General features: G+C 37.2%; 1 protein-coding gene, 1 long non-coding RNA gene and 2 pseudogenes across 2 annotated transcripts; 1 reads left to right on the forward strand and 3 right to left on the reverse strand.

The window, feature by feature from the left end:
* Positions 1-7,297: 7,297 nt before the first annotated feature.
* On the reverse strand, positions 7,298-24,889 carry SGO1 (shugoshin 1). The gene is made up of 8 exons (XM_053600726.1): positions 24,708-24,889; positions 22,533-22,681; positions 22,254-22,450; positions 18,450-18,526; positions 15,864-15,922; positions 13,560-14,375; positions 11,096-11,285; positions 7,298-10,873 (listed from the first exon to the last, which is right to left on the reverse strand). The coding sequence occupies exons 2-8, from the start codon at positions 22,672-22,674 to the stop codon at positions 10,759-10,761; spliced, it is 1,596 nt and encodes a 531-aa protein (XP_053456701.1). The 5' UTR covers positions 22,675-22,681; positions 24,708-24,889; the 3' UTR covers positions 7,298-10,758.
* A 180-nt stretch (positions 24,890-25,069) lies between these two features.
* On the forward strand, positions 25,070-30,775 carry LOC128592094 (uncharacterized). Its single transcript, XR_008381764.1, has 3 exons — positions 25,070-25,206; positions 27,757-27,861; positions 30,684-30,775. It is a non-coding gene; the product is annotated as an uncharacterized LOC128592094 (long non-coding RNA).
* A 4,586-nt stretch (positions 30,776-35,361) lies between these two features.
* Positions 35,362-35,841, reverse strand: LOC128592093 (60S ribosomal protein L21-like; annotated as a pseudogene).
* An 8,933-nt stretch (positions 35,842-44,774) lies between these two features.
* On the reverse strand, positions 44,775-45,164 carry LOC128591349 (60S ribosomal protein L28-like; annotated as a pseudogene).
* Positions 45,165-72,089: the final 26,925 nt, after the last annotated feature.

The raw sequence follows: 72,089 nt of genomic DNA on the forward strand, positions 1-72,089 counted from the left end.
TTTAGCAGACATCTACAGAACATTTCATCCCAACAAAACTGAATACACATACTTCTCATCACCCACGGAACTTACTCCAAAATCGATCACATCTTAGGTCACAAGTCTAACCTCAGTAAATTTAAAGGAATAAAAATTATTCCTTGCATCTTCTCGGACCACCATGGAATAAAACTTGAGCTCAGTAACAACAGGAATCTGCATATTCATACAAAAAACATGGAAGTTAAACAACCTTATGCTGAATGATAGTTGGGTCAGAGATGAGATTAAGAAGGAAATTGCCAAATTTTTGGAAGAAAATGACAATGAAGACACGAATTATCAGAACCTCTGGGATACCACAAAGGCAGTCCTAAGAGGGAAATTTATAGCACTGCAAGCCTTCCTCAAGATAACAGAAAGAGATGAAGTTAACAACTTAATGGGAAATCTCAAGCAACTGGAAAAGAAAGAATATTCCAACCCCAAACCCAGTAGAAGAAAAGAAATAACCAAAATTAGAGCAGAATTAAATGAAATTGAAAACAAAAGAATTACACAACAGATCAATAAATCAAAAATTTGCTTTTTTGAAATGGTCAATAAAATAGATAAACCTTTGGCTAACCTAATCAGGAAAAAAAGAGTAAAATTTCTAATCTCGTCAATCAGAAATGTAAAGACAAAATAACAATAGACTCCCCAGAAATTAAAAAAAATCCTTAATGAATATTACAAGAAACTTTATTCTCAGAAATATGAAAATCTGAAGGAACCTGACCAATACTTGGAAGAATGTCACCTTCCAAGACTTAGCCAGAATGAAGTGGAAATGTTGAACAGGCAATATCAAGTTCTGAAATAGAATAGACCATACAAAATCTCTCTAGAAAGAAAAGCCCGGGAGCAGATGGCTCCATGTCAGAATTCTACCAAACCTTTAAAAAGGAATTAGTACCTATGTTACTCAACCTGTTCCAAAATGTAGAAAAAGAAGAAAGACTACCCAACACATTTGATGAAGCAAACATCACCATGATCCCCAAACCAGGAAAAGACCCAACAAGAAAAGAAAATTATAGACCAATATCACTAATCAATATAGATGCAAAAATATTCAATAAGATCCTAACAAACAGAATCCAGCAACACATCAAACAAATTATACATCATGACCAAGTCAGTTTTATCCCAGTGTCTCAAGGCTGGTTCAATATACGTAAATCTATAAGTATAATTCAGCACAAACAAATTAAAAAACAAAGACCATATGATTCTCTCAGTTGATGCAGAAAAAGCTTTTGATAATATCCAGCATCCCTTCATGATCAGAACTCTTAAGAAAATTGGTATAGAGGGGACATTTCTTAAACTGATAGAGGCCATCTACAGCAAACCCACAGCCAATATCGTATTGAATGGAGTTAAATTGAAATCATTTTTACTCAGATAGGAACCAGACAACGTTGTCCATTGTCTCCACTGCTCTTTAACATTGTAATGGAAGTTTTAGCCAACGCAATTAGGGAAGAAAAGGCGATCAAGGGTATCCACATAGGGTGAGAAGAGATCAAACTTTTGCTCTTCGCAGATGATATGATTGTATATCTGGACAACACCAGGGATTCTACTACAAAACTCTTAGAAGTGATGAAGGAATACAGCAGCGTCTCAGGTTACAAAATAAACATTCATAAATCAGTAGCCTTTATATATACCAACAATAGTCAAGCTGAAAAAATAATTAAGGACTCTATTCCATTCACAGTAGTGCCAAAGAAGATGAAATATTTGGGAGTTTATCTAACAAAGGACGTGAAAGATCTCTATAAAGAGAACTATGAAACTCTAAGAAAAGTAATAGCTGAAAATGTTAACAATGGAAAAACATACCATGCTCATGTTTGGGTAGCATGGTACCCAAAGCAATATACCCAAAGCAATATACAATTTTAATGCAATCCCTATTAAAGCCCACTGTCATACTTTAAAGATCTTGAAAAAATAATACTTCATGTTATATGGAATTGGAAAATATCTCGAATAGCCAAGACATTACTCAGAAATAAAAACAAAGCAGGAGGAATCACACTACCAGACCTCAGACTATACTATAAATCGATAGTGATCAAAACAGCATGGTACTGCCACAAAAACAGAGAAGTGGATATCTGGAACAGAATAGAGAACCAAAAGATGAAGCCATCTATTTACCGTTATTTGATCTTTGACAAGCCAATTAAAAACATTTAGTGGGGAAAAGATTTCCTATTTAACAAATGCTGCTGGGTGAACTGGCTGGCAACCTGTAGAAGACTGAAACTGGACCCACACCTTTCACCATTAACTAAGATAGACTCTCACTGGATTAAAGATTTAAACTTAAGACATGAAACTAAAAATACTAGAAGAGAGTTAGGGAAAACCCTTAAAGAAATCGGTCTGGGCGAGTATTTTATGAGGCGGACCCCTGGGGCAATTGAAGCAGCTTTCGCCTGTGACTCAAGGAGTAGGATTATAGGGTTGAATCTATTTTTAGATCTCCAAGTGTTCTCCAAACATCTTTCCGAAAAGAATGTATTAATTTACATTCCCACCAGCAGTGTAGAAGTATTCCCTTTTCTCCCATATGCCAGAGGTGGCGGGTTCAAACCTAGCCCTGGCCAAAAAAAAAAAAAAAAAAATACACTACTGGGACCTGATCAAACTAAAAAGCTTCTGCACAGCCAAGAACACAGTAAGTAAAGCAAGCAAACAGCCCTCAGAATAGGAGAAGATATTTGCAGGTGATGTCTCCGACAAAGGTTTAATAACCAGAATCCACAGAGAACTCAAACGTATAAGCAAGAAAAGAACAAGTGATCCCATCGCAGGCTGGGCAAGGGACTTGACGAGAAACTTCTCTGAAGAAGACAGGCTCACAGCCTACAGACATAGAAAAAATGCTCATCATCTTTAATCGTCAGAGAAATGCAAATCAAAACTACTTTGAGATATCATCTAACTCCAGTAAGATTAGCCCATATCACAAAATCCCAAGACCAGAGATGTTGGCATGGATGTGGAGAAAAGGGAATACTTCTACACTGCTGGTGGGAATGTAAATTAATACATTCTTTTCGGAAAGATGTTTGGAGAACACTTGGAGATCTAAAAATAGATCTGCCTATAATTCTTTTCGGAAAGATGTTTGGAGAACACTTGGAGATCTAAAAATAGATTCAACCCTATAATCCTTCTATTAGGTATATACCCAGAAGACCAAAAATCACATTATAACAAAGATATTTGTACCAGAATGTTTATTTCAGCCCTATTCATAGTTGCTAAGTCATGGAAAAAGCCCAAGTGCCCATCAATCCATGAATGGATTAATAAATTGTGGAATATGTACACCATGGAATATTATGCAGGCTGAAAGAAAGATGGAGACTTTACCTCTTTCATGTTTATATGGATGAAGCTGGATAAAGTATCTCAAGAATGGAAGAAAAAGTATCCAATGTACTCAGCCCTACTATGAAGGTAATTTATGGCTTTCACACGAAAGCTATAACTCAGTTACAACCTGGGTTGTAAGAATAGGGGAAGGAGAAAGGGAGGGGAGGGAAGGGGAAGGTGGGCCGAGGGAGGGTTATTGGTGGGATTACACCTGCGGTGCATCTTCCAAGGGTATATGTGAAACTTAGTAAATGTAGAATGTAAATGTCTTAACACAATACCTAAGAAAATGCCAGGAAGGCTATGTTAACTAGTGTGATGAAAATGTGTCAAACAGTCTGTAAAACCAGTGTATAGTGCCCCATGATTGCATTAATGTACACAGCTATGCTTTAAAAAAAAAAAAACAAATAAATAAGATATATGAAGAAAGTATGGTACATGAATAAAAGTTGGTCAATAAAAGGTGATGTAGGAATGACAGAAATAACGGAATTAGAGAAGAGTATTAAAATAGTTGTTTTAAACATAAATATGATCAAAACATAAAAGAAAATGAATACAATGAAGAGAAAAATAGAATATAAATGTAAAAAAATAACCAAATGGAATTTCTAGAGGTGAAAACAATGATAGGAGAAATTCATTGGATGGGTTTAATAGAAGATTTGACAAAGCAGAAGAAAATGAAGTAAACTGGAAGATACAGTAATAGAAACTAAGAAATGAAGCACAAAGAAAAAGATGAAAAGTCACAAGAGAAATTAGAAAGTGTTTTGAACTAAATGACAACATACAAAAATTTGTAGGTGCAGCTAGTACTGTGTTTAGAGAAAAACACAGCATCAATATATAAAAATAAGAAGAGGTCTTAATTCAAAGTAACTTAAGAAGCTAGAAAAGGGCAAATTGGGCACAAAGTAGAAGGAGTACTATGAAAGAGTACAAATTATTAAGATAGGGAATGAATAAAACAGAGATAATAGAAAAATACCGTTTTTCTCAAAATTGGTAAACTTCTATTTATACTCTCGAGAAATAAGAGACAGTTGAGTGCAATGGGTCATACCTGTGCTGAGTCAGAAGGATTGTATTAAGCCAGGGATTCGCGACCAGCCTGGACAACATCACAAGGCCCTAATTCTACAAAAATTTAAAAACAAGACAAAATTAACACAGCATGGTGCCATGCACCTGTAGTACCAGCTATTTGGGAGGCTGAGGCAGGATTGCTTGAGCCCAGGAATTTGAAGTTGCAGTGAGTGTACTGTAGCCTGGGCAACAGAGCAAGACATTGTCTCAAAAATAAAAAAAAAAAAAAAAAAAAAGAAAAAGAAAGACAAAGGAAAAAATAGGGAAAGCATAAATTTATCAATATTAGGACTGAAAGAGAAGACAACTTCAGCTCTTCCAGGTAAGACAAAAAGTATAAAGGAATATTATGAACAACATTATATCAAAAAATTTGATCATTTAGATAAACAAATTCCTTGTGTGACACAAATTGGCAAAACTGACTAAAGAAATAAAAAACCTAACACATCAATTAAAGAAATAAATTCATAATTAAAATATTTTGTACAAAGAAAACTCCTGGCTCAGATGTTTTCATCAGTCTATCAAACATTTAAAGAGAAAGTAATATTGATCTTATACAAATTCAGAAAACAGAGGCAGTAGGAAGACTTGTAAGCTCATGAGACCCATATTATTACCCTGATAACCAAAGCTAGAAAAGAAAATTTCAAGAAAACTAAAGGCCTATATATAAATCTCACAAAAATAGATGTGAATGTCTTTAACAAAATATACAAAAAAGATAATATATTATGACCAAGTAAGGGCTGTATCCCATAACTCAAAGTTGGTTTAACATTGGAAATCCATTAATTTAACTCACCATATCAACAAAGGAGAAAAAAACATCATTTCAATAGATACAGATAAGGCATTTGACGAAATTTAACCCATTCATGACTAAAACAAAACAAAACTTCCACAATCCAATACAGATTATCAGTGAACACTATACAGCCAACATCACAGTAATATTGACAAATTTACTCCCAAGGTTAAGAACAAGGCAAAGATATCTGATCGTATGTATCACTTTCTATCAAGCATTATGTGGGAGGTTCTAGTCAGTGGAATAAAGCAAGAAAAGGCATACAAATCAAAAAGACAAACTGGTTTTTTTAGTAAACCATATAATAGTATACATTAAAAAATTCTAAGCAAAAAAAAATGTACTAACACTAGTGAGTAAAATAGCAAGATCTATATATGAAAATCAATTATATTTCTAGAAGCTAGCAGCAAAAAATACATTTAAAAATACATTTAAAATTAAGAATATGACACTCTGGGAGGCCAAGGTGGGTGGACTGCCTGAGTTTATGAATTTGAGACTGGCCAGAGCCAAGAGTGAGACCCCATCTGTAAAAAAATCAGCCAGGTGTTGTGGCAGGCATCTATACTTCCAGCTTTTCAGGAGGCTGAGGCAAGGGGATCACTTGAGCCCAAGAGTTTGAGATTGCTGTGAGTTATGACACCATGGCACTCTACCAAAGGCAATAAAGTGAGACTGTCTCAAAAAAAAAAAAAAAAAAAAGAAAAGAAATGCTTAGGGAGAAATCAACAAAATGTGAACAGATAGGTGAGTATTAAACTGAAAAGACTTCTCAATAAACAAAATCAACACCATAAGAAAATTAAATGCTGAAGGAAGTAATTATGAACTTAAATTCAGTCTTAGAAAAACACAGAACCTCTCATCAAGACAACATAAAAAAGAGAGTGTGATGGCTTCACGCCTGTAATCCTAGAACTCTGGGAGGCTGAGGTGGGTGGCTTATTTGACCTCAGGAGTTGGAGACCAGCCTGAACAAGAGTGGTCTCAAACTGAAAACAGCTGGGTGTTGTGTGGCAGGCGCCTATAGTCCCAGCTACTTGGGAGGCTGAGGCAAGTGGATCACTTGAGCCTAAGACTTTGAGGTTGCTGTGAGCTGTAACACCATAGCACTCTACTGAGGGTGACAAAGTGAGACTCTATCTCCAAAAAAAAAAGAAAGAAAAAGCAAAGTAGATATAAAGCAAAAATATTATATGGAAATAAAATTAGAGCAGTTACAATACATGTATATTATAATTTATTCCCACACACACCAAAAAATTTAAACAGACTCAAAAATTAGAGAACCTGTTAGATTTATGATCATTAAAAACTATGACAAATTTTCCCACACGAGTACAGAAGGGTAAGATGGGTTTAGTGCCAAATTCCCACCAAAACTTCTACAAAACTATACCAAATAGGTATAATTTGTTTGCAGAGAGCAAAAAGAAAAGATTCTCTACTAATCTTATGTGGCTAGTATAGCTTTGATATAAAAAATACAATGTGTGTATCGGAAATAATACAGTCAAATTTTACTTATGATCATATATACATAAAATCCTAAAGAAAATATTAGTAAATTCTACCTGCGTATTAAAAATAATTGTTACTTAGAAGAAAAACCAGGAAAAAGTGTTAAGACATTGGATTTGGCAATGATTTCTTAGATATGACACCAATAACGAAGGCAAAAGAAAAATATATAAGTTGGATTCAATCAAAATTCAGACCTTTTGCATATCAAAGGATATGGAGTAAAAAGGTGGCAACCCATAGAATGAGAGAATATTTGGAAATCATAAATCCAGGACATATGAAGAACTAAGAGCCACCAAGAAAAAAAACACACAACCCAGTTAAACAGGCATTGAATTTGAAAAGACATTTTTTTCTTCAAAAAAGATATACAAATCCAAATGTCCTTTGATAGATAAACCAACTGTATATACATACAATGAAACATTATTCAGGCTTAAAAAGGAATAAAATTCTGATAACTGATAAGACACAAATGAACCTTGAAGATACTACGCTAAGTGAAATAAGCCAGATAGGAAGGACAAATACTATATGATTCCATTTCTGTGAGGTACTTGAAATAGTCAAATTCATAGAGATAGAGAGTATAATAATGATTAACAGGGCATCGGGGGATAGAATTTCAGTTTAAGATGATGAAAAAATCTGGAAATGGATAGTGGTAATGATTGCACAATAATGTTGAATATTCTTAATGCTACTGAAATAAAAATGCTAAGTTTTATATTACTCCCCACACCACTGTGTACTCCCTAATTGGGTCTAGTCAGTACCCAGTATGAAGCTAAATAAATAAACCAGTAGAAAGAATTGTATATGACAAGGAGGGAAATATTCAACAGTGGGGGAAGGAGAAAGTAATCAATGAATTGTGCTGGGATAACTGGTTAATCTCATGGAAAAAAATAAAATTAGCTCTCTAGTCACCTAAATAAATGCATATGATTTAACATCCTAAAATAGAAAGCAAAACTATACAAATTTTAGACAAAGCCTTAAGGAAAAAAGTGGTAGCATATACTAATATTTAAAACTCTTAAATATCAAAAGGTTATAAGCAAGGTTATAAAAAGGCAGAAGTTGAGGAAAGACACTTATATATGTAGAATACATAAAAAACCGTATAGTTTTATAAAGAAAAAGACATTCCAGAAGTAGGCAAAAGACATAATGATTCAGGGAGGAAGAAATGGAAAGTGATATACTTCTTATAACAGAGGAATTGGTGCAGCCACTGTAGAGAGCAATTGCGAACACATAGTAAAAGTCAGAGTTCATTGTTCTTTTGGACTGAGCAACTCCACTTTAAGGTACCAACTCTATATAGAAACATAAGTACATGTATACAAGGATGCAGAATATTCTCTGCATCACTAATTTGCAAATAATAAAAAAGTGGAAACAAACTGTCTCTCAGAAAAATTAAGTCTGGTTTATTCATATAATGAAAAAATACAACAATGAAAATAATCTCCGTCTATCAACATGGATAAATCTCAAAAACAATGTGAAGAGTTAGTTATAAAAGGATATGTACAATATAACATTCATATAAAATGTTAAGACATAAAACAATGGTTAGTCTACAGATAAACAATACTTAACAGTCTATAGCAAGAATATAGAAACATTAGAAGTACACAAACATGGTTTTTACTAGGATAATGCAGGACTTTGAGGGCGAAAGGAAGATAAAAGATCAAAGCTAGATCAGAAAATATCAGAACAGAATGATCTTTATTTTTATTTTTTACTCACCACTATACTAATGAAGACAGAATGATCTTTAAAGCAAAAGGAGAGGCAGTCAATGGCCTCGAGCAGGAGTTGGCAAACATTTTGGTAAAGAGCCAGAAAGTCATTATTTTAGGCTCTGCAGGTCAAGAGGCAAAATATTATTTAGGTTTTTTATTGGGATTCAAAGTTAGCGCTCCCTTTCAAAATTGATTCCAAGTGTTTGATTTTTTCCAACTATTAAAAAATGTGAAAACCATTCTTACCTTGCAACCATCCAAAAACAGTGTGCTGGATTTGGCCCATGGGTTATAGTCAATTGAATTTTCTGTGATGATGGATGGAATGTTCTACTTTTCCCCAAGTGTCCATTACAATATCATAACCACTGGCCACGTGTCTACTGAGCAATTGTGGGACTAAGAAATTGAATTTTTAATTGTACATACTCTTAGTCACTGTAGCATTTCCATGAATTTACAGAATATGTACAAGAGGCAGAGAAACAAACTGAAAGAGTGAGTCTGTGGTGGGAGAGAAGGATGTATAAATCAATGATTCAGAAAATAGAAAAATTAGGGGTGATGAAAAGAATTTTGGGTGTGACTGATAGAGAATATACAATGATATGGAGATGCAACCAAGAAAACTTGAGATCAGGATTGGATGAGTCAGTCAACAAAACCAGAATTTGTTGGCCACAGATTGGAAGACCACAGAATGAAAAGCTGGAAGAGAGGTGTTAGGTTGAAAGGACAGTAGCAAAGATGAGAGTTTCACGGCAATGACTTAAAGAAGGAGATGGGAAAGAAATTGTTCGAAGATAAAATAGAGAAGGGTAGAAAGTAAGACAACAAGATAGATATTTTATCTCTGACATTTAAAGAGCAAAAGGAAAACACAGTCACTATCTTATGCAAACTTTATTGCTTTTTAAAAGTGGAAAATTGAGGCAGGAGAATTGCTTGAGCCCAGGGGTTGGAGGTTGCTGTGAGCTATGATGCCACCGCACTCTACCCAAGGCAACAGCTAGAGGGGCTGTCTCAAAAAAAGAAAAAAAAAAAAAGGAAAATCTACAGTGTTTTTTAAAAGAGATATACAAGTGTAGATGTCAAACTTTCTAAACTAAACTAATTCTCTCATTGGTTGATCAAAAATACAGAAAAGTCTTTAGTATTCACACATTTAACACTTGAGATTTTGACTAAATAAGAAGCTATCCCAAAAGACCATGACATTTATGATTTTACAAGGCAGCACTTTGAACAACATATACTTAGTGCCTGGAGTCACTTACCTAGTCCCCAAGCCTAAACAATCATTAATTTCTCTAATCACGATGCCATACCAATTTCATCTAAAAAATTAAATATAACAGTGGTATAAGGAATTGACAAACAACTTGGGGCATACCCAATTGTGAATGTCAAGGATATATTTTACTCAAATACTATATTGTTTCAAAAGATCCTCAGCCTGTCTTGGAAAAATCAGTCACTCTAGTATCTTAAGGGGAAAATAAAGATGCCAGAAGCTTAAAACTAAAATATCATAATTTGAGCACTCATTACTAATTTCCAAAATGTTGGTATAACATACATTTAGTCTAAACTTAAGGGGTTTAGGCAGCATAGGCAATCTAAACAATTATAGTGCTTAAGTCCAGTTGTTTATTCAAAGGAAAAATAAATTAAGTTTGTTAAAGCTTGAAGATAAAATATCACATTTGAACTACAGTTTTGAAGAAATGATTTAGAGTCCTATTTTTTTTTTTCTTTCTGAGACAGAGTTTCACTATGTTGCCCTCAGGAGAGTGCCATGGCATCACAGCTCACAGCAACCTCCAACTCTTGGGCTTAAGTGACTCTCTTGCCTCAGCCTCCCAAGTAGCTGGAACTACAGGCGCCCACCACAACGCCTGGCTATTTTTTGTTGCAGTTGTCATTACTGTTTAGCTGGCCAGGGCCAGGTTGGAACCCGTCAGCCTCAGTGTATGTGGCCGGTGCCATAGCCACTATGCTACAAGCGCTGAGCTGATTTAGAGTCCTATTAAGAGAATATTCTATGGCAATAGTTCAACCCACTTCTGTACTGTCTTACAGATTTTTTTCTTGGAGCAATAAAAAAAAGTATAGGATGAATTTAAACAGTATGCAACAAAAGCTTCATCGTATTTGCTTCGTACTCTTTTTGGAACGACATCTCAGATCCCTTTTCTGTTTGAAAATAGGAGAATTCAAGAAACACAAATCTGTGAAAGGGTCTCCTCTTCTCAGTTTCCTATAAGGGTAAAAAAAAAAAATCTTAGGCATAATTATTAGCACCCCAATATTAACTTACTCTTCAGTAAAAAGTTGTGGTAAATATGCCAATTTTAATATTCCTACTTGAGTTTATCAAAATTTTATGTTTCAAATAAAATTCATTCTTAATCAAAGCTCTATAACCTTATTCCCCCACACGCGTCACTAAAAATGTATTTCTCACAATTCTAATACTTACGAAGCAAGAGTGGGTTCCTTATAGTTCACGTGGGCTGTGCATCTACGCTTAGGAAGAGACTCTGCTGGGCTTCCTTTATTTTTGTTTGGAGAAAGAGAAAATCTCCTGATTTTAACTTCAGGATACAAGGGAATATTGGTGATATCTTTCAGGCTAAGATGAGGTGGCTGTTGAGTTTCAGGTGGTGTACCTACAGAAACAAATTTTACTAATTATGGCTCCAAAACAAAACAAAGAAATCACAGGAACTAAAATTACATTCATAACATAGGAACTAGAAGTATATATCCTAAAAGTATACTAAATCCAGCATTTTTAAATAGTTTTTTTTAAAACCTTTTCATCATTTTTTTCTCTTCCTCTCAAACCAGATAGTTTTGAAATATTAACTCCAATAGATGTGAACTAATTGAAAACTTTTCTAAAACTTAAAATTGTTCAAGGATACCTTAGGCATAATGAGTAGTTTAAACTAGCTATGTAATTTCATTTTAGTCATACCTTGCTATTTAGGACCATCATGGCTTCTTTATCGCTTTCTTTTTTTTTTGTAGAGACAGAGTCTCACTTTGTGGCCCTCGGTAGAGTGCCGTGGCCTCACACAGCTCACAGCAACCTCCAACTCCTGGGCTTAAGCGATTCTCTTGCCTCAGCCTCCCGAGTAGCTGGGACTACAGGCACCCGCCACAACGCCCGGCTATTTTTTGGTTGCAGTTTGGCCAGGGCCGGGTTTGAACCAGCCACCCTCGGTATATGGGGCCGGCACCTTACCGTTCTTTATCGCTTTCAATGCCAAAGTTTATCACTAAGTAGCTTCCTATAGTCTTCTCTCTCTTTTTTTTTTGAGACAGTCTCACTCCGTTGCCCTTGGTAGAGTGCCGTGTTGTCACAGCTCACAGCAACCTCCAGCTCTTGGGCCTAGGCGATTCTCTTGCCTCAGCCTCCCGAGTAGCTGGGACTACAGCTGCCCACCACAACACGTGGCTATTTTTTGTTGCAGTTTGGCTGGGGCCAAGTTTGAACCTGCCACCCCCCATGTATGGGGACGGTGCCCTACTCACTGAGCCACAGGAGCTGCCCTCTTTTTTTTTTTTTTTCAAGAAGGCAGTCTCACTCTGTCACCCAGGCAGGAGTGAAGAGGCTTGATAATAGTTCACAGCAAACCTCAAACTCCTAGGTTTAAGTGATCCTCTTGCTCCAGCCTCTCAAGTAGCTGGCTAATTTTTAATTTTTTTGTAGAGACTTCATCTCACTATTTTGCTCAGGCTGGTCTCCAACTCATGGGCTCAAGCGATCTTCATGGCTCAGCCTCCAAAACTGCTGGGATTACAGGCTCAAGCCAATGCAGCCAGCCCCCTGTAGCCTTATAGAGCCACCTAAACGCCTTCTATTAAAAAAATGGGAATTATCTGTTAGCCTCTGTGGAAACCAAGAGAAAAGTAAAGCTAGTATAAAGCTCTAGTAAAGCTAGTATATTGTTTTTCCTGTCAGAAACACCCAGGTCATTCTACTTTCAGGTACATCTATATTGGAAAGAATACTATACTCAGAATACTGTAAGAACACTGTAAGACAAATCATCTCTTCAAACAGCTTTAAAAAGCAAATAATATACCCCCCAAAATTGGTCAACTTGGAAAGACACTTCACTTTTTTACGTTTTAGTTTCCTTATATACAAAAGAAGCATGGGGGGAATATATATTTTTCAGAGAACTGTTCTGAGAATCAAATAAAATGACAACAGTATTTTAAGAGTGATACAGCCTGACCATATACACTTGTTTTACCACATTAACTAAAATTCCAAGGTTAAAATCTTTGTGGGAAGGTGGAGGCTGTATTGCCAACATTTTGTACCATACCTATTTTTGATCTAATAAATTAATAAAAGCAAGATTTTTTTGAGCCACAGTTTTTAAATGTTTTACAAATGTCTTTCAAAAGAATACTAACCCTGCCAATTGAGGAAAAAATTTCTTGGTCTCATTAGGCCATTTCACCAACTAGAAAATTATTTTAAATCATAGTCCCTGTCAAATTCAATTATAAAGCAAAGCCATTAAAACAATACATCCCTGCATTCAAGTTTGATTTCATTTTCAAGGGGACATTTCAGGTGAGTATATAAAAGATATAAAAATATTTTAATTTAACTTACCTTCACAAAAAACTCCCTTTTGGGACACTTCATTTATTGAAAATACAAATACTGTCTCCATACCAAGTAATATTTACTGGTAAAAGGGATTTAAATTAGCATGAAGTAGGTCAGAGCAACACAACTGTGATTTCTACCCCCAGTTCCCCTACCATTTAATCAGACCGTAACTTGCCCCCAGAGAGACAGATGGTAAGTTTCTAACCTCCTCCAGAGAAACAGATGAGAAATATAGTATACAAGCATCAGGAGTGATCGTTTATCATAAACATTAAAAATGCAGGCAAACAAGTAGATCACTTACTGGTAGGAGTTTTCGTTGGCTCAGAATCCTCTCTCTCTTTTTCATCTGTATGTTTTAGTGCTCTTTTAGATCGAGGCCTAGTGACTGGTTTCCTATCTGAATCACTGGCAAGATTTTGAATGTACTTGCAAGTAGGCAAATAGAGGTCACCAGAATCATCTCCTGAACTACTTGATTCACAAATGCTCACATCAGACTTACTGTCGTTTTCTTCTCTATCAGAATCAGTGTTTTTTTGTCGGAAAGGAGTGAGATGAACACGCTCTTCCAAATTAAAATTGTAAGCATCACCAGAACTGACAGATTCATCCAATGTTTTTTTGGAAATAGTTTTTTTATTTTCACTTTTGTTCTTTTTACATTTTGATATAGATCGTAGTTTTCTCCTTCTGTTAGCTTTTCTCTTCTCTTCTCTTTTTCTTCCTTGTACAGCTCTATGCTTACTTTTAGGTTGTTCAGATTTAGATTCTAACATAACTTCTTTTGTTTTAGTAAACATTCCTGGGTGGATCAGCTTCGGTGATAAATTAATGTGGTCCTTCTTCCACTGACAAACATTCTGTTCTACATTTGCAGGTGTGTGCATGTTTGCCGGTGGGTCTACAAATCTAATTCTTTCCAATTCAAAAGACTGCCCCACCAAATGACTGGTATCAAAATCATCCAAGATATCAAACTGACATGGACTGCTGTTACAATGTTTCTTTAAACTGCCACGGCGGAGAGATACAGTTCTAGGCAAGACATCAGTAGATTTGGCTTCACCTGAGTCAAAATCAAATCCCAGTGTGTCTTGAGAAATAATGGGTACATACTCTGAGGATTTAAAAAATAAATGAAAAAACAATCTTATTTTGTGAAAGTCTGAATTTTGAGAATTTTGGAATTCAAAGTTAAAATGGAATGAGAGAAGTCATTCTGTAGTTTTCCTATAAGTAAATAATATACAGGGAACTTAATATTACCATCTATTTGTCAGTGCTCAGCTGATGGCTTTTATCTGATCTGTGAAAGAAAGAATCTTATGCACATTCTAAAATCCAAAATCCTTCAAAATCTGAAACTATTTGAGTGTAAACATGATGCTCAAGCAAATGCTCATTGGCGCATCTGAATTCCATATTTTCTGTTTAGAGATACTGAACTAGTATATTGCAAATATTCCAAAATCTGAAAAAAACTGAAACACTTCTAGTCTCAAGCATTTAGGATAAGGACTACTTAACCGGCACAACCTTAAAAAATATTCTAAAATGGGGTTTTATGTGTTCTTGGTTTGGAGAAAAATAATCATCTATCATTGAGGACAGATTCAGAGGAGCAGAACCTCATATTCCAAAGTGGGATAAATATAGGGTGGTCATAAAGTTTGTGTGCAATGTAATATAGAACTCTTGTATGTGAGCAAGTGGAACCAGGCTAAATTGTTCTTTAAAAAATGTGGATAATTGGAAAACCTTTTGGATCAGAAACACAATCTGTGTTTTTAAAGAAAGTGAGGATAGGGTGGTGCCTGTGGCACAAAGGAGTAGGGCGCCGGCACCATATGCCAGAGGTGGCAGGTTCAAAACTGGCCCCCGCCAAAAACTGCAAAAAAAAAAAAAAAAAAAAAAAGGGAAGATATTTGTCTGGTTTTGCTTATTCAAATGCTATCCCTTCTTCAAAGCTTAGTTCAAGTAGAGGGGATGATATTTGAGGATTGTGATACTTTAATTTATAAAAGCATTAGGAAGGGCATGGCTCTGGAGTTCAGCTTTCAGTTTAAACCCTACTTTTTATCATCTGGGCTATTTCATGTGAGATGCTTTATCTTTGAGTCTATATGAAATGCAACTGTACTTATATTCCCAGGTCATTGAGGGTTATGTTATATGAGACAATGTAGTAAAATTTCTAACACAGAGCTTGACATGTAGTAGGGCTCAGTAGACTGCTGCCATAAGTCACAGCCAAAGTTTTTGATTTGGCACAATGAATGGATATATTTTTAACTCTATTATTCTGTTTAAAATAAACAGACTTGCTTTGAGCAGAATACCAGACTGGCAGATTTTTAAAAAACAAATTAAAGCAAATGCCATCAGTGTAACCTAATGCTTTGTACCCTCAATGAATCCCAAACAATGAAAACATATATTTTAATCTAAAACCTGGAAAAAATACCTACTAATGTGTACTTTGATACCAGTTCTTGCCTCCATAAATGATATAAAATGAATATTAAAAAAATTAAAGAGATATAACACTAGTTCTTCAGATCTTATTTTACCCTTAAAAATATTTTTAGATTTTCATTTGAATTACCTTCTATTTGAAATGATTCTCTTTGTCTTGAATGGTCAGTATCTTCAAGAGGAACTTGCCTTAGAAAAATACCAATGAAAAATAGAAATTTATTTAATAATTATGAAATAAAAACGAATTTAATATTTTCCTAGAAGTTTCTTCTTTCCTTTAGGATTATTTCATAATTCTATTCCAAATCAGTTCATCTGTACTGTATCAAAGAAAACAAGAAAACACTCATGCTGATTGCATGGAGGCTAATTTGTTATGGTTGATACTCAACTCCCAATGGAAGAATGCATCAAGTCAGATGTTTTCACCTGAAAACATGCCATCACTCAATTTAACTGAAGAAACAATCAGAATTGACTTAAAAAATATTTTTTAAAAATGCCAGTTTGATTACTTAACTCTTTAAGATGCTGCTTACTGGCACAGCTGCGCTTTGTTGGTAATATACGCCTTTATGGTGCCTAACTATTGAATTCTTCTGAAATTGTTTAATATTATTTATTTTCTTTAAAATCCTGCTCTACTTTGGTTTACGGAACAAGAAAACTTCCTTTATGCTCTAATACTATTACTGGCAGTTTCATTATATTTGTAATTTTATTCCGTAGAGAATTTTCTACTAGTATCAAAAATTTAAAAGATTTGGGTAAAGATATACAGTGATTGTAACTAATATCCACTTTCAAAATCTTATAAAAACTTATTACCTTCTTTTCACGTTTTGCTCATAACAAAAATTTCATCATATCTTAAAGTTCAAAAGTTTAGAAGCTACTAATGATTAAAAGTAATGTATGGGGACAGAAATCATATTAGTGGTTACTTCTGTGAGGAGAGGGGGTAGACTTGAAATGGATACAGAGGAACTGTCTAGGACAGATCTTACCTAAGAGCACCTATGCTCCGCAGGGGATATCTGGCAATATCTGAAGTCATTTTTGGTTCTCATGACTTAGGGAGAGGGATATTACTGCCATTTAGTAGACAGAAGTAAAGGATGCTACTAAACATCCCATAGACAGCCTTCTATTACTGCAACAAGAACAATCTGGCCCACAATGTCATTAGTATCATGACTGAGAAACCTTGGGCTAGACTGATGGCAATGCTGTCTATCTTAATTGAGGTTTTATTTGCACAGATATATCCATTAGTCAAGCTCATCAAACTGTATAATTAATATTTGTGCATTGTACTGTATGTAATTAAATCTCAATAATTCATAAACAAACAAAGTACACTTGATCCAAAAGAAGAAGAGGGAAGAGGGCATAGGGTCTAATTGAAAAAATAAATTGGATCAGCAAGACAGTGTGACAGCTATATTGAACATGATATTTTATTGTATAAATTTTTCTAAACCAGACTATTTATAGGATGGCAAAATACCATCATTTTAGCAGCCAATCCTTTCTAGAATAAAAACATGATACAGAGAAAAATATGACTGAAGGGAATAGTTTAAAAATTCTAACAAGGTTTCTTATTTCTAGACATCAAAAAAAAGTAGTTACAGGGGCAGTGCCTGTGGCTCAAGGAGTAGGGTGCCGGCCCCATACACCGGAGGTGGTGGGTTAAAACCCGGCACCGGCCAAAAACTGCAAAAAAAAAAAAAAGTAGTTACATCTAAGAAAAAGAAACCTTAACCTTGGCTATATATAATAAAAAAAAAATTTTTTTTTTTTTTTTTTTTAAACAGAGCCTCAAGCTGTCACCCTGGGTACAGTGCCGTGGCATCACAGCTTACAGCAACCTCCCACTCCTGGGCTCAAGCGATTCTCCTGCCTCCGCCTCCCAAGTAGCTGAGACTACAAGCGCCTGCCACAACTCCCGGGTATTTTTTGGTTGCAGCCATCATCATTGGTTTGGCGGCCGGGGATGGATTCGAACTCGCCAGCTCAGGTTTATGTGGCTTGTGCTTTAGCTGCTTGAGCCACAGGTGCCAACCCCGTATATGGGTATATAGACCCATGTGCCCCTTCCCTCTTCTTCTTTTGGATCAAGTGTACTTTGTTTATGAATTATTGAGATTTAATTACATACAGTAAAATGCAGATATTAATTATACAGTTTGATGAGCTTGACTAATGTATATATCTGTACAAGTCAAACCTCAATTAAGATAGACAGCATTGCCATCAGTCTAGCCTATATAATAAAATTTTTACACATCAAATTTTCTCAAATATATTCTTAGTTGAGAGAGTATCATATTCCAAATATATAAGAATTGAAAGTTGAGCACAGTGGGTCATACCTGTAATCAATCCTAGCACTCTGGGAGACTGAGCTGGGAGGATTACTTGAGCTCAGGAGTTTGAGACCCCATCTCTATTAAAAATAGGTGCCTGTAGTACTCACTACTCAGAAGGCCGAGGCAGGATCACTTAAATCAGGGAGTTTGAGGTTGCTGTGAGCTAGGCTGATGCTACAGCACTCTAGCCTAGGTAACAGAGTAAAACTCCATCCTCCCCATCAAAAAAAAAAAAAAATGCATTCATATGTATATATAACAGTTAACAGAATGGAAATTTCCTTTTATAAATGGATTACAGAATAAAGTTTTTAATAATCATAAAAAGGAATACTAACGGTAAATCCTTCATAAATAAATTCCTGGAATTGTCATCATTATTGGAGTCCATTCCTGAGGGACATTTTTCTTGATTCTATTGTCATATTAAAACAAAAGAAAAGTTGCAATTAAGTATTCATAACAAAACATTCATTTATTTATCAGTATATACTTATTTAGTCTATTATGGTACCAGGCACCATTCTAGGAATTGAAACTACAATAGCTAAAAAACAAATCAAGTCTTACTCTCTTAAAGCTTACATTCTAGTGCAGGGAAGAAATAAAAACAGTAAAAAAAAAAAAAAAGAACACAGATAGATAATAGATAGACTGCAAAGAAACTAGTAGGAAGAAAAGAAAGCAGAAAGAAATAATAAATAGGAAAAACCTTGCTGTCTCTAGAAAGAAAGATGGTGTGGCTAGAACATAGGTAAGAACAGTAGAAAATGAACTTGCAGAGGCCAGATAATATAGGGCCTTGAGAGCCATGAGTTTGGATTTTATGTTTTTTTTTTTTAAGACAGTCTCATTCTGTTGGGCTGGGTAGAGTGCTGTGGCATCATAGTTCACAATAACTTCAAACTCTTGGGCTCAAGTGATCTTCTTGCCAGTGAGTTTGGATTTTAGTCTAAGTGTGACAGAAATTTACTTAATATTAAGATGGAAGTAAAATGATTTAAGTTTTAAAAGGATCAGTCTGGCCAATATGTGAAACATGGATCGAAAGGGAACAGGGTAGAAGGAATCATCATGACAAATCAGGTACATGCTATCTGCTGGGACTAGAGTCATAGCTTTTGAAGTGAAGCTCAGTGGAAGGCCTAGAGATAACAAGTCATGCTCAGAGAGTGAACAGGGATAGCGGCAAGGACAATGAAGGAAAGGGAATCCTCTTAGGCTTTTTGGCCTAAGTAAGGGATAGGCTACTTTATTGAGATGAGTAAGACTTATGGATAGAGCAATACTTACTTATTGTAAGTATACAATATTGTTGGGAAGGAGAAAATAGTACTTTGTACAAAATATACACAAGGATTATGCTTTGTATAAACTATGTATGACATCCATACAACTATGTATGTATTATAAGCTTGTAAGCGGAGATATCAAGTAGTATGTGTATCTGCGGTTAGTTCTTGTACTATAAATTTAGACATCGCTAGCGGAAAGACAGTATATTAAAGCAATAGGAGAGGATAAGGTGAGTCTAGGCCAACTGGCTCTTAAATGCTGAGCAAAGCAGCAGCCAGCCAGAAAGATTGACATGGAAAAGTGAGAAAGGTAGTAAGGAAACTAAGGAAACTAACTATCCCCTAGTTAGTCTTTAACTAAGAGATAAAGTATTTCAAGTAAATAGTAATCCCTGTATGGCCTATTACTGAAAGGTCAAGAAGAAAGAGAAGTAACCACTGAATTTGGTAACGTGGAGGTTTTGGTGACCTTGACACACAGCAAATATGTGTGTATAATAGAATGACAGAGACAGAAGCAAGATTAAGAGTGGTTTCAAATGCGAATGGAAGCTGAAGAAGACAAGATAGGGAATGCACTCTTTGGAAAAGTTCTGCTGTGAAAGAAAGCAGAGAAATGAGGAGATAGATATGAGACAAGGAGAGGTTTGATTTTTCTTTTCCTCTTAAAGTGAGAGATACTAAAGCACATTTGTATGACAACTGGAACGATCCAGTAGTGAGGAAGACACATGGAAGAGAGAGCAAACTTCCAGGAGCAAAGTCCTAGAGGAGATGAGAAAAGGTCGTTAATAGGAGCAGGAAACACTCCTGCCACTGTAACAAGAGGGAAGATGGAGAATACACATATAGATAGGCAGATCTGTAGATCTGTGTTATGAAGATAAGAATTCCAGTTCAAGTCCTAAGAAGCCATTCTAATTTAGTTCAATTGCTTTTTGAAATGTGATGCAAATACATGCTGGTGCTATAATGAATAGACTCAAACTGTTCATCAGAGATAAAACAACCAGAAATTTAATCCTGTTAAAAGCTTTAAATGTGATAGCCACCTGATATCATAAACTTGCTAGCTAATGTTCTGAAACTAGTATTGTTGGGGGTAAATAAAAAAGATTATTTAACTATATAGTAATATAACTTAAAGACAAATTAATAAAAAGATCTATTATAAAATTAAGGGAATGGAAGGCTATTAGAAATTATTGTGATTTAATAAAAAAATAAAAAAAATTATTTAAAAGCTAAGTTAATTACTGGTAGGCAAAAAACATTCTTATAGTTAAAGCACTTTAAGCTTCTCCAACATTGCTAAATTGATTGTTGCTAAATCAACAGTGAAGAACATTTGTAGAAGGATGGTTGAAAATGAGTGATACATACAATACGTATATGGCAGGAAATAAAATTTGATGTTTTAAATGCTAATACATTCATCTAGCAACTGACAATGTTTTAATAAATACTTAAAAAGTTACTGATAAATGTTAAAGGGCCTGAAATTATAGATTTTTTTCACCACTGCTTTTGTGATTCTCATTGAATATTCATTTCATACTATTTGTGTGTGATTTCAGTGAAAAGGGAGGAGGAAGATTCAAATGCCTTTGAAGAGATGTTTTTTCTTCCTAGTCGACTGAACAATGAAAATTAAAAATTAGGAAAGATTCAATTCTGGAAAAAAAGATTAAAACAATCTAATCCTCACATAAAGGCGAAGAAATCATATCTAATTTTTACAGAGGCAATTTTCAACTACACTATACATGTACATATTGCCTATGTGTATTTCTGCATATGTATATATTGCACAACTGTCTATATCACACAGAAAAAATAGGAATCACTTTAATTCCTTTCTCAAGTACCCCCCATGCCCTTGGCTTTCTATTTATTTTGTTTTTTTCCCATAGCTTAGAGTAAGGCAGAAACCCCTTGCTTTCTTATCTGCCTCCTGGTCTAAATGCCAATGCAACCGTCTTCACTGGCATAGCAAACAGATAGCCACTCAGAAGAAAGTAAACTGTTCTATTAACACCTGACACTCACCACTGCTTTTCTTTTCCTTTGCCCCATGTGATTTCCCTGGCAGTGGCTTCTGGTAAAAAGGAGGGAGAAACTGGCTCATCATTACTCTTCTTAGTATTAACTTATAATGAGGCACAATGAATATTCTAAAGCAAACTTTCTCCATGTCTGTAATATTTTGGCAGGCAGGACCATTTTTGATTCCCTTCTTTAGAACCTTAGACACAAACAGAATCAGATTACAAATTTGATGAGGACAATGTTCAGGGCATTTCTTGTCTGGGAGTTAATGTATTGTCTCCCTTATTTAGCCAACAAATAGGTAAAAAAGAATCTCCAAAAAGCACTTGAACACTCCCCATTCCCCAAATAAAAGTAGTTCTCATAAAATCTCACTAGATATAGCAAAACTACAAAGAAAAGCTAATATAGCATTCATCTAAAACTTTTGAATTAGTCTACTTCAATGACCATTAGCTTAGTTGTGTTGTCTTTCACTCACTTAGCTGAACATTCAAATGACTGGCAGTATAAAAGGCTAAATTATTTTTTCTGTATTTTGTCTTGCTATCTGCTTTCAGAACCACGTTAGGCAGGCACAAGCCTCAAGCACCTATGTATTTAAAGCTTTTTTAACTGGTCAGACACAACAGCTGTGCTGGAGAACTGGACAAGGATGTTTAAAGAAAACACAGCCATTAGTAATTAATTTAAATAATGTAACCGATCTAACAACTTATTCACTTATTCATTTTCTCTACAAATTAGGCCTTTGTAATAAAAATACCTGAGTAGCAAAAAAAAAAAAAAAAAAAATACCTGAGTAGCCTCTTCTGTTTGTCGTGAATTAAATTTTTCTTTCAATGCGTGTAGCTGACATGCAAGGTAGTAGCATTCTTTTCGCAGCTGTAGGATGATATCTTGGGCTTCTCTCACTTTGGATTTTTCATTTTCCAAAGCTAAAACTAACATTCTGTTGTTGTCTTGGTAATTTTTCAGCAGTGTAGAAGTATTGGCTAAAAGGGGATTTAAAAAGTTTGTCAGTTATTAAATCTAAACTTAAAAAGTGATATACACAGAAAACATAAAATAACTTACTGATTATTTGGCTTGGTGCAGCTATAAAAGACTTGCGTTTGCCAATCTCTGCCAAATTTTTATTTCTTTTCTCTTTCATTCGCTTCTTTATGTCTTCAAGACTATCTTGAAAGGACTTTTTTAGGCACCTTTCCTTAGCCATCTTATGCCTAGGAATTTAAAACAACAAAAAATAGATAATTTTTCTGAGACATTATTAAATATAAAACTTTAAACTAAAAATATATTGTTCATAAAGAATGGATTAAATAGACCTAGTTGCAAAATTAGCTCAAAGTAGATAAGTTAGCTGACCAGGTAATAATTTAAACTTTGTAGCTTTGAAATATCATTAATATTTCTGTCATAACTTTATCCTCCTCAGGCACTTTATAAGGAAGTTTTATTAAATATGGATTTCCAACCACAAGATCCCATTATATACCACCATTCATTTTTAACAAATACTCGTTGGGCTCTATATGTTAGGTACTATGGAAAGTGTTTATTATTACATTTCAGTGCTATTATTACTTGTGCTTCTTACAGAAAATGTTTATGGCCAATTTTAGTGCTTAAACTTACAGCATTAGTTCAGCAGTAATCATACACCTTTACTTTGTTTTCCAGCTCCTCTCTAATTATTAATTTATCAGAATAAGTCAGTTACTTTTCCACACTCTTTTAACCCAGTAGCACTTAAGATATTCACACATCTTAAGAATAGTCAAGGTGATCCTCAGAGGTTTAAACTATGTAGCACTACATACAATTTAAATAGGCTATTATAGTGCTAAAATAAGCAGGAATAAAGAGGAACAGGCTAGTATTCTCAAAGTTATTGCCACAACTCAGGACTATAAATTATGACCACATCAAATAAGACGTTAAATAAAGATTGTTCTACATACAGTTAGTTTAAGTCTGCAGTGAGCTATGAAGATGCTACTACAATCTGGTCTTAATGAAAGAGCAAGAGACTGCTTCAAAAAAAAAAAAAAGTAGTAAAACATGCATTGACAGAAGAATATGCTATCGATTGTACAATACATAAGTACACTTAATCGTTCAGTGCTGCAAATCAGATATGCTTCAGCATGCTACCAGACATGTTTAACTACTTTTTGTGAATATCTTTTACCCTAAATTATACTTTGTGGATCTTAACATTGCAAAAAAAACAAAAACAAAAACAAAAAAAACTTGTTTCCTATGATAATCTAGGTATACAATTTTCATCATAAAGCATATCTTCATCTCCTCTAAGTTAGTAAAATATTTTCCTAAACCTAACATGTTCTCCAAGTCTTATTTTCCTCTTTTTATTGTATAGGGTCTTAAATATAGATAATGTATATCCCATTTGAATATTTTCTTCCTACCAACGTATGGTATCATATAATACTGGGAGATTCCCAAAAGAGCAACAGCAACTACTAACAGTAATGGCAGGTGGGTTGTATAAAACAACCTACCACAATGAAGTTTTTACATTAGAACCGGTGATGTTTGAGAGCCATACAGATTAAGTAGCTATCTAGTTTACTTTTGCAAAGCCTTAACTAAAAGACTTTCATTCTTAAATTTAATCAAGTTTAAAACACAAAAGCAATTTGTCGCATAAGTTTTATTTTCTGTCTAGGGCAATGGTGTTAAGAGGGGTGTGTAGAGAGAACGAATGAAATCTGAGAAAGGCCAGTGGTGCCGGATTAAGAATCTCAGTGGTTACACTAGTATTCTTGCAAGGGCTCTGAACTCAAGAACTTAAAATATTTGACCTCCACCCATAATTCTTCATTTAATCTTGCTGTGGAGGCAGCCACTGCTGATATCTCCAGGGTAACTGAGGAAGCGACAGGCCTGGACAAGGAAAGGTGGTCAAAGGTATTACGCTGCATAAACAATAATTACCCATTTTTTGTGTGTGTCTTTACGTGGAGCCTCGCTTTTTACGAGCGTAGAAACTTTATTTGCACATCACTTAATCTACACAATTCCGCAAGATAGAAGGTTCGGGTCCCCACTCAACAAGAGGAAACCGCAACATCAGGAAACACCATCGCAGATCGAGTGAATGAGCGGAGGAAAGCACCTAGTCAGTTTGACTCTGCAGCAGGAGCTATTCGCCACCGAACTTAGAATGACACGAGAACCCAAGAGAAGTCAAAGAGCGAGGTCTACGCCCTTGTTGCACACCTGTAAAATGCACGGCTTCCCCTGATCCTTGCCGGAAGTGGTCCTGGTCACCCTACTCCTGCAGGCGCGCCCAGAACGATACCGTGGCCACTACTTCTGCTTCTGTATCAGCTACCGCCCTCCTCCTTGCCTTCCAAGGCTCGGAGAGTGTCGCCCACCAGGCGCGAGCCCCGCGCTCGGGTCTGTAGCACCTTCTCCTGCTGCTTGAAACAACGACTATATTCGAAAATTTCCGCCGCGCTCACCCATTGGCTAGCGAGAGGTGGTCACGTGACGCGACGCGCACCCACCGCCGCCGACGTAAGCAGAGTCCCACTCCTCCAGGCTTCGTCAGAACGCGCGCGCTTTCCGGGCGTCCACATCCGGGCACTTACTGCGGCGTCCCAGCCTCTCCTTGGAGGCGGAACCAGTAGTCCAAACCTAGCAAAAGTCGGCAGGACTTTTCTGCTGAGTCGCAGGACTTTTTTGGGTGGAGTGACTCCGAGACCTTTAAGGCGGGGTATGTTACCTCGTTCAAAGCTTCCTGTTTCTTTAGTTTGACAGCTTCCCATTTCCCCGGTCGTGCTCAAGGGCTCCCTCTTGTGAGAAGAATCTCTTTGGTGGCCTGCTCAAGCAGTTAGCCAGCTTACTACATGGAGGCAGCTTTTAGGGACATTGAACCAAAATGTCCCTAAAGGGGGAGAAGGGTGACAGAAAACTAATTTTGGATTAAAGAGATATTATTACATAAACCGCAGATACATGAAAATTTCAGTTCCATGTTCTTAATCTTGACCGGGCTACCTGTGTCTTTAACTCTTCACAGGAAATGACACTAGCATCCATCCAATTATAGACCAAGAATCCTGAGCATTCATCCTTATTGATTCATCTTCCCTTAACCTTTCTCGCATTCAGTCACACAGTACTGCCAATTCTACCTTCTAAGTATCTCTCGTACCCACCCACTTCCTCCCCAGCCCCAATCCAGCCTTCTACTTTACCTACTCTGTGGACTCCACTGCCTCTGTTCATTTTTTTTTTTAATTAAATCATAGCAGTGTACATTAATGCAACCATGGGGTACAATGTGCTGGTTTTATATACAATTTGAAATATTTTCATCGAACTGGTTAACATAGCCTTCATGGCATTTTCTTAGTTATTGTGTTCAGACATTTATATTCTGCATTTAGTAAGTTTCACTTGTACCCTTCTAAGATCTGTTCATTTTCAGAGTAATATTTTTACAAAGCAAATATGAAACTCTGCAGTGGCTCCCTATTACATACAAAGTTCAAACTCCTTAACATGTTTGATTCTTAGTGAGTCCAGTGGCTCCTGGTTCTAGCTCTTGTGAATTTTCTTTCTTGTCCTTGAAATTCTTCTTGCCGGGTGGCGCCTGTGGCTCAAGGAGTAGGGCGCCAGTCCCATATGCCAGAGGTGGCAGGTTCAAACCTATCCCCGGCCAAAAACCAAAAAAAAAAAAAGAAATCCCTCTTGCCACTTGTGCCCATATTTCTGACAAGAACAGTCTTTCTTTCCCTGGGCCTTACTTGCTCTTATTCAACATGAAGGGCTCATTGTAGAGATGAATTTTTCAAGGAAGACTTATTTGTCCCCAAACCCCTTTTCTTAGTGCCCTATTCTTTCCCCTTGATATTCCTTGTGACTTCTGACTTGTCTGTCATTGCCTGTTTATTTTAGTTACATAAGGGCAGGAACTATATCTGCCTTAACTGTTCACAGTTAAATTGTCAGCATCTCGTACACAATTTGAAATGGTCAAATGAAGAGACAATAAAGGAAAGAGTGAATGAAAACTGATCAGTTGCTTTGAATCTAGACATTCCTTATGAAAATTTTTTTTTTTTTTTAAGTTAACTGGCATTTACATCCTTACTTCAGTCTAGGAGCCTTCCTGGTTTGGGTGGAAGAAGGTGGAACATCCTTCTCTAGCCAACAACTCCCTTATTCTCCAAATTTACCAGATCAACTCTGTTAGTTTTCAGTTTAAAATCACTGGGCAGTGTGGCTTATATTTACAGAAACATCAAGAAGAAATGAGCAGAGAGGTTATTTGTTGTTTGAGGACAGAAAGTATGAAGAGAAATGTGAGAGCGGAGACAAGTGCCAGCTTCATAGGCATATATTGACCTGTGCTCAAAAGGGTGCACACTTGGTTTAATACTCTGCTATCATCTTAAAATTCTTAATTTCATCTTTGAACTCGGGTAGTCATTTTGAATCTGACTGACCTTTCATGCGTTGTGAGTCCACTGAAATTCTGTGCTCTTGCTCCATATCAACACCTCTGCATCTGGGTATTCAGGGGAACTGACAGACCTGCAAAGCCATTTTTTGCATTCAAACCAGAACTTGTTTTGAACAAGGAAAGGCAATGAACAACTGGAAAGTCTTATTGTATTTTCCAACCACTTACACTAAAAATGTTGACCTAGAAGGAAAATGTAATATAGGACAACTTATAACTCCTTTTCTTTTCAATGCTTCTCTACTTATTGGAAAGCTGAAGCTTTTGCCCTGCATCTTGAAGATTTTTGCATTGGCCTACACAGATTACGTGCCTGGTCCTGATCAAGGGCTCAGAGATTCTGACTTTTTGAGGGGTGCCTTGCCGTTCCCCATTTTGAAATGGTCAGACTTCAGATTGGGTCTTTTGTATAGAGACTTTTAGAATAGAATGGCTGAATTTGGGGGTTGTGACCACCACTCAGGGAAAAGACCTTGAGTTCCAGCACAAGTCATTTCTGTACATTTTGATATTAAGGAACTATATTCTTATTGGAATCAACATCTCTTTAAAAATATTGTGGAAACTACAACTGTCTTTCCTGGGAAAAGTGCACATATTTCTTGTCCCACAAAAATTTGCTTTTTTTGTATTTCAGAGAGTTTATTGGTATCCCGAGGCTGAGGATTATGAAACTCAGGATCCCTGATGAAATGTGGTACTCCGGAATTCTGTGGAGAATTGGTAGTACTCAATGCTAGGATGGGAGAAACAACTTCAGATATTTGAAAACAGTAATCATGTTTTCTTTTCTAGCATAATGAATATTCCCAGGTCCTCCAACCATTTCTCCTGTTGCTCTACTCAGAAATCAGCTTGTATAAGTGCCTTTTGACATGGCATCCAAATGAAACATACTATGTAAGTAAGGGGGCAAGACTGTTCACTCCCTTTTTGGGGAGGCAGCTACCTACTAACAATTAGCACTGGGTTTGGCTGTGAGTAGCAGAAGATTCCTAAATAATCTTGGCTTAAATAGGACAGACTTTTGGGGTGGCTCCTGTGGCTCAAGGAGTAGGGCGCTGGTCCCATATTCTGGAGGTGGCGGGGTCAAACCTAGCCCAGGCCAAAAACCAAAAAAAAAGAAAGAAAATGATTTAAAAAAAAAATTAGGACAGACTTTTATTTCTCTTTTAAGGAGTTTTGGGCAGATGCAGTCTAGGATTGAATTGGCTAATTCCTAAGGGACCCAGATTCTTTCAAACTCACTCGTTTGCAATCTCTAGGATGCAGCCCTTATCCTTTTTTTTTTCTTTTGAGACAAAGTCTCCCTTTGTCACCCTTGGTAGAGTGCCCTGGTGTCATAGCTCACAGCAACCTCCAACTCTTGGGCTCAAGTGATTCTCTTGCCTCAGCCCCCCATGTAGCTGGGACTACAGGCACCTGCCACAACGCCTGGCTGTTTTTTGATACGGGGTCTTACTCTTGGTCAGGCTGGTCTCAAACTCCTGAGCTCAGGCAATCCACCTGCCTCGGCCTCCCAGAGTGCTAGGATTATAGGCGAGAGCCACTCCTGGCTATCCCTTATCCTGTGGTCCCTGGTTGTTTCTGAGTCCCATGTAGCAGGATAAAGAAAAGAAATAAAGAAAAAAGAGTCAAAGGGAACTTTCTAGTAGGTGCTTAGGGATGTTAACACCTTTGCCTATACCTATGGACTAGAACTTAATCGCAAGCTATATAGAACTGCAAGAGAGTCTGGGAAATGTGGTCTTTATTCTGGATGGCAATGTGCTAAGCTAAAAATTCTCTTACGATGAAAATACTTAATATTGAGGAATAAAGAGTAGCAAAAATAGCTTTGGGGATTGTTTTGTAGCCTTCACTGTATTGTCCCACCGGAGATTATATAATCCAGCATTTCTAAGAAGTAATCACATCTATGGGCATCTGCCATTTAATAAGCATTTACTGTTTCAAACACTGTGCTACAGTGTGGCTTATTTCTTTTGGTTCCACTAACATGAATTCATGTTCTTTAATGATGTTCATTTTAACCCTAGAAATTATCCAGCTGACACCAAACTTAAATGTTCTAGGTAAAACAAGTTGCTTTACCAGGATGGCATAGAGCTGAATTTGGGAGTTTGCTCTTGACTCATGATGCCTGACACATGGTAGATAATAAATAAAAAGCTACTGAAGGATTTAGATGAATGGTATAAATAGAGATCACATTTCAGATGTGGAGATAAAGCACAAGATAAAGGTAATTGTGTGAATACTCTTGACCATAATTAAGCTTAATGCAATGCTTCTCAAGCTTCAGTGTGTGTAAGAATCACTTAGGATGCAGATCCCTGGGATTTTACCACAAGAGATTCTAATTTCTGTTTGCTTGGTGTAAGGATCAGGTGGTTACTTTTTCAAACACATAATTCTGATGGTTGTGGTCCACTGACCACACTTTGAGAATCAAGGATAGCAGGCACTTAAATTACACGATCAAGTATGTTCTAAGTTCTGATACTGATTCCGTGTTATCCCCAGTTTTTTCAGTGCATACCATTTGTTTTCTGAGGAATTTATATATCAAGCATTTGAACACACACTCACCATGTGTGTTCACAGATGAAGAAACCAAGATAGAGAGGTTATGTTACTGCCCAAGGTGACATTGTACTAGAAGGTAGACTGGATTTTGAACCTAGGAAGTCTGGCTTCAAAGTCCATGTTGTTAACAACTGAACTATGGGGCGGTGCCTGTGGCTCAAGGAGTAGGGCGCCGGTCCCATATGCCAGAGGTGGTGGGTTCAAACCCAGCCCCCGGCCAAAAACAAACAAACAAAAAAAAAACAACAACTGAACTATGTGCTGCTACTTCTTCCTTTTATTATATCACAGTAGTAACTAGCCTATGTCAAAGATAATTCATAATTTAATTATATTAGCAACATACAGTGTAGGTACATGTCATCTACCTGATAGACTGAGAAAAACCTATGAGAGTATAACCCAATTAGTCAAAATTCTTTGTTTAATTCACTAGATATTTAGAATGGTTATAGCATGATTCAAATAATTTTATTTATTTATTTATTTTTATTGTTGGGGATATTGAGGGTGTAATAAGCCAGGTTACACTAATTGCATTTGTTAGGCAAAGTCCCTCTTGCAATCATGTCTTGCCCCAGAAGGTGTGACACACACCAAGGCTCCACCCCCCTCCCTCCTTCCCTCTCTCTGCTTTTCCTTCCCCCACCCCATGACCTTAATTGTCTTTAATTGACCTCATATCAAAATTGAGTACATAGGATTCATGCTTCTCCATTCTTGTGATGCTTTACTAAGAATAATGTCTTCCACTTCCATCCAGGTTAATACGAAGGATATAAAGTCTCTATTTTTTTTAATAGCTGAATAGTATTCCATATACATATACCACAGCTTGTTAATCCATTCCTGGGTTGGTGGGCATTTAGGCTGTTTCCACATTTTGATGATTGTAAATTGAGCTGCAATAAACAGTCTAGTACAAGTGTCCTTATAATAAAAGGATTTTTTTCCTTCTGGGCAGATGCCTAGTAATGGGATTGCAGGATCAAATGGGAGGTCTAGCTTGAGTGCTTTGAGGTTTGTGATTCAAATAATTTTAACTTCTTAAAAATATTGCTCTCGAAGACAGGGGAATATTTATAGATGCATTACTTTGATGATTTTTCTATTTTTTTTTCTTTTTTTTGTAGAGACAGAGTTTCACTTTATGGCCCTCGGTAGAGTGCCGTGGCATCACACAGCTCACAGCAACCTCCAACTCCTGGGCTTAAGCGATTCTCCTGCCTCAGCCTCCCGAGTAGCTGGGACTACAGGCACCTGCCACAATGCCCAGCTATCTTTTGTTGCAGTTTGGCCAGAGCCAGGTTCAAACCTGCCACCCTCGGTATATGGGGCCGGTGCCCTGCTCACTGAGCCACAGGCGCCACCCTCTTCTTTTTTTGTTTTATTCCTAGTGACTCTCTTTTCTTTTAGCACTATGCTGGGCATGTGAATATTTAATTGAATTATAATGCTAATGTTGATGAGGCATATTTTGTGCCAGGAAAATGCCAGTGCTTTGTATGAATTAACTCATTTAATCCTCAGAATAAGCCTATGAAGTTGGCACTGTTATTAAATTTTTTTTTTTTTTTTTTGTGACAGAGTCTCGCTCTGTCCCCCTGAGTAGACTACCATGGCGTCATCATAGTTCACAGCAACTCTTGGGCTCAAGCAATTCTCTTGCCTTAGACTCTGGAGTGGCTGGGACTACAGAGATGGGCCACAATGAGTGGCTAGGTTTTCTATTTATTTTTAGTAGAGACGGGGTCTCACTCTTGCTTAGGCTGGTCTCAAACTCCTGAGCTCAAGCCATCTACCCACCTTGACCTCCCAGACTGCTATAATTACAGGAATGAGCCACTGCACCTGGACAAACCTCTTTCTTTTGAGACATAATATGGTCAATCTAGTAAGCATGAAGCCAGGTGCAGGCTTTGGCAATATGACTCCAGAGTCTGTGTCCTTAATTATGGTGCTCTGTAAGTATTGATGTTGCTTTGACATTTCATCAAACTGTTCAAATGTCTAAAGGCCTACTGTAGACAAGTGTAAATGTTAGTCTTTGTGAATGGCTAATGGGAGTGTAAATCTTTGTATGTATGTAGAATTATATAAATTCTTTGACATATTTTATTAAGTTCTTACTTTAAGCATAGTTTAAATCCTTAACCAGATACAGCAAAAACAAACAAACAACAACAAAAAACCCCCAAAAAACAGTTTTATTTTTCATACTGCTTTTCATGCATGCTAATTACTGTTTCACTATCTGTCCTTCCTAAAATGCATAAGCTGTACAAGGATAGGGCTGTGTCTGTCTTGGTTTATACTGGATCCCAGAAGAGGGCTCAGAATAGTTGTTTGTTGAGTAAATGAAGGAACTAATGAAGTTGAGGAGTCCAGGTTAGTATTGTTCTCAAGGGAAATAGTGCCATTATCAATTTGTTAAGTCTGTTTTTATAGGCAGGCCACAGGGAGGGGATACGTACCTGCCAGAAATATGCCATTTTTGTTAAATCTTTCTGGTATAAATACAAATTGCTAACATAATATTATTATATTGATAATTTTAATTTTGTAACATGTTGTGACTAGTCTTGGTATAACAACTCTGGTATATTGTTTGGTACTTTGTGGTATGAGTTAATATCCTTCTCTCAGAAATAACTTTTTGTTGTTAATTTTCTTTGTCATGGTCTTTCTGTATCATTTTGTCATAAAGAGGGTTGCTATAGAGTAGCACATGGGCCTAGAACCTTTATAAGCCCTTTGTTCAAGTTTGCCCTACAGAACTAGCCAGTTATATCGTTCTGAATAGACCCGCATCTATTAACTTTGCTGCAGGTCCCTGAAAAATAAAAAAGTATGAGGTTCACCTTACATCCTGTTACATGTCCCTAAGCTTGTCATGTGACTGAGAATTTTCTGCTCAGTCTCAACCGTGAGTGGGGCATGTTTTTTGGGAATGTGTCAGGTGGATAGTCTGAAACAAATTAGATGTCTGAAATAGGGATGATTCTAAGCACTCTCTGCACTGAATAAGTCAAACTTTAGGGGAGTCTTTGTCTTAAAAGGTCCTATCCTATCTTAAGTCTAATTCTGAAGAGTGAATTTTCAGGAATCATGGGAACTAGGCTAAGCCTGAAAAATTACCACCTGGGTTTTCTATAAAGAGACTTATTGGATTAAATCACTTTTGGAATAAATATACCATTGAGAATTCTGATTTTAATTATTAATGACCAAAGGTGGGTCCTTTAAGTGAAAAGACTTCTAAATCAATCAATCAATCAATAAATTTTAGAGATATATTATTCTAAACAATTGCCTTATTTGTATTAATATAGATAAACTAGATTAAATGAAAGACACATAATGTGACTAGCCTTTAAAATTGTCTTGGCAAAATTAAAGAGCAAAATCTGACTGCAAAGAAAAAAAAACATTACACCACTGTATACTGTCCTAATAGGAACAACAATACAAGCCAGTTCACTTTCTGGCCTACTGGTTAGAGTTCTGTGCTTATACCAGGCACGGGGGCTTATACCTATAATCCTAGCACTTTGGGAAGGCAAGGCAGAGGATTGCTTCAGGCCAGGAGTTTGAGAATAGCCTGAGCAATATAGCAATCTAAACATATAAAAATTAGATGGGTGGTTGGGCGGTGCCTGTGGCTCAACGGAGTAGGGTGCCAGCCCCATATGCCAGAGGTGGTGGGTTCAAACTCACCCCTGGCCAAAAACTGCAAAAAAAAAAAAAAAAAAAAAAAAAATTAGATGGGTGTCGTGGTATACATCTGTAGTCTTACTATTTGGGAGGCAGGAAATTACTTGAGTCCAAGAATTTGAAGTTGTAGTGAGCTGTAATGTGGCCACTGCACTCTAGCCTGGGCAACAGAGCAAGACTCTGACTAAAACAACAATAAAATATGGAACGAAATAAGTGAAATATTCTGTGCTTATACCTCAACAGCCTAGATTTGATTCCCAAGCAGGGAATCCCTGTTCTGGTTTGATATTTGTGTAACTTTCACCATTTATTGATTTTCCCTTTTTGCACAGCTTTTGATTTCCTGTATTCTGTGGAGGCATTCAGGACTTTTAGACATTTATATATAAATAGTCAGCTGAAAAGCTGAGATGCTAGAACTTAAGAGTAGGTAAAAATTGTGAGTTATACCTCATTTATGACTATCAAGACTTTCCTTTCTTTGAAATATTTTTGTAGCTTTTTTGAATCCTGTAAAAACTGTTCTGTACCTCTTGCTTCCCTGATTAAGTTGTAACTTTGGTTAAGGCTTACTGGTTTTGCTTAAAAGGGTTCTTTAGTTAAAAATTTCAAAAGCAGGGCTGCGCCTATGGCTAAAAGGGGTAGGGTGCCAGCCCCATATGCCAGAGGTGGCGGGTTCAAACCCAGCCCCAGTCCCCCCCCCCAAAAAAAAAATTTCAAAAGCAAAAATGTCAGCTGTTTGTCCCTTCATCTCCCTCATCTCTACTCCCTACTCCTTCCTTGTTGCCAATCATGCAGTTTTGGCCAATCAAAGGCAGCCAACTGTTCAAATGTGGAGCAGTAACCAATCTAACAGTTTCTATTCTTCATTTCCATTTTCTGTATGTCATTTTCTCTTTTTTGCCTGTGAATCTTCTTCAGTCACGCTGCAGTGTTGGAGTCTCTCTGAACCTGCTCTGGTTCAGCTGCCCAATTCCTCAGTCTCTCTTTGCTCAATTAAACTCTATTAAATTTAATTGTATCAGAAATGGTTTCCAAAATAGAGCTCCCAGAGACCCTCAGGAGCACAAAGAATCCAAGCAAGCACTTGCTGGACCTGTTGTGTCCATTGCTCTCTTATTTCAGCTGAGGCTTGTAAGCAAGTTCTTGCTCAGATTCCAAAGCTCCTCACACCTGTAGTTCTGAGTCTGAGCAAATTTTTTATCATAACTGAGTTCAGAGATCACAGCAGAAACTGAAGTTGGTCAGGGATCAAATTGGATCTGATAATTTTCTTAGATCCATTTAGAAGCCTCAGCTGTCTGACTGGGTCAGGCATAAACTCACAGTTAATGACAGTACTACAGGGGGTGTGAATAAACTCCAGCTTTCAGGAATTCTTAGAGATTTCAGTGTTCTATCCCTTTGTTTCATTTTCTTAAGTGCTTGGGTAAGGAAAACTCATTGCCTAAGTTGATCTTGGAGATCTGAGAGCCAAAGTCAAAATTCAAGGTAAGAAGAGGGTACTTAATTTCTGAAAACTGAGTACTCTGCTATGCTTATCTATATATGTACAAGTATTAGGCCCTGGAAGCAGCCAACATTTATAGAAATGGCAAAATCTTACTAAAGGCAAATTGTTAACTAGCTACTAATTGCTTAAAAGAATAAAATAGCTAATTAAAAGATTGATAGTCTGAATTTAAAAAATAATATTTAAGAGACAGCAAATGAAAATTCTTTTTTTTTTTTTTTTTTTAGGACACATTAAAATCTGCTTTAATACTTCTTTGGGGGAAAAAAATCACACTTGTAGTGAATGAACAAGACACATTTTTACACTATTATTTGTATCTGCCATGCCATGAATTCATAGGGAAGAGGTTCCAGTAGCTCAGGGAGGCACCTTGCCATTGAATGTGACAAAGTGTTTATTGACTTTTGAATTCATGGGAAATAGGTTCCAGCACCTTGTATCACCGTTACATGGGGGCTATATAGGTTATCCTGTGTGCTATGCTGTACACTTATTATGCCATGAGCTCATGGGGAATAGGTTCTTGCACCTCAAAACATGGGCCCACTGGTACTCCTGTGTGCTATGTTATATGCTTATTATGCCATGAATTCATAGGGAATGGGTTTCAGGAGCTCAGGCTCCTTTCCATTATTTCTCACAAAGTGGGCTTCTCTGGGTGGCACAGGCTGGTGCTTCAGTTGAACCCAGGTACCTTTCTCTTTGGCTTCCTTCTTTTTCTGATCATTTTCCTTCACATGTTTCAGGAAGCTATCTCGGCTCTTAGAGTACTTAATATGGTCAATACAAACATTAATCCTCTTTGCAAGGATCTTTCCCTTAACTTGTTTGTTTACAAAAATGCCAACAGCATGCTGGGTAACATTGTAGACTCTTCCAGTTTTGCCATGGTAACATTTGTGTGGCATGCCTTTTTGAACAGTACCCATTCCCTTGATGTCTACAATATCACCTTGTAGATTCACGTCTATGTGGCCTAAGGAACAACTCCATGTTTTCTAAAAGGCCTAGAGAACGTGTTATCGGGTGCCTCTCCTCTTTCCCTTTGTGTTTGTCATTTTGTGTTTGAATTACTGGAAGATGGTGTCTCTGGCCAAAAGGAAGCAAATGAAAATTCTTTATAGGAACTATAAGATCTACCTCTGTCTGTATGTCTATGTGTCATGTCTATATGAATGTATTATGTATATGTGATATTTTACTACTAAGTATGTTGGTAGTATAAGCTGTGATTATCCTTTTAAAAAGCACTTACCTGTTTTATCAAGAAGATAGAAACTAACTCAAATGCCTTTTAGTTTACATGACTTTAAGAGTACAGTAATTGATGTCTGCTCAATTTTCTTTTCAATTCTGTGGTACCTTGATTCACAATTTCTGTTTACATTCACAAACTTCAGAAGGAGATAGTAAACAAATGGACCTCAGATACTGTGAATCTCCTTAAACATTCTCTTAAATTCTCAAAGCCGATTTAGACTCTAGAATTATTATTATTATTATTTTTTGCAGTTTTTGGTTGGGTCTGGCTTTCAACCCGCCACCTCCGGCATATGGGGCTGGCACCCTACTCCTTTGAAACACAGGGACCGCTCTAGATTCTCTAGACTCTAGAACTTTCACCCAGGGTTTCACTGTTGTTTAGTACTTGTTCAGTATACTGGTGATCTTTTACTCTGTAAAAAGGGTGCCCACTTACCTCCCTCATTCTTTTAAAGTCTCTATCTGAGTGAGGCCATAAAGCCTCCAGGTCTAAACTCCAGTGGATACAGACAATTTTACTTAGGACATAAAATATCTTAGGGCACTCAGAATCTCACCCCACAATGCCTCGAGTCGATTTTGTTATAGCCCTCACTAGAGCTTCCACATTGGTAAAAGGAACAGCTGCCCCTCTTTACACAGACTCCAAATATGCCTTTGAAATATGCCATGCAATTGGCACAATTGGAAATCTTGTGGTTTCTTAACCTCTGCTGACAATCTTATTGCCAATGAGCCTATAATTCCTGCTCTATTTCATGCTATTCATCTTCCTTCTAAGATTGCTATTGTTCATCACCCAGCCCACATTAAGGAACTGGCTGTCCTATTCCCAAGAAATGTTAGAGCAGACAGGGCTGCTAAATATGCAGTCAAATATGGCATTCCATATGCTTTTTATACTCAATTTATTTCCCTGCCATTATCCCTATCTGATACTACTGATCATAGGCTAATGCTCCACAATCCAAAAAGAGTATGTGGACACAAAATGGTGCTAAAAAATTATAGGATGGATTATATATTGGGAGAAACAGACTCTCTGTGGCCCCTTTTCTTTTAATTTTTTTGGCTTGCATCAGATGGGACATGTGCAAAGGGGGGGATAATTAAAGAACTGAAAAATCACAGGTACTGCCCTGTGATCTACAAAATATCTGACCAAATTATTTCCCAGTGTACTATTTGTAAATCTCACCCAATCTCTGAAGGAAGCCAGCACTCTAGGAAGCCCCCAAAGGCCCAAACTGCAGTCCAGTTGATTTTATAGATTTACTGCCAACTTTAGGCTTTTCTCACTTTATGATTATTGTTTCCATGTTTAGTGGACAGACTGAATGCTGTCATACTAGCTGTGCTAACACTACAACAGTGGTAAAGAAATTAGTAACTGAGATCATTTCTCATTTTGGTATTCCTTTGTGGATTGAGTCAGACCAAGGGACTTGTTTCATGGCAGAAACAAACCATTTGCTTGTAAAGGCTCTGGGGTACTTACTGAAATTTTATACCCCAAATCATTTCCAATCTTCAGGGCAAGTAGAACATAAAAATCTAGACATGAGAAGGACTTTGGAAAAAGTCTGTCAAGACACTGTACTCAAATGGCCAGAAACATTATCTTTGGTCCTCATAAGAATCCACAATACACCAAATCAGAGACATGGATTAACCCTTTTTGAAATAGTGTCCAGTCATCCCATTCATACTGACAACTCTAAACCTTTTATTCCTGGGCTGACTAAACACTATGGAGATTTAAGTGAACAATTTGAGACCCTGACTGGCTACATACAAGTACAGGCACTAACGAGCATGCTTGGAGTGCAAGTGGTGAAGGGAGCATGACCTCCACTGACTGTCAGGTTTTCTCATCCTGTTTGACCAGGAGATTACATGCACATCAAAGTGCTTAGAAGATGATATGTCGTGTTACCTTGCTGGGAAGGCCCTTATGAAGTACTGCTAACCACCTCCACCATCAAAATGAAAGAAAAATTATCCTGATTCATACGAGCCACAACAAATTACGCTGAGACTACTGGAGGACCAGTCCTGCAGGTGACCTGAAAGTAAGGATTTTCAGGGCCCATTCCTAGGACCTTGAAGCAGATGTCTTCACAAAGTAGACAGCTTTGTTCCAAGATCATGGGTCAAGAAAACCTATTTTTCATCTAACCCCCCCCTTTTTGTAATTTTTCCTTTTTACCCCACCAGAAGGGTCTTTTTTCTAAACACTTCTTTTAAACCTCCCCCTTGAGGATTATACATTGAAAGCTGATTGACGACTACCTCAACCTACCCCATTCTCCCTTGTAACTTTCCACTATGACTCTTCTTTCAAACTTTGCCTTTTTTTTTTTTTTTACCCTTACTGTTTTTCCAGTAGATCAGGCACAGACCTGACATCCCCTTTGCACCAGACTTTCAAAGCCTGACCATACTACCTACTTATTACTAGAATGGAAGATAAGTTTAATAGGGTGTGGGAAATGTCCTTAGATCTTTCTTTTCTACTTGTTCAGATCTACATTCTTGCCTTCCTTTTCAATTACCTGATTGCTCTCTGTACAGCCACCAATTGAGCCTTTACTGTGTGAAACTTCTGGAGAATTTCCAGATAGAGAAAATGAAGAAGCTCAGGAAATCACCCAAAATATGACTCCAGGGTATAAAGAGTATTTTGAATCAAAGACCCTTAGACATCAACAGGCTTTGGAAGGGATTTTTCCTTCTTTCTTCATAAAAAACCAACCAAACCAAACAAAAAACCCCCCAGACCTATCAAAAGAATAATTACTTTTCCTTTCCCTCCCTGTTATCTAAATATATTACAGAAAAGAAAATCAAGGAAAAAAAAAAAAAGAAGAAGAAGGCAAGTAGATCTGGCCTAAATCATTTTAAAACTAATGCCTGTCTCTGAGGTAATTTCCAAAGGGAATCATTTACAGGTTAATCTGTTTGCCCCCATCCACTCATTCTCCCAATTATCTGCTCATTTTCTGTCATAACCATTTATTGTCTCTAAACAAAATTATCTGTATTATCTCCTTCTCTCTAAAAGGAGGGCATATAAATTTCTGGACTCCATCGGATTTTGGGTAATCATTCTATTATTCTCCTTGTGTCCTGGCAAACAAACATTTTTCTCTTATTAATCTCCATTATTATTAGTTGATCTCTCAGTGCAACTTCCAGGGTGAAGAGGAAGTTTCCCTTCATCCCCACAGGGGCATGTGCCTATAGTCCTACGTACTAGGGAAGCAGGAGAATTGCTTGAGCTCAGGAATTAAAGGCTGCAAAGAGCAATAATCATACCACTATACTCCAGCCTCAGTGACAGAGCAAGACCCTTTCTTAAAATAAATAGAATAAAATAAAATAAAATAAGCAACATGTAGGTTATAGTTTTACTGTTAATTCTAATACATCCTAAACACTGTTTCATTATGTAGTACTGATTCTGATTTCACCAAATGCTTAATCACAATGGCATAGGTAACTGAAAATTTGGTGGGTAGAAATAATTTTAAGTGAGCCATTAACTTAAACAAGTATGTGGGAATATCTTATGCTTAACACATAATAAGAAGTAACTAAAAGCACAAATGATCTAATTACCTTTTGAAATTTTTTAGATCTTGTCTGAACAATTTTATTTTTGCTAAGCTTTATTATTTTTTCTTTTTTTAAAGGATAATTGTTAATAGGCAATTAGCTGTTTTCTTTAAACATAATGAGAAAAACTATCACATACCATATTAATGCTAGTTATTATAATAAGCACAAGTCAACTTGTGCATAGTAATACTTTGTGATTGTAGTTTTTAGAAGATGTTGACAGAGTATTGTCTTGAATTCTGTTATTTTATCTATTTAAAATGTGTTAACATGTTAACACTTTTTAAGAACACAGGGTTTCTAAAAAGACTATATATAAAACATCTTAGGTGACTGGTGAATCAGAGCATTCATTGGAATGCTAATGAAAAATTATTTGTAAATATCTATTCTAAATATTTTTTTTAAAAATTAGAATTTAGCATGGGATTATAAGGTTCCAGAATTAAAAAAAAGTCAGATGTTTTTTGTATATAAAATCTTATAGAAGATTATCCTCAAATAGATAATTTTTGTTGGCATAATAAAAATTAAGTAATAATCATATTAGTAATCATAATAATCATAATCGTATATCTATTAGTATAAAATAAACATAGAAAATTTCCACTTTCATGGCAAAGTTTGAAAGAGACAAAACATGTTATTAAGTTCCTGTTTGGTGTACCTTTCTAGCTTATCTCAGCCTTTCATTTTTTTAGGAGCTATTTTACAACTTTGTACATTATATAATATTGGATAATAATTCAAATGAGTCTTGTCTAAAGTAATGCAGATAATTGTGTCCAGTAGAATTCAATTAATTATTTTCTAGAGTATAGATCTGTTTTTAGCTATTAATACATTCATTTAAGCATTCCTCATTTTCCAAATTCATGTAGTTCTTTGAATTCTCCTTTGAACTGGCTGCAGCTTCTTACTTATTTTCTTTGTAATTAATGAGTTAAATATAATTCTGATATCAATTCATTTTGATGTATATGAGAGTCATAATTTTACCTTTTCTTTTTCTTTTTTTTGTTTTAAAGTCCTTTACTAGATGGCTACAACATTCAAACAAAACTCATGGACTGGGCCGCGCCAGTGGCTCAGTCGGTAAGGCGCCGGCCCCATATACGGAGGGTGGCGGGTTCAAACCCGGCCCCGGCCAAACTGCAACCAAAAAATAGCCGGGTGTTGTGGCAGGCACCTGTAGTCCCTATACTTGGGAGGCTGAGGCAAGAGAATCGCTTAAGCCCAGGAGTTGGAGGTTGCTGTGAGCTGTGTGAGGCCACGGCACTCTACCGAGGGCCATAAAGTGAGACTCTGTCTCTACAAAAAAAAAAAAAACAAAAAAAAAAAACTCATGGACTTTAGGAAATTTCATCTTGAAATATGACTTCTTAGCATAAACAGTGTTTTAAATTAAAGGCCCTTTGAGATCAACAGGTATTGGAAGGGTTGTTCCTTCTTTGATCTTAAAAAACCAGATCTATTAGAAAGAATAACTGGCTTCCCTTGCCTTTTGCCTCCCTGTTGTCTTAATATATTGGAAGATCAAGAAGGTAACCATATCTGTCCTAATTCATTTTAAATATAATACCTATCTCTCAAGTTAATTTCAAAAGAGAATTTTTTTTTTTTTATTAAATCATAGCTGTGTACATTAATATGATCATGGGGCACCATACACTTGGTTCATAGATCGTTTGACACATTTTCATCACACTAGTTAACATAGCTTTCATAGCATTTTCTTAGTTATTTTGCTAAGACCTTTACATTCCACATTTACTAGGATTCACATATACCCTTGTAAGATGCACCGCTGGTGTAATCCCATTAATCCCCCTCCCTCCACCTCCCTCCCCCCTCCCTCCCCTTCCTTTTGGAAAGAGATATGGAGAACACTCAGAGATCTAAAAATAGATCTGCCATTCAATCCTGTAATCCCTCTACTGGGCATATACCCAGAAGACCAAAAATCACACCATAACAAAGATATTTGTACCAGAATGTTTATTGCAGCCCAATTCATAATCGCTAAGTCATGAAAAAAGCCCAAGTGCCCATCGATCCATGAATGGATTAATAAATTGTGGTATATGTACACCATGGAATATTATGCAGCCTTAAAAAAAGATGGAGACTTTACCTCTTTCATGTTTACATGGATGGAGCTGGAACATATTCTTCTTAGTAAAGTGTCTCAAGAATGGAAGAAAAAGTACCCAATGTACTCACCCTTATTATGAAACTAATGTAGGACCTTCACATGAAAGCTATAACCCAGTTTTTTTTTTTTGAAACAGAGTCTCATTATGTCGCCCTTGGTAGAGTGCTGTGGTGTCACAGCTCACAACAACCTCAAACTCTTGGACTTAAGCGATTATCTTGCCTTAGCCTCTCGAGTAGCTGGGACCACAGGTGCCCGCCACAACACCTGGCCACTTTTTGTTTTTGATTGCAGTAGTCGTTGTTTAGCAGGCCCAGGCTGGGCTTAAACTCGCCACCTTCCGTGTATGTGGCTGGTGCTCTGCTCACTGAGCTATGGGCGCCGAGCCATGAATCTTTTATTTTTTTTTTTTTTAATTCTTTTTTATGATATTTTTTTTTTGTTTGTTTTTTGAGACAGAGTCTCAAGCTGTTGCCCTGGGTATTTATGAGAATTTTTTAAAATTAATTTTTAATTAAAATCATAACTGTAAACATTTATAGGGTACAATATGATATACAATGTGGAATGTTTAAGTCAAACTGATTAACATCACCATTACCTCACTTATTTTAAATGTCTTAATTTAAAATTTACTCTGAGATATTTTTAAATATATACTTGTATTATGCACATTAGGTGAGATCTCACCAAATGCCCTCCCTCCTCCCACCAGTCACCTTCCCCCCTTTCCCTCCCCTCTCCTTCCTCTGCTCTCCCCCTTGCTAGACGATATTTGTGTTTTATCATTTGTATGAGTGTTTAAGTGTTTATATATTGGTTTCATAATAGTATTGAGTACATTGGATACTTTTTTTCCATTCCTGAGATACTTAATGAAGAAGAATGTGTTCTAATTCTATCCAGATAAACATAAAAGATGTAAAGTCTCCACCTTTTTTATGGCTGAATAGTATTCCGTGGTAGACATATATCACAATTTGTTAATCCATTCATGGGTTGATGCGTGTTTGCATTGTTTCCACAACTTGGCAATTATGAATTGGGCTGCAGTAAACATTCTGGTGCAAATGTCTTTGTGGTAAATTTTTTATTCTTCTGGGTAGATACATAGTAATGGAATTGCAGGATCAAATGGAACTTTTAGTTCTTTGAGAATTCTCCATACTTCTTTCCATAAAGATTGTATTAGTTTGCAGTCCCATCAGCAGTGTAGAAGTGTTCCCTTCTCTCTACATCCATGCCAGCATCTGCACTTTTGGGACTTTGTGATGTGGGATAATTTTACTGGAATTAATGATATCTTAAAGTGGTTTTGATTTGCATTTCTCAGATGATTAAAGATGGATGAACATTTTTTCATGTGTTTGTTGGCCATTTGTCATCTTCAGAGAAGTTTCTGTTCAAGTCTCCTGCTCCCAAAGAAATGAGGTTGTTTGCTCTTTTCTATAGATCAATTTCAGTTCTGTCACCACTGCTATTCAACATAGTACTGGAGGCAATCAGGCAAGAGAAGGAGATCAAGGGTATTCAAATGGGGACAGGGGAGGTTAAACTCTCGCTCTTCACGAATGGTATGATCTTACATATGGAAAAGTACAGGGACTGAAATACAAAGCTCTTAGAAGTGATCAAGGAATATACCAGTGTCAGGATACAAAATGAATACCTATAAATCAGTAGCCTTTATATATACCAACAATAGTCAATCCAAGAATATAATCATAGACTCTCTTCCTTTTACAGTAGTGCCAAAGAAGATGATATACCTGGGAATATATCTAATAAAGGATGTGAAAGATCTCTATAAAGACAACTATAACACCCTGAGAAATGAAATGACAGAAGATGTTAAGTGGAAGAACATACCATGCTCATGGTTGGGAAAAATCAATATTGTTAAAATGTACATACTACTGATACCAATCTATAGATTTAATGCAATCCCCGCAAAGCACCATAATTATACTTTTAAAAACTTGAAAAAATAGTACTTTGTTTAATATGGAATCAGAAAAAAAAAAACTAAATAGCCAATACAATTTTTAGAAATAAAAACAAATCTGGAGGCATCAGGTTATCAGACTTCAGGTTATATTACAAATCTATAGTGCTTAAAACATCATGGTACTGGCACAAAAATAGAGAAATAGATCTATGGATAAAATAGAGAATCTAGAGATGAACCCAGCCACATAGATCATCATTTGGCCTTTGGTAAGCCTAACAAAAACATGAATTGCAGGAAAGAATCCCTATCTAACAAATGGTGCTGGGAGAACTGGTTAGGTACCCATAGAAGACTGAAACTGGACCCACACCTCTCACCATTGACAAAAATTGATTCTTCCTGGGTAAAGATTTGAATTTAAGACATGAAACTATAAAAATACTAGGAAAAAGTGCAGGGAAAACACTTGAGGATACTGGCCTGGGAAAATATTTTATGAGGAAGATCCCCACCCCCTCCACCCCCCTGGCAATTGAAGCAACACTAAAAATAAATAACTGGAATTTGATTAAGCTAAAAAACTTCTGCACAGCTCAGGGCAACACAACCAATGCAGACAGTCTTTGGAAGGGGAGAGGATTTTTGCATGTTATGATTCTGACAAAGGTCTAATAACTAGAATCCAAAGAGAATCTTTTGTAAGTCAATCTGTTTCCTCCTTCATCTATTCATTCTCCCAAGTATCTATTTATTCTCCCTCATAATCATTTACTGCCCCTAAACAGAATTACCTATATCCCTTATTGCCCTCACTACTCTAAAATATCTGGACCACATTGGGATATTGTATAATCACTCTGTGATTCTCTTATTAATCTGCCTTATTGTGAGTTGATCTTTCAATGAAACTTTGGGGTGAAGGGAAAGATTATTTTATTTTATTTTAATTTTATTTTCGAGGTGGCTAAAAGTCAGCAGACTATTACTGTGAGGGACAGAGCTCAGGGGCTCTTGGTGTGTCTTGTGCGCCTCCTCTTCACCATTAGAGGCTTCTGGCTGCGCAGGATGGCGCTGGCCCTGCGGATGGCAGCCATCTTTCGGATCATGTGCCTGCTGCTCCTCAGGGTGGCCCGGGCATTCTTGTAGATGGTGGTCCACACATAGGAGGTGGCAGGCTTCCGCTGGCCAGATCTCCGCTTCATGATCACCACTACCCCTTTGCCGTCAGCGGCCGGCTCAACGCCCACAGTCTTGCAGTGAATCAGTCCGTTGTAGCAGAAGGAGTTGCGGGCCTTCAGATTATTGGGATCGGTGCTGTATGTCTGTTTATTCCACTTGATCAGGAAGCTGGCTCAGTTCCGCACCACCATCCACTGCAGGTGCGCAGACATCGCAGCCTCTTACTTCGCGGCGGTGGCCGTAGACAGAGGAAGGGAAAGTTTTCTCTCACTCCCGCATTACAACAGAATAAAATGAAAAGTCACTCTTTTCCCCAATTCTCATCTTCATAGACCTTATAGTCCCACGGTGAAGACAGATGTTTATCAGAGAATATAAGATAAATGCAAAATTATAATTCTGATAAGTGTAATGAAAAAGGAATACAGTACTATGAGAGAGTATATAATAGGATGACTGTACTCAGAGAAATCTGGGAAGGGTTCTTTGAAGTAGTAACAAGTGCCTAAGATCTGACACTGGGTAAGGAAAATCGTTAGTTATTGATAAAAGTGAGACCCAATTGCTTCCTCCAGTAGTGTCTGGCTGATTGATTGCAGGCATGAAAAAACAAAGTACGTGTGTTGATGCAGGCCTGTGAGATAAGAGCAAAGGGTAATTTTAGGATACTGGAAAGCGTATTAACCAAATGATGGTTTACGAAATCTAAGGTAGATAAGTAAAGAAGTAAAACTGCGAAAACAAAGCAAGTGGCTTAATGAAACAGAGGTATGTGTTAGGTGTTTAGTTAGATATGAGTAGAGAATGGATGCAGTTAAGTTATTTTAGACTGGTTTGGGTCAGGCTGACCTGAACTATTATTTGAATGGGGCTGAGTGAAGACCTTGCAGGTGGGCTGCCTTGAGATAGAGACAGTGTATTTTCCTAGAGATTTTCTGATGGGACAGAGGTGGTCATGCTGCCCTAGGCTGTTTTGAAAACAGAGTTGATGAAGATCCTGGGAGATTTCTAAGAAGCAGTTGATACTCTCAAAGTTGTGTATAGAATCCAAAAACTGCTTTCCATGGGGTCTATAGTCACTAGAATGGGGCCTGGCTTGCTGTAAAGCTGTTAATAGTTAATAAACCTTCCTTTCTTGCTAAAACTTTGCTCACTCTTTTTAATTATTTTGGTGACTACCTTGAGCCACCACTGCACTACTCTAATGGTATTCATAACTTGAAGTTTTTATAAAGTTTTCAGTGCAAATTAGAAGGAGAGATTGTTATTATAAGGGCATGAGTTGTTTGAAGTAGAGTATTTTGTGGAAGCACTTACAGAAAATGAAAAGTTCAAGGTGTTCCATGGGAATGAATGGCTAGGGTAAAAGGAAGGATATTGAAGATGAAGTCAGGGACCTCAGAGGTCACTGGTTTGATCGGTTGCCTAAGCATGTGGACCCTGAGGTCTCCCAGTATTTATGGCAGAGCTTGAGGGTTAGTCATATGCTAAGTCACAGCTGAATGAGGGGAGTGACTTGAAAGAGTTACAGAAAAAAAGGTGATGGAAGGCAGAAGACATCCAAAGACTCAACCATCACCTGAGAGCCTTACAGGGCTAGGAGTACCATTGTACCATTGGAAAAGCTCAGTTTCAGTTAATTAAAGCTGTTTTTTTATTTTTCTGTGAATCACTTGTGCATTTAAAAGGATTGTTCCTCATTTTAAATTTTTTTTTTTTTACTAGTTCTTAGTAAATTAAGGAAATTATCCTTTGTCTGACATATACTTCAAAAATAATTTTTCTATTAGTTGTTTGTCTTTGACTTTGTAATATCTTTGCTATTTAGCAGTTTTAAAAATTTATGTTCTAGAACTAGACTCTTTTTTTTTTTTTTTTTGAGAGAGAGAGTTTCATTTTGTTCCCCTCAGTAGAGTGCTGTGATGTTGTGGCTCACAGCAACCTCAAACTCTTGGGCTCAAGTGATCCTCTTGCCCCTGCCTCCCAAGTAGCTGAGATGCCTGGCTATTCTCTTTAGAGACAGGGGTCTTGTTCTTGCTCAGGCTGGTCTCAAACCTGTGAGCTCAGGCAATGTACTAGACTTATCAATCTTTTTATACATCTGGATTTATTTCTGGGTTTCTGTTCAAAAATATTATCTCCCCTCTAATATTATGAATAATTTTACTTGTGATTTGTCTAGAAGTTTTAGAAATTCACTTTAATTGTCAAATCTTTACTCTAAAATTTGGGTTTATTTTGAATGAACAAAAGTTTTGTATAAGATGGCATGATATAAATGAGAGGCATGTCTCAGAGTAAAACAGACTTTAAATCTTGACTCTAGGACTTGCTGTTGAATCCGCCAAGGTTCTGGTTTTCTCAGCTTTAAAATAGAAGTAATGATAACTAATGAGGATTAGTGACAATATATAATACATATGAACCACTGTGACTAGTGAAGAGTCAGGAAGGAAGAAGGTAGATGAGAGGAGGTGAGAGAATTAACAGAGAGATTATCAAAGACTCTGAAGGCTTTAAAAAGATTTTATTTCTGTGAGATGGGAAGCCACTAAGGATTTAGAACACAGAAATAATATGATCTAACATATATTTTAAGCTTTTGTATTGAAATTATACTGAGGAAAGAAACAAATTTCAGCTTTCACAGATAGAAGATAATATCTCTGATCAGGGTGAGAGCAGACACTTGGGTAAGAAATGATAGGATTTGGGATGGAGTAGCCATCGCCTGAGATGAGAAAGACTTGTGGGTAAAGTAAGATTGGGGGCAAAAACTGAGAATTCATTGTGGTATATGTACACCATGGAATATTATGCAGCCTTAAAGAAAGATGGAGACTTTACCTCTTTCATGTTTACATGGATGGAGCTGGAACATATTCTTCTTAGTAAAGTGTCTCAAGAATGGAAGAAAAAGTACCCAATGTACTCACCCTTATTATGAAACTAATGTAGGACCTTCACATGAAAGCTATAACCCAGTTAGTTATAATCTAAGAATAGGGAGAAAGGGGAAAGGGAGGGGAGGGAGGGGGGAGGGAGGGGGGAGGGAGGGGGAAGGAGAGGGATTAATGGGATTACACCTGCGGTGCATCTTACAAGGGTATATTTGAATCCTAGTAAATGTGGAATGTAAAGGTCTTAGCAAAATAACTAAGAAAATGCTACAAAAGCTATGTTAATTAATGTGATGAAAATGTGTCAAACGATCTATGAACCAAGTGTATGGTGCCCCACGATCATACTAATGTACACAGCTATGGTTTAATAAAAAAAATAAATAAAAAAAAACTGAGAATTCATATTTGATCAGGTGAAGTGTGAGAGATTTGCCACATATTCAAGCATAGGTGTCAGGTATACAGTATACACACTTGGGTTTCAGGAGAGAGATCTGAGCTGGAGAGCAAATCTGGGAGTCATTTTATAGCATAGAACTGTATTTAATGTATTTTAGGTCACATCACTAAACTAGATCAGCAAGGAAGCAAGTATGGACAGAGAAGGCAAGAAGTTTCAGGACAGAGCCTGAGGGCTTGCCAAGATTAAGAGGCTGAGGATAAAAGAGAAATCAGTAAAGAAAACTGTATCTGGTAAGTCAGGCAAAACTGAGGAGCATTGGTATCTTAGAAGCTAAGTGGTAGAGTGGGAGGTGAAAACTTAACGGGAATAGGTTCAAAGGAACGTGGGAAGAGAGGAATTTGAATGAGTGAGCCCATAAAGCTTTTTTTTTGTTTGTTTGCAGTTTTTTTTGGCCAGGGGTGGGTTTGAACCCGCCATCTCCAATATATGGGGCTGGCTCCCTACTCCTTAAGAGAGAGGATGGGGGAAGTGGTGCTGGGGAGGAGGAGAAAGGAGGAAATATGTTGTTGTTGCTTAGGAGAGCTGTGCATTTGTTGACTAACTACAAATGTTAATATTTGGGTTGGTGTTTCCCAAATATTGTGTCCAGCTTACCACTGTTCTATGTGAGATGATTTTAAGTGATGCTCTAATCCATACATTTAAATTTTGAGTCTAATGTATATTTGAAGAATATGACTAACATTTGTACTTTATAGTAATATAAAAGTAATGGTTTGGGTTACTTTTGAAACAAATTTATTTCAGTAGAAAAAGTGAATTTAGAGAAAAATATTAAAAGTAGCACAGGCAGTATATAGATATGATGGGGATATGTAAATAACTTAAGTTTAGAAAACACATACTTGGGGTATTCAAGGGCTTTTGCAACCTTGTCCTTTATCTGACTAAAGTTGGATATTATTTCTTAGTCTTCTTAGAGAATTCTTCTTATTAGTATTTCTCTATTCCTTTCCTGATTGCCCATTACTATCCTCTGAATCCTGTACTTTGGCATTGGATTATGTTGTCACTTGTTTATATGTTGAATGATTTATCTTTTATCTTCTCAGCAAGAAATTTAATCAGTTTTCACCTTCCTCCACCCCAACACACACAAATATTCTTCCTTCTTTGGAAGAATATTTGCTATTGGCCCTGCTGGAACCTTTGCAGTGTTGGAGTCTATGGGAACATTGAAAACTTAGACCTAGGCTGTTGGCTAGTAAAGGTGGCATTTATGCTGTTACAACAGCTGGTATAGGATTGGAGAGCCAGGCAGTTCCCAGTACAATGTTCAAAGGCATAGCAATTACAAAACCAATGCAGGCTGTTGTCTGGATGAGGAGGTCAGACCTGATGATCAGGACATAGCAGCAAGCACTTCCCGGTAGAATTCATACATAGCCATGCAGGGGCAATTTTCAAAGCAAGAGAATCTGTACATACTCAATTAGACCATCACTTGCCTGCTGAGTTACAGCCTCAGGAAGGAGGCCTGCCAGACTTTAGGTGAGTATCAGGATCTCCCATCACCAACTAGAAAGACTGCTATTTCTTAGAGGCTTGTTTAAATGTAACAGACTTGGCATCGGAAGATCTGGATTTGAATCCTCGCTTCATCTAGCTGTATGGTCATGGTTTCTCATCCGTAAGATGAGGATAATAATCATCAATTAATTTAATCACATGTTAAAAGAACTTAATATGAGTATTTATTATAAGACTTTAATTATTAATATAGTTAAAAAAGAGTGGAAAGTCCCAATAAAGGAATTTACTACATGTCAAAACTTGGACATAATAACCTGAATTATGGTCAATAATAGTCTAAGCTTTTAGACCGTTATCTTAAATCACTGGTGGAATGAGCTGATGATGTAAATTAATATGTCAATCATCACCAAAAAAGTGTCATCATTATTTCTAATGGGATCCTGGATAAAAATTTCACTGCTATATTCAGAATGATAGACCACTTTTGAAGCTTTTTCTTTCTTTTTTTTTGCAGTTTTTGGCTGGGGCTGGGTTTGAACTTGCCACCTCCAGCATATGGGGCTGGTGCCCCACCTCTTTGAGCCACAGGCGCCGCCCTGAAGCTTTTTCTACTTTTTAAAATAATGTTTAGAAACTGAAGAAGGCCCTGGCTATAAATTAAGTTATCAAATGGTCATTTTGTTTAACAAATGTTTACTGAATGCCTACCCAATAAAGGCACTATACTAATCCTGGGACTGAGGAGATGGTGATAAATAAATCAAGGGATGTCTCTGCTTTTATAGAGACAAATGAGCAACTCATAGCTCAATTAGTTAATTACCTCTATAACAGTGCCACATGCTAGATGAAGTACAGGATTCTAAGAGTGCTTCTACAGTGTAACCTGGCTTATTGTACCCTCAATGAATCCCCAACAATAAAAAAAAAAAATCTAAAACTAGCAAATCTAAAAAAAAAAAAGAATTCTAAGAGTGCTTCTAATAGAGGGGTCTGATAGAATCTAGGGGAGGCTGTCAGGATATTTAAATTGAGACCTAGAAAATGGAGAGAAGTTAGTTGGGTAAAGTAGAGGTGGAAAAAGTGTTCTAGGAAGGAAGAACAAGGGCTAAGGCCCTCAGGTTGAAGGGGCATGGGTTTCCCAGAATTAAAAGATGTAAAGTACGGCTGGAGTGTAGAAAGGGATCAGAACTAGGGAATGTAACTGGTGATGTAGACAAAGGCTGGGAAGGCAGGGCCTTCTGGATGGTATTAAGGGGTTTGGATTTGCCTTTTAAAAATGAGGAAAGCTTATGCAATTAGTGAAATGAACTGATCACTTTGGCAGCAGTATGGAAGTGGGTGGGGAGCTAGTGCCAGAATGGGTGGTGGAGACCAGTCAGGAAGTGACTGTCATGCTCCAGAAAACAAGTGATAGGGGCTCACACTAAAGCAGAAGATGGAAGGTTGCAGACCAGTTTGAGAGATGTGAAATAGTTCTCTTAGGAAAGAGGCTACTTTTTCCAGAGAAGAGAAGGCAAAAGTTTCGTATGTTTTAAAGTGTCTTTAATGAAGAGGATATTGGCTGATTGTCGTCTGTCTTTACACAGAATGAAGGAAGAAATTACCTTACAATTTAATGAGGGGGAATTTGGGACTCCTTATTATAGTAATAGACCTGCCAATAGAAACTGTATAATTTTTATACAGTTTTCATATGAGGAACTTTTAAGATGGAGAAATAAATGCTGGAGGCAAGGAGATGAACCCAATGACCTCTTGAACTATTTTCTACTTCTTATTATATTATTGTTCAGTAAATTTGCCTAGAGCAGTATAGTCTCTTGTGAATGTTCAGATATAGTCTATTAAAAAAAAATCATCTCAATCTTAAGCACCAAGAATTCCCAGTAGTTTTGAAAAAGTGTTTTCCCATTTTATCAGTGCCAGAAAGAGAAAAGTAGCCTCTGACAGCTGGGAACTGGCCTACACACAAGTACCAACACTAGACAAGGCCACTCTGTGACCATGGTGGGTCAAGACAAGAACAAGATCACTCAGTAATCATTTTGAACATAGACATGAACATTATCCAAACCACAAACATTGCCAAGCATCCTCATATCCTGGCTGATTTACCCAATCTTAAAATTACCCCACTTCCCGATAACATCTAATCCAGAGCCTTTCCCTGTTCCCAGGGACTCTCCCCCAACTCGCCTAATAGAAGCCCAAATCCTATAATAAGGCCTTTCTAATATCAACGCCCCATGGTTCCCTACTGAGTATATTCTTCATTGTTGCAACAAGAAACTCAACTTTGTTCAGCTTCAGGTGTGTTCCCAATAATCTGGCCAGAGATCATTGGCAAGTGTAAGGAACAGCCTGTAGGTTTCATTCCCTTTCTCTCCCTTTAGCTATTGGAATAATTTCTTTTTCTTTCTAAAAATGTGTATATATTCTTAGAGTACTGGTATAATTTTGCTACATTAATGTGGTAAAGTCAGGCCCCCCCACCAATGGAGCAATGTACACTTTACTCACCTTCCAGGCAACCTCCCATTATCCACACCCTTCCCACTCCTTGACCCTCTGAGTCTCTGATGTCAATCATGGAATAAAAATTTAGAAAAGTCTACATCCTGCTGTATTATAACCCATTACTTTGCCTTTTTATATCATCAAGTTTTTATATCAGGGGAAACAATCACTGGCAAAAATGGAAGTGGGTGGGGAAGGGAGACAATGCCAAAAATGGTTGTTACCATTTTTCATATGGAAAAATCATTATGTAAATTAATAAAAATGTGTAACCATTCTAATAAGTCAACCAAATCATACTGCTTTTTTGTTATTACAGTAACCCTCCCTTATTCACAGGGCGTATGTTATATGACCTCCTGTAGATATGTGAAACCACAGATAGTACTGAATTCTATATATACTATGTTTTTCCTATGAATACATAATATATACATTGGACACAGTAAAATATTAAGAGCAGTAACTAATACTAAAATATTACAATTATAACAATATGCTATATTAAAGTTATTGGGTATAGTCTCTGTCACAATATATCATCATACTGTACTCCCCTTTCTTCTTCTGGACTGTGGGTAACTGAAACCACGGTTAAGTAGGGACTACTATATAAGGTTATTCTACTTGCAGCAAAAGTGTTTTTTTTTTGGTGTGTGTGTATTCAAGATTCTTAGTTAATCCGCATCAATGAGATAATTCCCAAAGGAACTTGGATATTTTATATCCATAGATGAGTATTCATGAATGATGCTTATAATTCATTACCTGCACATGGCAAACTGCTGAATTAGTGACTTCTTGCACATAGCTTTCTCTTTTAGCTGTGCGTAGTCATAGTACTCAGCAACATCTTGTATGCAGTGGGTTTGGGATAGACTTTTGTAGTGGGTATCTACATTAAATGCTGTGGAGAGATGTACTACAAAGTTAGTCAAGAACCTTATTTCAAAGTCACCAATGAGTTCAGATCCTTTCTGAAACTTGTATTATATTCTGGTGGAATATAACTGCTCAAATAAAAACATAACTGTTGTTTGCATGTATGTTTTTGGTCTGTTTGTGTAACTAAAGCATCTGGATACTTACCATTCCCATGCTTTTCTTAAGTCAGTGCACACAATCCCTTCACCTCCTGCATATTTTTCTTGATAGAAGGCTCCCCCTTTTGTGATTCAGAAGCACTCAGGAAAGGAAGGAGACAGCAAGGAATTATTTTATGACATGGGTTGCTAATTGATAACTCTACAATATCATTTTAGTGTTTTTTTGACATCAGAGTGAGAGTAAAGCAAGGGAGGAGATCTGAGGAAGCACAACTTTTTTATTTTTATTTTTGGCAATCAAAACTATTATCACTTTCTCCTATACCAGTGGTTCTCAACCTTCCTATTGTTGTGACCCATTAATACAGTTCCTCATGTTGTGGCGACCCCCAACCATAAAACTATTTTTGTTGCTACTTCATAACTGTAATTTTGCTACTGTTATGAATCATAATGTAAATATCTGATATGCAGGATGGTCTTAGGCAACCCTTGTGAAACCCAAAGGGGTTGCAACTCACAGGTTGAGAACCACTGTCCTATACAATAGTTTGTATCTTAAATACTTTAAGGATGTCACCCCATTTTGATGGGGAAGGGAGAAAACCAGGAATGTGGAAAACAATAAGACATGGTCAAGATTTTGAGTATCTTGTAGGAAATTGGTTCTATTTTGTTTTGTGAGAAAAATATAAACATAGTTTTAATAACTAAAATAATTTAAATTTTTAAAATAGTCATGAATAGATATACATGTATTTGTTAAATTGCTTACGATTCATTAATTCTCAGATATTAAATAGTAAACCATAAAATTTACTTTTAAATGATCAGATCTAATGTTTTAAGAGAGGGATTGATTTTATAATTTGGAAACTTTATCTTTTTTCATTAATATAAAGATCATGAAAGGTTTTCCTCTGAAACAGTTTCATAATGAAGAGCACAGGACAAATATCTGGAATTCCCAATATTCTCACACTGAAAATGGCATTAATATTTTAGTAAAATGAATACATTATTTTGTTTTTGATATATAAATAATATTTTAAAACTAGTTTTTATTTTAGTCTCGGTGTTTAGAGACTTTGCTGCCCTCGGTAGAGTGCTGTGGCGTCACAGCTCACAGCAACCTCCAGCTCTTGGGGCTTAGGCGATTCTCTTGCCTCAGCCTCCTGAGTAGCTGGGACCACAGGCACCCACCACAACACCTGGCTATTTTTTGTTGCAGTTTGGCTGGGGCCGAGTTTGAACCCGTCACCCTCGGTATATGGGGCTGGCGCCCTACTCACTGACCTATAAGCGCCGCTTAGTCTCAGTTTTAAAAGGATGTTTTTGTTTTGCTAACATTACATTTTTAACCTTTCTTGTTTTAAGACAATTTAAAATTTACAGAAAAGTGGACAAAGGAGGATAAAGAGTCAAAGAGCTCGGTATATTGTTCAACCACATTTCCCAATGGTTAGCATTATGTAAATGTACATTCTCTTTCTCTCCCCACACACATATTCCTCCCCCAAAATACATACACATACGAGGTTGGACAATGAAGTTTGCTGCATCCCTCACTGCCAAATATCACTGTGGTCACCAGATAGCCAAGGGGAGTACTTTGAAGCTTACTATAGTGATATTCAGCAGTGAGGTATGTAGCACTTTTTCTAGGATGAGTTTGTAAACGTAATTGTCAGCCCTTGTATATTAATGCAGGATTTTTTTCCCTGAACCACTTGAAAATAAGTTGTAGGCATGATGGCCTATAATTTCTTAATATTTAGGGTGGGCTTCCAGGCAAGATGGCAGAACATACAAGCTACCGATCATCTCAGAGAGAAGGAATTTTTAGATAAAAAAAGAAAAAACAAGCAAACAAACACAGAATGGGCATAATTTTAAGGAAAAAGTGCCAGAACTTACTAGAAATTTCTCAGAAAGAATTTGGGGAGCAGAGGGAGCAGAGATCAACTCCTGAGAGGTTTAGAGTCCAGTGAGAAGGGTAGTTGGAGAGGTTTATTTCTCCCTTTCCCACATCTCTAGCAGTTAATGGAATCCTGAGCTGCTAGGGAACTCTTCTACCCTCACAAACCCCAAAGCTCTTGCTGACAATGAACTGAGAGTTTCTTGAGGAAAAAGCACCAGGCTGCCAGCACCCTTGGAGTCACTGCCTGTCACTGCAGACCCAAGCTGAGACATCAGGTGCCATCATGCTTCTGCACCACCATATGTATTTGTCTTCCCCAGGGGGCTTTAGCCCCTTAAGTTTTCATCTTCTCATTCTCACAAACATTTCACAACTCTGGCCCATTTCTCAACTCTAGAAGCCTCAGGATGACGGTGGATCCCAATAGCCTGGACGTTGTGAGTGGACTGCCTTCAGGAGACAGGGACAGAGACAGCCCAGAGTGCTAGCTTTCTTCCATTCAGACTCTTTTCCTTCTTTCCCCCTGACCTACCTGTGGCTTCTGAGAGATGATTGAGCCTGTGATCACAGGAGTTGCTTTTCTTCTTGGTAGGTGTACCCAATACAATGAAGCTTACACAGAAAGTGGGACTCAAACCTTTTCAGACACTTTTTCTCCCCTTTGTTCTCCCCATCCATGGCTGCCCAGAGAGACAACTGAGGCTCCACACCAAAGCTTCCACTGTCTGTGGACTGAGGGGTTCTTGAACTTTGAGCTCCCTGTTTGCTGACTCTCCCTGGTACTGCTTGCCCAGTGATTCTATCAGATGGGGTATGCCCTGAGGTGGAGAGATATCAAACTTGCTTGGGCACCCTGTGCACAATTCAAGACCAGTGTGCTTCTCCCTGCCAAATACAGATATTGATTTTGCGGGATCCAAGGAAAGGCCTGCAGGCCAGATCCCATACATCCAGGTCTCAATCACATTGCTCAGGGGAGATTTGCGAATTAGTCTTGGAAGGCAAGGTTCCTGCACAGGCAGGTTAGGGGGGAGAATGCCGTATGAATCCTAGCTGCAGCATCCTTGCAGAGCACCCTCCCACATGAGGAGCTTTCACAATAGGCTAGGATCCTGGGCAGGGAACATTTTGGTCTGCATTGTAGTCATGGGGGAGCTCAGCTGGCTTGAGCTCCTGCCTGCTTGCAGATAATGGTGGAAAACTATAAAGTAAGGGAGAGTGGAGAGGAGTGAGACCTGCTTCAGACTTCCAGATTGTGAATCTTAGATGGCTTTCCTCCACAAATAGACTTCCTTTTTGGGTGAGGCCACTTCACCCCCCTCACTGGTGGCTTTGCCTAGAAGCTGGGAGCAGACATTTGACACCTGCAGAAACTATATATATAAAAATATATATTTTTGAGACAGTATCACTATGTCACCCTCAGTAGAGTGCTGTGGCATCACAGCTCATAGCAATCTCAAACTCTTGGGCTCAAGTGATTCTCTTGCCTCAGCCTCCCATGTAGCTGGGACTACAGGCACCTGCCACAATGCCCGGCTATATTTGGTTGCAGTTGTCATTGTTGTTTAGCAGGTCCAGGCCAGCTCAGAACCCGCCAGCTTTGGTGTATGTGGCTGGTGACCTACTCACTGAGCTATAGGTGCTGAGCCCAGAAACATATATCTTGTCAGCTTTGGTGGAGCCTGAGGGCAAGCTCACCCACCCTAGCCCTCACCAGCCACATTCCCCTACCCATCTGCACTGTAGCAGAGAATAACGATTTACCTGAAGTTCCTGGGCCTCAACCACTACCTAGGGCCATCAAGTGCTTCTCTTGAGTGACTAGAACAGAAAACAACACTGTAGCTTGTTCCTCCTGACAAGCACCATCTACTAACAGGGAAGTCAATTTGCATGAACTTTACAGAATTTACTGAATCATACAGGCACTACCTGCTGACTCAGATTACCTGGGATTTACTATCATCTAAACAAAAGAAAATTCAAAAATAGCAACCATTAGCTGCTCCAGATGAGAAGGAATCAGTGAAAGACCTCCAGAAACATGAAAAACTAGAGGGAAAGGACACCCCCAAAGAAAACAGTAGCTCTATACCAATGGAAACCAATCAAATGAGAATATCAAAATGACAGATAAAGAATTTTGAATTTAGATTCTAAGGAAGGTCAATGAAATACAAGAGAAAATAGAAACCCCAACACAAAGAAACCACAAAACTGTAGGAAATGAATGAAAAATTTACTAAAGAAATCAAATTATAAAAAAATTAAGCAGAACTTCTAGAAATAAAAATTTCATTCAATGAAATAAAAAACATACTGGACAGCTTCAAGAATAGGCTAGATCAGGGAGAATAAAGAATCTGAGAGCTAGAAGACAATTTTGAATTGAACAAGTCAGTCAAATAGAATAGAGAAATAAGAGGAATGAACAACACCTGTAAGAAATATGAAATTATGTAAAGAGGCCTAACTTAAGAAAACAGGTATCCTTGAGGTTGAAGAAGAAACTACACAAGAGCTAGAAAACCTAATGAGGGAATACTTCCAGAAAATTTCCCATGTCTTGCTAGAAATCTTGATATCCAAGTACTAGAAGTGCAATAGATTCCTAGGAGATTCATCTCCAATAGGCAATCACCATGACACATAGTTACCAGACTGACCAAAGTTAACACAAAAGAGTAAGTTATATGAATGGTAAAGTGAAAGCTTTAGGTAATGTGCAAATGAAAATCCAGACTAACTGCAGACTTCTCAACTGAGACCTTATATGCCAGAAGGGACTGGTGCCCCAGTCTCAGTCTACTCAAACAGAATAATGGCCAGAATTTTGAATCCTGTAAAACTAAATTTCTTTCTTTCTTTCTTTTTTTTTTTTTTTGTAGAGACAGAGTCTCACTTTCTGGCCCTCGGTAGAGTGCCATGACCTCACACAGCTCACAGCAACCTCCAACTCCTGGGCTTAAGCGATTCTCTTGCCTCAGCCTCCCGAGTAGCTGGGACTACAGGCACCTGCCACAATGCCCGGCTATTTTTTGGTTGTAGTTTGGCCGGGGCCGGGTTTGAACCCGTCACCCTCGGTATATGGGGCCAGCACCTTACCGACTGAGCCACAGGCGCCACCCAAAACTAAATTTCTTATATGAGGGAGAAATAAAGACTTTTTCAGACAAGCAAATACTAAGGGTATTTGTCAAGACCAGCTTTACCCTGCAGGAAGTACTCAGATCTGCCTTATACACTGATCAGCACGATAGACACCCACCACTGTAAAACCATCCAAATACTAAAGTTCAGAGCCTAGATACTACAAGAGCTCAAGAGGTTAACAAAGCAGTGAAGTTTTACTTAAAAGGATGAAGAGAAATCTACTGCACTTATCAATTCTTTTAATAAATGTGAATGGATTAAATTCTCCTCTGAAGAGACATCAGCTGGGAAAATGGATTAAAAAAAAATAAGCCAAGTTTCTGCTGTCTTTAGGAAACAAATTCAGTCTACAAGGACTCAAATTCAAGGTGAAGGGATGGAAAACAATATTTCATGCAAATGAAAACCAAAAGAAAGCTGGTGTGACCATTCTCATATCAGATAATGTAGACTTCAAAGCAGGAAAAGTTAAGAAAGTCAAAGATGGTCACTATGTAATGGTAAAGGGAATATTTCAACAAGAACACATAAAAATGATATTTATACATCTAACACAGGTGCACCTAGATTAATAAAGCAGACCCTGATAATCCAAAAAAAAAAAAAAAAAGGTGATAAACAGTAGCATCATAATTCTGGGGACTTCAAAATCCACTAACAGGAATGGACATATTCAACAAGAGGAAAATAAAGAAACTCATGATTTAAATAAGACTCCAGAGAATATGAGCCTAATAGACATTTACAGAGCATTCTACCCTCAAATTACTGAGTATACATACTTCTCAGCAGCACAGGAGACATTCCCCAAGATTGATCACAATCTTAGGTCACAAAACACATCTCAACAAATTAAAAAAATAGGAATTATACCACATACCTTCTCAGACCACATGGGGATAAAATTAGAAATAAATTTCAGCAGAAACACTCTTCTCTACCCAAAGTCATAGAAATTAAATAATTTACTGCTGAATAATTATTGGAGGAAATTAAGATGGAAATTATAAGATTCTTTGAACTAAATGACCAAGGAGTCTCAAGCTATCAAAATTTGTGAGATTCAGTAAAAGCAATCCTAAGAAGAAAATTATAGCCTTAAATGCCTACATAAACAAAAAATAAAACAGAAATATTGTAAGTCAACTATCTAGTGAATCATTCAAAGGAATTAGTAAAGTAAGCTCAAACTAAGCCCCAGCCCAGCAGAAGAAAGGAAATAACTGAAGCAGAGCAGAACTAAATGGAATCAATAACAAAAGAATTATATAGAAAACTAGTGAAACAAAAAGTTGGTTCTTTGAAAAGGTGAGCAAAATTAATAGACATCATGGTAGATAACAGAAAAGGCCCCAATAAGCTCAATCAGTAATGAAAAGGAGATATTACATCTGATACCACAGAAATACAAAACATGTATCACTACTCCAAAAAAATCTATGCACATAAACTGGAAAACATTGAGTAAATGGAAAAATTCTTGGACATACACAACCCCCATAGGCTGAATCAGAAGAAATAGAACTCCTAAACAGACCAAGGTCAAGTAATGACATTGAAGCAGCAATGTCAAAACCTTTCCAATGAAAGAAAAATCTTGATTTTATAGCCAAATTTTGCCAGACCCACAAAAAGAAACTGGTACCTAAATTACAGAAATTGTTTCACAGCACTGAAACAGTTTCATTCTGTGAAGTATTCATTATCACCTTGATACCAAAGCCAGGAAAAGAGACAACAAAAAAGAAAACTACAGACCAATATCCCTTATGAATAGAGATGAAAAAATTTCTCAATAAAATTTTAGCAAACCAAATTCAGCTGTACACTAAAAAAAAAAAAAAAAAAAAAAAAAGAACCCACCATAACCAAATGGGCTTCATCCTAGGGATATAAGGATGGTTCAATATATATATAAATCTATAAATGTGATTCACCACAAAAACAGAAGTAAAAAGAAAGACCATATGATCATCTCAATAGGTGTAGAGAAAGCATTCACCAAAATTCAGCACCTTTTCATGCCTTAACAAAATAGGCACACCTGGAACATACCTAAAAATTATAAAAGCCAATACACTAACCCCAATATGAATATCATACAGAATGGGGAAAAATTAAAAGCATTATCATTAGACAAGGTTGCCCACTGTCACCACTTCTATTCAACATAGTGCTGGAAATTCTTGACAGAGCAATCAGACGAGAAAAAGAGATCAAGATTCTCAATGGAAACAGAAAAGGTTAAACTATGGCTCTTTGTTGATGATATGATCTTTTATCTAGAAAACCCCAACAATTCTTTTTTTTTTTTGAGATAGATTCTTACTCTTTGCCCAGGCTGGAATGCTATCTCTCACAGCAACCTGAAACTCCTGGGTTCAAGTAATCTCCCCATCTCAACCTCAATACTCAGCTAGTTTTTCTATTTTTAGTAGAGATGAGGTCTCCCTCTTGCTCAGGCTGATCTTGAACTCCTAAACTCAAGCAGTCCACTTACTTTGACCTCCCAGAGTACTAGGATTACAGGCATGAGCTACTGTGCCTGGCCTAACTTCAACAATTCTCCCAAGAGACTCTTGATATTGATAAATAAATTTAATGGAGTCTCGGATAACAAAATCAATGCACACAAATTAATAGCATTTCTATACACCAATAGTAGTTAAGCTGAGAATACCTTTCACAACAGCAACAAATACCTAACAATATATTTAAACAAGGAGATAAAAGACCTCTACAAGAACTGCCAGTCACTGAGGAAAAAAATTGCAGACAATGTAAACAAACAGAAAAATATATCATGCTAATCAACTGGCAGAATCAACATTGTTAAAATGTCTGTACTTCCCCATTAAAATATCAACGTCATTTTTCACAGATCTAGAAAAAATAACTCTTGTGTTTCATGTGGAACCAGAAAAGAGCCCAAATAGACAAAACAACCTTAAGCAAAAAGGACGAATCAGTAGGCATCGCTTTACCAGATTTCAAGCTATCCTACAAGGCTATAGTAACCAAAGCATCATGGTACTGATGCATAGAAGACCAATGGATCAGGACAGAAAACCCAGTTATAAAACCATCTTTATAGTATCATCAGATCTTTTTGTTGTTATTGTTGTTGTCGTTTGTTTGTTTGTTTTTGAGATGGAGTCTCTCTCTGTCACCCTGGTTAGAGTGCTCTGGTGTCACAGCTCACAGCAACCTTAAACTCCTGAGCACAAACCATCCTGTTGGCTCAACCTTCTAAGTAGATGGAATTATAGCACCCACCACAAAACCTGGCTAGGTTTTCTATTTTTAGTAGAGATAGGTCTCCTTGTCATTTTATCTTTGAAAAAGCAGACAATCTAACATACACTGGGGCAGAGAATCCCTATTCAATAAATGGTGCCTGCGTGGAAGGAGGGAGAGAGATGCGGGGCGGGGGGGTCACAGTTTATGGCACACCTTTTGGGAGCGGGACAATTACAAGAGGGACTTTACCTAACAAACACAATGAGTGCAACCTAATTCTTTGTACCCTCAGTGAATCCCAAACAATAATAATAATAAAAAAATGCTGCTGAGAAAACTGCATAGCCACATGTAGAAGGTTGAAACATATCCACACCTCCACTCACAGTAATTAATTCATGATGAATAATGGAGTTAAACATAAGGCATAAAGCTATAAGAATTCTAGAAGTAAATGTTGGAAAAACTCTTACAAACACTGTCTAGGCAAAGGATTTATGAAGAAGAACCCAAAGGCAATCACAGAAAAAAGAATTAACAAGTGGGACCTGATTAAATTAAAAAGTTTCTGCAAAGCTAAGGCAACACTGTATTGAATAGACAACCTACAGAATGGGATAAAATATTTGCATGCCATACATTTGATAAGGGGCTGAAGAATGAAATCTATAAAGAACTCAAGCAAATCAGCATGAAATAATCAAACAACCACATAAAAAAAGGGGGCAAAAGACATGAACACAAGCTTTTTAGGAGAAGATAGACTCATGTCCAACAAACTTAAGAAAAAATTCTTAGTGTCGCTAATCATTAAGGAAATGCAAATTCAAACTCCAATGAGAATGGCTTTTATCAAAAAAATCGCAGTAAAGGCTGATGTGTATGTGGAGAGAAAGTAACACTTACATGCTTTTGGTGGGACTGCAAATTGGTATAACCTCTAAAGAAAGTTGTACGAAGATACCTCAAAGAACTTAAAGTAGACCTACCATTTGATCCAGCAATCCCACTACTGGATATTTACCCAAAGAAGGAAAATTTATTTTATCAAAAAGATACATGCACTCAAATGTTTATTGCAACACCATTTGCAATCACAAATATGTGGAACCAATGCAAGTGCCCATAAATACATGAGTGGATTAATAAAATGTGGCATTTGTATACCCTGGAGTACTATTCAGTACTACTGAGGGTATGCCCCAGTATCATTTCTATATGCCTCTCTCTTTGTTAGAATCTGCTTTTCAGGGAACCTGATATACAACAGTTATTTTCCATAAAAGAGTACAGAGTCCCCTAAATATCTTTTTTTCTCCATAAAACTATCCTCATCCATGACATCTGGTAATAATTTGCTCTCTATGGCTTTGCTGTTTTTGCTGCAATAGCGTTCTTGGAAGTGAGAGAGAGAATGCATTTCATAAGGGGTTATATAATCTGTACCCTTGCTTGTGAATTAAAACAAATTCTAGTACAAATTGTAGTCCTACAGTTTTTCATATGTTGTGTTTTTTTCTAAATGAAATTACCTATATTGAGGGAAATATTATTTATTTTTTTTAATGGCTCACAAAAAAAAAAACCAGTTCTTAATGTATTTTATTATTGGAAACAGAATCCAAAAAATAATATAGCTGAAATGTGTTAGAAAAATTAGTGATTCATCCAAATATGTAGCATCCCTTACATACTTTGTTCCAACATTTGTTTCTTCACTCTTCTATGATGTTTTCTATTTATCACTCAACAATATTTGCTGACAAAGAAATTCATTATAGGTTTTATCATATGCTTTTCTTTATATTATTTCAGTCATTTTTACTGCGACAGAAATAACAGGCATTTCCCCAATGGATGTGGCTGTATTTTTTACCTTTGCTTTAAAATAAGAAACCTCAAAAGAAGCTTCTAAATTCTTATTTCTATAATTTCACAGCACTTTGTAAAATTCTATATTCAGGATTGTATTTCTTTATAAATCCCTGAAGAATTGTAGCAGTTTTTCTTCAGGTTTGGAATACTTAGTTTTAACATATCCTGCTAATTTTTGTGTCATCATTCTACTTTTTCTGTGTCTGGCAATATGGCAAACTATATTACCCAGAAATCTTCCTAGACTACAAATATCTTTTAAAAATATATAGCTGAGGTAGAAAGCATGAAAGGAAATCTTCAGTAGGTTAAAAATGAAGTACCAATTGAAAACCAGAGCCATAAGCACATGGGTGGAGAATATGCTTGGTAGCCTGGGGGTAGAGAGAGTTGATCAGGGGAGGCATGGATTTCTTATCTCAGTCACCCAGAACTTTAGATCTTAGTACTGACATTGGAACAGGAGACAATGCCTTGGGATTCCAGTTTAAAGACTAGATTTGAGATTCCTTCAGAAAACTGAAACTTTTGAAGACTCATACTAGAAGAACTATCTACCCAATGATACAGAATAGTGTCTCACACTTGTATGTCTTCGTATAGATTTTATTTATTTATTTATTTATTGAGACAGAGTCTTACTTTGTCGCCCTTGGTAGAGTGCTGTGGTGTCATAGCTCACCACAACCTCAAAATCTTGGGCTTAAGTGATCCTCTTGCCTCAGTCTCCCAAGTAGCTGGGACTACAGTTGCCTACCACAACATCTGGCTATTTTTAGAGATGAGATCTCGCTCTGGCTCAGGCTGGTCTTGAACCTGTGAGTTCAGGCAATCCACCCGCCTCAGCCTCCCAGAGTGTTAGGATTACAGGCATGAGCCACAGCACCCAGCTTCATATAGATTTTAGATAGAAAAAAACTCCTTAAAATCCTTTTTCTTATCTAGAGTTAGGATTAAGTATTTCTATCTGTGTTGTTCTAAAGATGCAAAGCCAACATGTTAACATCAAAGAGGTCTGAGCCTATGAAAAACCTGGTAAAGTAAATGTAAAACTTCTCTAGGGGAGCACCCACTGTCAATCCAGATATTACAGGATTACCACCAAGGAATTCTGCTACTGACAAGTTCACAATACAAAATTACAAAGCATGTAAGAAAATGATAACACCACAATTAAGAACCAGCATACACGTATGCATTAAGATCAAGAACACAAAAGAACTAAAGAAAAAGTAAGTATTCTTAAAATTGTTAAGGATATAAACAGGAAATCCAAAGCATGGAAAAGAATTAGACATTATTAAAAAGGCCAAGAAAATTTGAAAAATAAACAAATACAACCAAACTGAACTTTTAGAATTGAAAAATATAGTCGCCAATGATAAAAACTTAGTGGAAAGATTGAACAGATTTGACCCAGCTGAAGATGGAATTAATTGGAAGATAGCTAAAGATAGATTTGATTGGAAATTGTGATGCAGTTACTTTCCTTACTTAGACATACTTAGACATTATGTACTATGCATCTGGTTATTTGTCTAACGTGAGAGCCTGTTTGAAGTTAGTTTCCTATCCCCTGTTCTTCTGTAGTATGCTAATTGTATATATTTCTGGTCCCTGCTCTTCCCAATCTGTCTTACTACTATTGAAGCATTTTGCCGGAGATATTCTCACATGTGGCAGATATTACTTCTCTAAATGAATCTGCTTCTTTAGTGATAAAGGATAGGTTTTTGTAATATTGAAAGAAGCTGCACTTTAGGTCACTAAAGCAGTATTGCTTAACATGGGAGAAAGTAGGAAAACTAGTGATAGTCCAATAGTCCCAGTTTTTAAAAAATGGATAAAGCACATCTTATAAAATAGATAACTTAAATTTGTTCAATAACCTGGAAAGATTCTAAACTAGATAATTAAAATAATTTTAAGCAATCATATTAAGAAATGAGAAATTTTAGGAATTAACTTTGTTTCAAAGGACCACATTCTCCAACTTTATCTCTCTCTCACTCACACACAGATACACACACAGTAAATTTACTGATAGATCATAAGAATGCTGTAGATAGAATATATATAAATTGTTCTAGGCACATTAGATAAATGTACATTATATTGGTCAACATTCAGTGTAGGAAATAGAAACTATTGTAGATATTACAAGTAGACTTTACAACATTTTATCAAAACTTCAACAACTAGATGTATCATGATTTCTAAGAAATGCAAAGCTTTATTAATCTATACTCTAATTCCTTAATGATAATCTTCAGTGAGTTGGTTATATTAGCCTTTTGTTACTTTAAAGTTATTTTATTTAAGCATTTTGAGGTCTTTGACTATTTCTACTGCTTTTGATTACATTCCTTGACATATATATTATTTTGCATTTGTTTCCATAACGAAACTAGGAAGCCCTGCTATAAAATACAGGTTGGCAAACCATGCTCCTTGGGCCTAATCTATGAATAAAGTTTTATTGGAACACAACCATGCCTTTTTGTTTATTTGCTATCTATGGCTCCCTGCATGCTACAATGGCAGAATTGAGTAGTTAATGTGACTCAAAAGAAAAGGTGGCTCTTTATAGAAAAAAAGTTTGCCAACCCTTGCTATAGAGGAATATATATAATAATAGGTGCTACCATCTATTGATATCATGGCACACTATGCTGAGTACTTTATATGGGGTAGAAAGAAGTCTCTTATCCAGCATGGCCAGGACAAATTCTAGTTGATTGATTTATTCAGTTAGTTAACAAATATTTATAGAATAACTATCATCTATGAGGTAATATGTTCAAGAAGTTTGAAATACAGAGGATGAACAAAACAAACAAAAATCATTATTTTTATAGAGCTTCTAGTTGGTTTTGCAAGGGTACAATAGGGGTCAATAAAGAGGAGATAGTAAATGAGTTAATACATAAAACAAATATTATGTGAAATCATGATAAATATGTATGAAAAATAAAGCAGAGAATGTAGTGCTAGAGGAAGGGCTTCAAATTAAAAATAGAGAAGTCATTCATGATATTGGCCTGGGCAGGATTTTTTGAATGAGACCATAAAGGCACAAATGCAATCAGTACAACTTAATTCTTTGTACCCTCAATGAAATCTCAAACAATAAAAAACAAACAAAAAAAGAAAAGCACAGGAAACAAAAGCAAAAATAGGCATATGGGATTTCATCAAGCTAAAAATCTTCTGCACAGTGAAGGAAACTGTCAACAGAGTGAAGAGACAAAATCCAGAATTAGAGAAAATATTTGCAAACTATGCATCTGATACGGAGTTAGCGTCCAGAATATATAAAGAACGCAAAGAATTCAGTAGCAAAAAGCAAAACAAAACTCTAATTTGAAAATGAGGAAAAGATCTAAACAGACTCTCAAAAGAAAATATACAAATGCTCAATAGGATATGAAAAAATTGTTCAAAATCACCAATTATTATAGAAATGCGGATCAAAACCACAATGGGATATCATCTCACCCCAGCTGGAAAGGCTGTTATAAGACAAAACAAAACAAAACACCAAAGGCTGGTTAGGAAAGGGATAAAGAAGAACTCTTATAGCTTCTTTGCAGAAATATGAAGTGGTACAGCCATTATGGAAGTTCATCAAAAAATTAAAAATAAAACTATTGCCAGGTGCAGCCACTCACACCTGTAATCCTACACTCTGGGAGGCTGAGGCAGATGGATCTTCTGAGCTCAGGAGTTTGAGACCAGCCTGAGCTAGAGTGAGACCCAGTCTCTGAAAATAGGTAGGCTGTAGGGGAATGGACACCAGGCTTGCAAGGACAGTCACTGGTGTTCTTAACACATCCAAGGAAACGCTGAGGGCAGAACAGTCTCCTGGCAAGCCTAGAGGAGTCTAGCTTGAGGGCAAGCCCCCAAGCAACTCAATGTTCCAGAATGAGATAAGATAGTCATTAATAAGCAGGTGTTAAACCTTGAACATTTTACAGTGCTTCATTGTGGGGGTTGTGGGGAAAGAGCACGGGAGAAAAGAGCACTTGGTGATCCTTAAGCACGTAGCCCTTGTACGTCATTATCGGGCATTCCCACACCTGTTATCCTTTCAATAAATAGTCATTGTGGCGGTTGCTGGAGGCTCTTTGCACCTCTGGTAAGCATAACCTCTAGCCAGATGGTACTTTCAATCTGCAAGTTTCCTTCGAGCGGCTCCGACACTGGGCATTGTGGCGGGCACCTGGAGTCCCAACTACTCAGGAGGCTGAGGCAAGAGAATTGCTTGAGCCCAAGAGTTTGAGGCTGCTGTGAGCTGTGATACCAAGGCACTCAAGATGACAAAGTGAGTCTAAAAAAAAAAAAAAAAAAAGAACTGTTAATATTATCCAGCAATTCTCTTACTGGGTATATATTTAAGGGAAATGAAATTAGTATGTTAAAGATATATCTGCACACTCATCTTTATGATAGTGCTCTTCATAATAGTTAAGATATAGAATAAACCTAGGTGTTCATTAATGTATGAATGGATTAAAACTGTGATGTGTATACACAACAGAATACTATTCAGCCATGAAAAGAATGAAATTCTGTCATTTTTGACTACATGGATGAACCTAGAGAACATTGTGTTAAGTAAAATAAGCTAGTCACAAAAAGACATGTAACACATGAGCTCATTTCTATATGGAATACAAAGAAGTTGTTCTGTAGAGAGTAGAATAGTGGTTACCAGAGGCTGGGGATGGGAATGAGAAGAGGTTAGTCAACAGGTGCAAAGTAACAGGAGTAATGAGTAATTAGTTGTGGTGTTCTGTTGCACGGTGGAGTGACTATAGTTAACAGTAATGTATTGTGCACTTCCAAATGGTTAAAAGAGAGGATTTTGAATGTTCTTACCACAAAGAAATTACAAGTGTTGAGTTAATGGATATGTGATTGACCATTACACAATGCACATATGTATCAAAACATCACACTGTACCCCAGAAGTATGTACTATTATTGTGTGTCAATTAAAAATAAGACAAAACAAAAAAAACTTAAAGAAATCAGGGAAGTCTCACTGAGGAAGCCGAGTTTGAGTGAGGACTTGCAGGAGGTGAGGAAAAGCCATGCAGACATCTAGGAGAAAAGAATTTCAGGTAGAGGCAATCATCACTGAAGTGCCATGAAGGAGAGGATATGCCTCGTGATTTTGAAGAGAAAGTAAGAGGGCTCACATGTTTAAAGTGGAGAATTAAGTAGGAAATAAATTCAAAGAAGTAAGAAGAAATGGGGGCAAGTATGGCAATGGAACTTTGTGAAAACATTAGTTTTTCCTGTGAGATGGGACACCATTGGAGAATTTTGGGCAGAGGAGTTATGTGAACCTGCTTAACTGGATGCCTCTACTGCTTTGTGGAGAATAAATGGAAATAAGGCAAGGCTAAAAGCCAATTAGAAAGGGCTTAGGAAGAATTAAGGAGCTTTTGCTATAGTCCACATAAATACTGGGGGTAACTTAGATCATTACAATAGTGATGAAAGTGGTGAAAATATTTTTTTTTTTTTTTTTAGAGACAGAGTTTCACTTTATTGCCCTCGGTAGAGTGCCGTGGCATCACACAGCTCACAGCAACCTCCAACTCCTGGGCTTAGGCGATTCTCCTGCCTCAGCCTCCCGAGTAGCTGGGACTACAGGCGCCCGCCACAACGCCTGGCTATTTTTTTTTTTTTTTGTTGCAGTTTGGCCGGGGCTGGGTTTGAACCCGCCACCCTCGGTATATGGGGCCGACGCCCTGCTCACTGAGCTACAGGCGCCGCCCGAAAGTGGTGAAAATATATGTGCAACTTTTCATGATGGAAAACTTTGAACATATACAAAAATTGACAAAAACACTATAAGAAGCCCCTCCAACTTAAAAAATTAGTAACTTGGGACTCTTTTATCTATTGATACAATCCATCTGATTATCCTACCATATTATTTTGAAGAAATCTCTGACAATTCTGGATGTATTTTGAAGCCAAAACCAGTAGGACAGGCGTCCTCAAACTGTGGCCCGCGGGCCACATGAAGCGGTGTGAATTGTATTTGTTCCCATTTTGTTTTTTACTTCAAAATAAGATATGTGCAGTCTGCATAGGAATTTGTTCATAGTTTTTTGTTTTAAACCATAGTCCGGCCCTCCAACTGTCTGAAGGACAGTGAATTGGCCCCCTGTTTTAAAAGTTTGAGGACATCTGCAGTAGGATTTACTTCTAGTTTAGAGGTGGGGTATGAGGTTCAAGGAAGACTCCTTGAGCATCAAGAAGGATGGAGCTGAGATTTACTAAGATGGGAAAGACCAAAGGAGGAACAGAGCTTTTTGGGTATTGTTATGTATAAATCAGGAATTTGGATTTTCACATAGTAATTTTTGGCTATTCAAGACAAGAGATACTGAATAGGCAACTCACGTATATATATAAAAGGCTGTTTAGAAAATATCCAGCCGTGTATGTCTCTATTTTTCCTATTTGACGTGGCTGGATCTATTCTGGACAGTCCTTGTATACCTATTATATCATATATATCTCCATATTTCTTAACATGAAAATTTGGAGGGAGATCTTATGATTGGCATCTGCCAACCTCTCCCATTACATTTTTCCCTCCAATTCCCTGGAGGCTTTAATCCCTCTTTTGGTCAGTGATTTCTCAAATGTGCTTCATGTTAGAACCACCTGGGAGAGATATAAAAGACCTAATGTTCAAATTACATACTACACCCATTATATCCAAATATCTGGGAGTAGGAATCAGGCGCTAGTACTTTAAAAAGTCTCCAATTGATTCCAATGTTCAGCAAAGTTTGGAAATGCACTGCTTCAGCCCCTGGCAATGCAAAGTGAGTCCCTCATCCAGCAAGCATGGTCCTTCCACCAGCCATGTTGGAATTACCTGAGTGCTTATTAGAAATGCAGAATCTTAGACTCACCCCCAACCTTCTGAAATCCAGAACCTACATTTTAATAAAATCTAATAAGGAGAGGCGGAGCAAGATGGCAGCCGAGTAACAGCTTCCTTGCATATGGGCACCGTGAGTCTGGGGAGATAGGACTCCAGGCATCTCTGGCTGGTGGGAACTGCCTATCATCACTCCTATGAGGATACAGGGAGTCAGCGAGAGACTTCTGGACCCCAAGAGGAGGACTAAAACAGTGGAAAAACGGCAAGTGGTCGCGTGTGTTCAATCCGTCTAAACCCGCCCACAACTGTAAGTTCAGTAGCAGCGAGACTGCAAACCAGAAAGGCCTTACCTGTGAACTGTTTTGATGTCCTTGGACTTGGCACTGAGTTGAACTGCCTTGGGGAAGGCCTGAGCGGGAGTGCGGAGAACTTTGGCCGTTGCCTAGGGCCCCAGTCTGAGCCGCTGAGCCAGACGGAGCTAATAGTGTTTGGCGGTGGGTCACACGGAACCATTGTCAGTGATCTGCCCTGGCAAGCTCCGCCCTCAGGGTCGCAGAGCTAGAAACGGGTGGGAGCTGTTAACCCAGCAACCAAGTAGCCTAAGGGTGGGGTCTGAGCCGCCTTGCAGCCCTAACCCTCAGGGGCAGAGTGAGACCGGTTTTGGCACACTGGGTAAGTGGATAGCCACTTCAACAGCGATTCCAGCGAGAAATCTGGGAAAGCTTCTGCTCAGCAAGTTTACAAGTTCAAAGTGCCTTTTAAGTAGGCTGAAGAAAGATTTAGGGTGTCTACCTGCTGGGGTTTGAGAAATCAGCAGCCTCCAGTCGTATCAGAACTGTGACTAACATCTCATACCCCAGAAGACCACGTGTTGCCCAGACTATATTCAATAACATATACAAACTGCTTTATTTTTGGTTGTGTATTTTTTTCTTTTTTTTTTTTTTGTTTGGTTGTTTTTTTTGTTTGTTTATTTTGACGTTGCTGATATTCTTTTATTTTTTTAATTTCAATCTTTTCCACACAGATCCCTTTTTCTTTCTCAATTTTCCTAGTTTAATTATAATTTCCCATTGCTGCCTTTTTTAATAACTTCAACTTCATTTTTGCTAGTGTTTCTACCGCTATCATTTGGTTTTTCACCCAATTTTATCCCCGTAAAGTTTTCTGTTTGCTTCTTTTGGTTTGATTTATAGCATTTTTGTCTTTCCTCTCTACTTAGTGGAGGTGGGGTACTGTGTCTGATCGGGTTAGCAAAGAGCTGCTGACTTCAAGGGAACCACGCAACTGAGCACCCCCAGAAGGTGGGGTTTTTTAAGGTTGTGTCAAAGTACCCTACTGTACACCTATATTGCCCTGTCTCCCTCTTTCTGTGCCTCTCTTCTTTTTGTCAATATTCTTTATACCCACCCCCTCTCCTTTCTCTATCTTTCTTTTTTTCTTATCACTCGGTCCTCCTTTCTTTCATCCCCTTTTTTTGCTCTTAAACCTTCTCACACTTCTGGTCCTGTAACCCTTAGTCCACAGGCACAAGAACTTAAAGAGCAAGAGGAAGTGAAAGGAAAATTAGGGCAAGGAAACAGATAAAAGAAATCACTAATGAGGAAGAATCAGCAGAAAA

The sequence above is a fragment of the Nycticebus coucang genome, chromosome 8 (genome assembly GCF_027406575.1).
Source record: "Nycticebus coucang isolate mNycCou1 chromosome 8, mNycCou1.pri, whole genome shotgun sequence".
NCBI classification, from domain to species: Eukaryota; Metazoa; Chordata; class Mammalia; order Primates; family Lorisidae; genus Nycticebus; species Nycticebus coucang.

Bases quoted from the DNA above. Each gene is read 5' to 3' on its own strand.
- SGO1 (XM_053600726.1), bottom strand. From the start codon at position 22,674: ATGGCTAAGGAAAGGTGCCTAAAAAAGTCCTTTCAAGATAGTCTTGAA. The intron at 18,527-22,253 runs GTATTTTTTTTT...ATATGACAATAG, and splicing joins AAACAGAAGAGGCTACTCAG to AATCAAGAAAAATGTCCCTC. The intron at 14,376-15,863 runs GTAATTCAAATG...TTAAATCCTCAG, and splicing joins AGAATCATTTCAAATAGAAG to AGTATGTACCCATTATTTCT.